The sequence below is a fragment of the Lactuca virosa genome, chromosome 8 (assembly GCF_052849685.1).
Source record: "Lactuca virosa cultivar CGN04683 chromosome 8, Lactuca_virosa_CGN04683_v6, whole genome shotgun sequence".
NCBI classification, from domain to species: domain Eukaryota; kingdom Viridiplantae; phylum Streptophyta; class Magnoliopsida; order Asterales; family Asteraceae; genus Lactuca; species Lactuca virosa.
Window position 1 is genome coordinate 250,568,918 of NC_136433.1, and position 72,089 is coordinate 250,641,006.

The 72,089-nt window shown below is 36.0% G+C and overlaps 1 protein-coding gene and 1 non-coding gene across 2 annotated transcripts; one reads left to right on the top strand and one right to left on the bottom strand.

Moving 5' to 3' along the window:
* Positions 1-20,813: 20,813 nt before the first annotated feature.
* Positions 20,814-20,887, top strand: TRNAV-CAC (transfer RNA valine (anticodon CAC)). Its single transcript has one exon. It is a non-coding gene; the product is annotated as a tRNA-Val (tRNA).
* A 1,408-nt stretch (positions 20,888-22,295) lies between these two features.
* On the bottom strand, positions 22,296-24,470 carry LOC145133269 (uncharacterized). Its single transcript, XM_079068207.1, has one exon. It carries the CDS (start codon positions 23,275-23,277, stop codon positions 22,363-22,365), a length of 915 nt encoding a protein of 304 aa, XP_078924333.1. The 5' UTR covers positions 23,278-24,470; the 3' UTR covers positions 22,296-22,362.
* Positions 24,471-72,089: the final 47,619 nt, after the last annotated feature.

Sequence of the window (72,089 nt, forward strand, 5' to 3'; positions counted from 1 at the left end):
TGGAGAATTAAAGGAAGAAGTGTACGTGTACCAACCGGAAGGTTTCGTGAAGCAAGGTGAAGAAACAAAAATCTACAAATTGGCAAAAACATTATACGGTCTTCGACAATCTCCACGTGCATAGAATTTGAAGCTTAATAACACGTTGAAAAATATGGATTTTCAATGATGCATGCAAGAAAATGCGGTTTATAGAAAGGTTGCAAATGGAGAAATCATAATAGTTGTGGTTTATGTAGATGATATGTTCGTGACGAGAACAAGTTTAGAGTTTATAAACCAATTCAAGAGACTAATGGCGTTACAGTTTGAAATGTCGGACCTTGGTGAACTAACCTGCTACTTGGGAATTGAAGTATTGCAAGAAAACGATTGTGTAAAGGTGAAGCAAGAAAGTTATGCTATGAAGATTCTAAAAGAGGTAGGCATGCAAGAGTGTAATGTAACTCAATGTCCGATGGAGTCGGGACTAAAGTTGTCAAAAGCTAAAGATGAACCAGAAGTTGAAGCTACCTATTATCGAAAAATAGTAGGTTGCTTATGATATCTCTTACACACTCGTCCTGACTTAGCATTTTCAGTTGGAGTAGTTATCCGTTATATGCAAAGTCCAAGAGAATCTCATGCACGCGCCATTAAGCAAATTCTTTGTTACTTGCGTGGTACTCCATCTTTTGGGATAGTATAGTGATAACAGTCACAATGTGGATATTGATGATGGCAGAAGTACAACAGGGCATGTCTTCTACCTTGGGGACTCACCTATCACTTGGTGCTCCGTGAAGCATGATACAATAGCTTTGTCCTCGTGTGAAGCGGAGTTCATGGCAACTACTGCAGCTGCGTGTCAGGAAGTATGGTTAAGGGAATTATTGGTTGAGCTGACAGGAATGAAGAAACAAAAGGTGTTGATTCCCATAGACAACAAATAAACAATAGCATTATCAAAGAATCCTGTCTTTCATGGAAGAAGCAAACACATTCACACTCGATTCCACTTTATTCGAGAGCATGTGGAAAATGAGCAAGTTATGCTGAAGATGTTTCGGGAGATAAGCAACGAGCAGATCCACTTACGACTGCCTTAGCTTGAATAAGGTTCGCAGAGATGAGAGCGTTTCTTGGCGTGCATGAATTACCCTTGACTCAGAAATTCAGGGGGTGATTGTTGGCGAATTTATGAGACAGATGTGGCATGTATGCGTGTTCTGTCCATATCATCTATTTACTTGGAGTGTTGTCCAAGCCTTGGTGCGTTGTCCAAGTTATTCTAGAACTCCTTGAGTTATAAGGAAATTCTAGTTTGATAGGAATCCTAATTGTTTAGTATATATATAGATGTTAGGTTCCTATATTTTTTTTCAAGAGATTGAAGTTTTTGAGCAGTTTTTCTTCAATAAAAGAGATCATCCGAGTTATGCAATTCTAGTGCTCTGTTTTCTATTTTGCTTTGAACGTTAACCTGATTTTTGCAGTCTCAATCCCCCTCCCCTTCATTTGGTTGAAGAACACAAAGGATCAGAATGTGTCGTCCATGGGGTCGTCAAATAGTGATGTCGAGAAAAACAAAATCGCGAATGATTTCTGGTGTGATTGAGGGATTAAAAGCATTGGATCCAAATTTAAGTGATTCTAACATAAATTAAGTGGTTTAATTCCTTTTTAATGATTAATTTTATGCAACCATCACATAATCTAATTTTAATTTCATACTTAGAATGGTTTTAAAAAATAGGAATGAGGATTTTGTATTTATAAATTGGTCAAATTGGTTAAGAGGAACAAGGCTATGATACATTATGTTATTTATGTTCCATAAATCAATTTGTTTCATTCTCTTCTTAACAAACTCAAACACAAAAGAGAAAGTTAGAAAAGTTACTTGATGCAATCAAATCTTTGAAGAAGAATATGTCATTTGATTCTCGTTATGATGTCTTAATTTGATGGAAAATTCCATAAGAAATTGATTTGTGTTCTTTAAGTTCATAAAGAGTAAGAGAGAATCTCATTTTTCTTACTTATGTACTTACTAGGTTAAATCCCATGTACTACACGGTTGATAAATAAATACACGGTTGATAAATAAAAATAATATGGATAATAACATATACACAAAGAGACACATAAGTATAATGCTATAATAAACAAAAAAAAACATGTTGCTCTATATGATTCAAAATTTTCCACAACCTAAATACAAACTAATGTCACAATTTGAAAAAACCAATGTATAAACAACTGTGTTTTTTAGGTACCATAGTCAGGAAAATAACATGTTAAAAACACAATATATTATGTTTATAACAATAAGTGGTTTCGTTAATATTCATTTATTTAAAGCAATTTGCATCATATAAAAATGAAATGATCATATTTGTATTAAACTCAAGAAGTCAAAAAGAAACGACTACCCCCAACTCCTATTTTCTCTTGAATAATGAACGTATGCATTTTTTTAGATCAGTGTTCAGAATGTGAACAATCATTTAGTATGATTCTCCATAATTTTGTTAGAAGTCAATATTGATACCAAATTTAATGGTAACAAAACTCAAATCATGCAAAATGGCAAGCGATTTTCTGAATTAAAATCCAAATTTGGATAAATCAGATCTAGTTGAAATAATTACAAAAATGAAAATAAAAATGAAATTACCTTAAATGTTAAACAAAATGGCTTGTTTTTTATGTTATGGTTACTTTCATGATATAGTTTGTATCTATAGGATGTTCATAAAGTGATGCAATCAAATAACACCAATCATGAGAAGTTATATATTATAAAAAGCTTGGGACAAGTGTTTGATTCAAAGTTAATCGCCACATTTGGTTATTTTCCCAAAGAACTTGTAGAAGTACTTGACAAGTATAAGTTATGGAATCCATTTTCAAACAATAAAATACACTCTAAAATTTGTGGATGAAAATCATTGGCATCAATGAAGCTACATGTTAGAATTTCCGCTACCATTTTCCCAACAGTTCGATATAAAAAATGAAAATGTAAGAGGTTCTACAGATAATTAGAAAAATAATGAAAGATGAAACTCATAATTTTCCCATACAGCTTACACCAATTAGTACAACAGCCATCCCTGTAAATCAGAAAGATTAATTGAAGAAATACTTATTAAAAATAGAGATGTATATGAAATAGTTGATCCTTTACACGACTACTTTTTTTGTATATTGCATTCAACACAAATTACAACATACATAAAACAATTTAAAGGTGTTTTGATGCAAATCAAAAGAATAAAAAAAGAAAACCTCTAAATTTGTCGTTACTTTAGGATAGAGACTTGAATACTCTTCTTTGACAAAGACTTGGGTGCTAATTAGTGATCATCAGAAACGGATTGAATGAAATGAAATTATTATAGTACTAATGAAGTACTGATGAAGGTAAGATAATTCCTATGTTCTTCAGAGATTAAAGATGCATATAACAAACTTAAGAAGAAATGGCCTAATTCGCACCATATCCTAATTTCCATCCTTCTCATACTAATTCTAGGTGGCGGATTTCTTATAAGCCTCATGGGGAGCACTTCCGGGGACACATAATATAAATATTTTGAAACTCAAATCGCACCACGTTGAATAAAATGCAATGCTACACAAATCACTAAAAAATCGAACCTAAATCTTTGAAGCACAACAAATGTTCAAAAAACAGGATTTATTCAAAACTGTGTGTGTGTGTGTGAGAGAGAGAGAGAGAGAGAGAGATAATTAAAAGAGTTTGAATTAAATAATAGAAATTCAAATGTCGATTTTTGAGTTGTGGATGGATGATTGTGTCGTGATGGGGAATTGATCATTTCTTGCTGATTTCGTGGGATGTCGTTGTTATCAAAATTAATATAACGAAATCTATGAGAAGATATATATAGCAATCAAAAATAATCAGGGGTCTGATTTAAGGGGATTAACATGAAAATGATTTAATTGCCAAAAATGTATACAAAATTCGTATGAACATGGGCGGGAAAAAAATTTAGTGATGGTCGAGAAAATTGACACGTAGCATAAAAACTACTTTTTTATTATAGTAGGTAGATTATGACATCTAAGGGAAATAATATTACCATACATATATAATGAGTTGTGCTATAAATACCCCCTTATCCAAATTTACTCCCTTAAAATCAATCAAAATCAATTTTTTGACATTTGAGTTGACATATTTTTTTTACTTTTTTTTTCTTTTGTTGTTTTTTTTCCTATTTTGTTTTTTTTTGTTATTTTTAATTCTTTTTTATTTATTATTATTATTATTATTATAAATATCGCACAAAATTTTAACATTCGGACGACATTATAAATTCGAACGGCTATATAAAATCGGTTATGAATATTTTTTTATATTTTAATATTAATATTATTATTGTTCCGATTTTATATAGTCATTCAAATTTATAATGTCGTAATTAATAGGGACAAACTTTGTTTTTGTTCCGATTTTATATAGTCATTCAAATTTATAATGCCCGATTTATAAAATGTTATTCGAAATTTATAATAATACTAATATTAATATTAAAATATAAAAAATATTTAAAAACCGACTTCATATAGCCGTTCGAATTTATAATTCCGTCCAAATGTTAAAATTTTGTGCGAAATTTATAACAATAATAATAATAATAATAATAATAATAATAAATTAAAAAAGAATTAAAAACAACAAAAAAACAAAATAGAAAAAAAAAACAAAAAAAAACAACAAAAGACAAAAAGTCAAATCGGGAGTGGAATTGGAAAAAAATAAGGTACTTTTAGAAAACCCCTATATAATACATTTACTTCCATCATGTAACAATTATGTCATTTTGGCATAGTTATTATCAAATTATATAAATATAGAAACAATCAAATAATTATTACAAAATGCTCATAAAGCCACACTAATGGAAATATTCCAACAATCTATTTTTCAAATTTATTCGATTTCCAATTCGAAAACAACCACGAGAACAAATTAACAAAGTACATGAAGAGTTAATTAGATTCATAGTTACTAGTTGTGAGACCATGTATTACATGAGTTAATTTAAAAAATAAATAAATAAATATAAAAGTCAAAATATTTGAAAACTTTGAATTTATAAGAAAAATAATGAATTATTATAATCAAAATGCTTTTTATCTTTTAAATTTAAACAAATAATTTAAATAAAGAAAAGAAACTAATGAGCTTTAATTTAGGATTTTAAAATTAAAAGGTAAGTTTATTAATGAAATTAATATCCATTTATTACTATATTTTTGCAATTTTAAAAATTAAAATATTATGTAGAATTTAATAAAAGAGAAAAACTCATCAAATGACATGTGGAAAAAAAAATTAATTCAAAATAACAACAAAATGACACTTGGCAAATTGAATGAGAATGTGACAAGTGGCAAAAAAAACCTTCATTTATTAGAGAGGATAAATAGATTTTTAGGATGTAACAAAGAATTGAAAAAGTAGCTAACATACATACATGCATACGGGGAATTCAAATTATTTATTGTATCATCTAACACATAAAATAAGGAGATATATAAAAAAAAAGTAACGACAATTACACATCATATTTTACGTTTTCAAGCATGCACGTGGAAGAGAAACCAGAACCTTCATATCTTGTTCAAACGCTTACAACATTTGTAATGGATTGCAAACTTACACTCGAAACATTTAAAGATCATATTGCAGCCTAAATTCTTAAAACATATGCTACATCGACCATCTGACACAATACCTCGGGCAAATGCGAATTCCTCCAAACTTTATATTCACGAAATCATGAAGGCTTTTCAAGTAATAATAAAGCTTATGTGTCTCGCTCTGAAGTATCAATGGAGCACAAACCGTATGTATGGACTGAACACAATCTTGACAATGATAAAGAGATCGATGAGGATTCAAATCCTCCTCACAAACTTTACAAAAGTATTCACCCTTATGCTTCTCAATCGGGAGGTAACTTAGGTGCATGGGATGCTTGTCATACTTGTTCATGATTGTTTCAACTAATAACAAAGCACACTGGGGATGCATATAAATATTACAAACATTGCATTGTATGAAATATGAGATTTTGGAGAATCAAACCCCCTAAGAGAAGTGAGACAAATACGACAAAGCTTATAAAGTGAATATGGTGATTGAACTAGTGAAAGAAGGTGATTCGGGTGAGCTTTATGTGTGATTTCTTTAGGTATAAGCCCACAACCAACATCAATATAGAATCCACATTCGGCACAACAATACGCAAATCCATTGCAAGGTAGTTGGCACTTAGCACAATAGAACACATCGAAAAAGGAATGAGGGATGTTTGAGTGCATGAGATTCAGGGGATGTTGTGGGTGACCTCGGTGTTTATCTATTTTTGGGGGAAGTCGAGTGCACCACTCATGAAGAGCAAAGATGCAAATTAGCTCAGCACACTTGTAAAACAACATGTTTGACATGATTGGTCTGAGACATCCATTGCATAGCAGTTGGGTCTTTTTCATTGGGTTATGACACGTTAATAACAAAGATGACTTTTGCTCATTGATATCAATTTGTCTCGGATCAACTAGAATTAGAGGGAGTTGATGCATGACGTCTTTTAGGGTTGCCTCATAGTTGCTTTTTCCACTTTCTAGGAAAAACAAGTGTTTTGGTAAGTTGAATGTTTCATCGAGGAACGGGAGATGAAGGAGATGAGGATTGTCAACATCTTTGTAATTTTTAACGCTTTTTCCAAGGCCTGATACATATATATATATATATATATATATATATATATATATATATATATATATATATATATATATATATATATATATAGGAAATAGAATAACAAGGTTGATCAGTATATCTCAAATGTAATTATAAATAATTAACTAGAGTAGTCATTTAGTAGGAATTTTTTTTACCAGGAGGCAAGAAGATGGACATGAATGGATCTCTTGTTGGTGTTACGCAATCCACATGAGCATAATACAATCATTTATCGCATTTGTATATCTAAAGATCCTCCGTACGAAAAAACCGTTCACCACATACTCTGCATTTAGGATTATGTTTAGCTTCTTGATCTTTTTTAGGAAGGAATATAAAATGGTGAGTGGATGAGTATGATAAAAAGCCCCATCCGTGGTCTGTTGGATTAGCAAAGATTTTGACAGAAAAGCACATTCATTATGTATGGTGAAGCCATAACAAATGGTACATTGATAGAAGATCCATTCACGTCTTTTCCCACAAGCAGTACACTCGTATAAAATAGGCTTATTATGGATATAACACATTAGCAGGTGAGGGTGGCAAGGATGATGGATGATAATTTTTCTTACTTCTACGGCACAATTCACATGAATGTGAAAATAACATTTAGAACAATCATAACACATTTCATGACGATTGAGCTCTTGTTTACAAACACCGCATGTGTTATATATATATATATATATATATATATATATATATATATATATATATATATATATATATATATATATATATATATATATATATATATATATATATCGCTGAGGATAAGAGGATGTGGGTGTAATAGGTGCTCAAACCTTGACGGGAGCTTAGCACAAAATTTGTGCAATGAGAAATGACATGATGAATCTTCCATACATTTATAGTAGTGCCTATGGTACATATGAATTTCTTGACCACACCTACCACAAGTGACCCCATGAAACCCCTCTTTTTGTAATCGGATCACCACCCTCGTCATCTTTTCATCATCATCATCTTCTTCTTCACAGTAGAGTGGATACTCTAGTCGCAAATCAATGGGCTTTAGTGGATGCGCATATTCAGGTACTTCAAGTATCTTCTTTATATAATATTTCTCTTTTTACGATACTAATGTTAATCTTCCTATCTTATTTATAACAAATAAAGAGAATATATGTGTGGCAAAAGAGCACAATCAAGCGATCCCTTTCTTTTTTCTTATGTATAGTTGTTTATGTTATGCTTTTTTGTTATTAACTTTTCCTTTTACAAAGAAACAATCAAAAAATTTCGTTAGAAGTGGTTACAAATAAACAATCAATTTGTACCTTATAATATGGAATTTTTGGTAATAATTTTTATATCAAGAAATTACATAATATATATTGTTGATTTATGAATGTTTTAAACATCAATAAATAAAAATAATAATATTGCAAGGTGTACATTGTTTTCTCATAATTCTGAAAACATTTTCACATTTTGTTCTTTTTTTAAAGTTTCATACTCAAGAAATAAACAAAAGTGAAACACACAAAAACATGATTCTTTTCTTCTTATTTTTAATCATTAGTAACACCTCTTTAATAAGTAAGGAATAAATCTCATGGGAAGAAATGATATTGACACCACATGTGTTAAAACAGAATTGAAATAGTATTGATGGAAATAAAGTGGTCTTGTAAAATTTGCAGAACAAAAAATACAATAATCAACAATACCCAACAACCTAACAAAATATAATTTTCTTCTATACCTCATACTATGTCCTAGACTACTCATGTGATCAATCACTTTCATTTTTTTATATTACAGTTGTGTAATTAGTTATGAGAGTCTACTTCAAACAAATAATTTTGTATCCACTTCATTACTAGTTTAATAAATTGATGGCATTGCAATTGTGTCACAACTCTTAACTATCAGGATTGTTGACCTATATCTATGAGATCACATAACTGAAAAATTGGTGAACAAATTGGGAGTAAAGTTTGCTATCTTATTTCATTCAATAGTATATATTTATAGCAAGACAATCCCACAATTTTAGTTATCTAATTGCTGATCAATATAGAATAGTGATTGTAAGATTGAAATGAGAATAGCAGGCACATGTTTGGTTTATTTTCTCCGGAGAACAAGGAGCCGCCAGAGATGGAAGAATCGACAGAGAAGAAATCAAAGGGGATGCGATGCAAAATCAAAAGTCAAAACTGTTAGGGGAGGAGAAGGCATTTTGACGACATTGACTTTTCTTTAAACTGAAAATAGGTTTAAATTTTGACTTTTTTGTGACCTCTAAGTACTTGGACTTACATTGGGTTAAACTATAGACCAAATTAGGTGGTTTATAGTATAATTTGTAGGCCCATAATTTGGGTATGTGCTATTAGGTAATATTTTTATGTTAAGAATCTCTTAGAAAAGAAAATGCATACATCATTTATGTATGTATAATTGTATACATATGTGATGGTGACGGACCAATATCATAAATTTTATATTGGTAAAACAGATGAGAGTTATATTTAATGGAATCATTATAATATTAACTAGGATTTTGTTTCTGGATCAACGGATTAAGCAATTAGGTATGGATTTAAAAAAAGAAAAAAAAGGTATGTATTTTTTTATATATAATATAAATGAACCAATTCATATAAGGCTAGGGGGAGTAGTAACACTCCTAACACATTGTCGCATTAGCTTTTTGAGTGACACCTCATTTTTCTTCAGTTAGCATCTAATCTTAGTATTTGGTAGGGAGTGACAACACTCTTAGCACTCTAATTTTTTTATTTTCTTTTTTCTAATTTAATTAAATTACTTTATTTTATTACACACGCATTTTTATGCATAAATATTAATCAAATTTTATTTTTTTAAACCACCAACAATTAATATAATATAAATCAATTACATGAAAATAAGTACAATATTTAAGTGCATGGTCCTTTTGGTAATTTCAGAAACTTGGCCTGTGAGAGGAATTAAGATGGGGTGTTATGTGTAAGTTTGGGATTTTTGGAGGTTCATTTCTGTCAAAGTCAGATTTTCATGTCTTTTTCCTCCCAGCAACTTATTGCATTTCATCGAACACATGAGACACATTACTCATCTCTCCCTTTCTCTAACCTATTTGTGAAATTGTCGAAGCTGAAAACATGCAAATTCAATCCTGTCTTTACCTAATCGGGTCTTAGGAAGAGAGAGAATACCACAAAGCAAGTGTGAATAACTCAAAGTTTGTGGAGAGGAGATTAGGGGAGGCAACAGTGAAAGTGAATCACGAAAAAAAAAGAAAATAATAGAAAACGGAAAGAACCAATCAGATTTCAGCTCTTCATTCTCTCTCATGTTGCTAGCTCCTTAATGACTTGTTCCTGGCGCGTCCCTTAGCGAGCGGGTGAGGATGGTATAGCATCTCATAGCAAGCCTTTTGGCGAGAGGGGTGGCGAGGCCACTCCCTCAAACCTAAGAGAACATGCTGAGAAATGCGACAGGCCTATATGATTTGATATTTTCCAAGGTTCTAAATAACGTAAGGCGTGACTTTACGGCAATGTCAAACCTCAAGTTTTTCCGAGCTTTGGCGAGCCACGTCGTTTATAAGGCGTGACTTAAGGTGGAAATTTTTTATATAATTAACAGTTTTATATGTATTTTTTACTATTATTCATTTTTATATACATATATGACTTAAGGCGGCATTTTGGTAAAGCTTGGCGGCATGTACAAGCCTTGGAGCCATGGCAAGCTTTTTAGAACCTTGATATTTTCTGACACAATAATAAAACAGTGATTTAGTGTTTGATTTTTAGTTGACAAGTAAGTATCGAATACATATTTCTTTTTTATGATTAAAGATGATTTTTATGAATTGAATTATTATAATGATGTTGTATAACTTATTGTTAATGTTACCATGAACGGCCACGTTAAATGTAACGGAAAGCATAAACGAGATGTTATCTCGTCAGGACCTTGGCCAAGGCCCGGTCTTGGCCAAGGCAGTCCAGCACCGGGGTGACAGTTCGTTTCCCTCCACGAGGGACGAATATCCTCCGTGATCTTCTCATTCACTCACGACTAATCAGGACGTGACAAGAAGCTTAGGTGACGCCCATAACTGACGTCACCAAGTAGTTAGTTAACGTGGGTGTGATCCTCCCAGTCAGAGGAGGCCACATCTCACACACATCGGACGAGGTCCCCACGATCCATTAGAAACAGGTATAAAAGGATCTCTTCCGCCTCAAGGAAGGGATCTATCTTCTCTCTCACGAATATTACCCTAAAATTACCTTTCTCAGAAAACTAACTTGATCGTCGGAGCGACGTCCCAGGAGAACACCCGGACGTCCTTTACCGATTCTTCTGTGTTGTGTTCTCAGGAAAGCTTCCAGACCAGATCCATCATCTGGCATCCAAACCCCTGTAGAGCATGTCACAACACTTATGTTCCATGTGAATTGTTATAAGAAAATCTAAGTGCATTACGAATATGATATTTTAAGGGGTATTTTGATTAGACTAAAAGATCATGACATTTTCAAAATATTTTTTCTCATAAAGTTGTGCATCCAATTAAGTCCATGATAAAAGAAGAAACAAAAGACGAAAGACCATTGTCCATAGTGATGATATTCTAGACATTCATCAATTGTACGTGAGGCTAGCTACCTGATGTTGTTATAAACTCATAATTAGTTGTAACGTCCCAAAAATCACAAGGTAAAATTTCATTTTTAATTCGACCAAAACATTAATTATCTTTAAGTCAAACATTCATTATCCTTTTTCTAAATATTCAAAAGTACTTATAAGAAAACAGTTATCAGAGCACAAAGCTTAGTGAGTTCCCGAAAATACCACATACCCAAAACATATAAATGTCATGGGCTACCCACATGGTCTTTCCTTGTAGTGTTGATGGCCAACTCCCCATCTCATATACATGTGCCAGGGGCTAGATCGTGCTCTTTCATACAATTGACATGGGCTATATCCTAGTCTTTCATACAATTGCCAGGGGCCAGATCCTGGTCTTTCATACAATTGCCAAGGGGTAGATCCTGGTCTTTCATACAATTGTCAGGGGCCAGATCTTGGTCTTTCATGCAAGTATCACAGAAACAACAATCATACTATATATCAAGTAATGGGTCGGCATTGGTGCCTTCGACCCATGGATGTAGTGAGAAAACTCACCTCAAGCTGCTGAATCACTCGAATGAATCTCTGATTGCTGGCCCGAAAAATCACTACGCTATCAAAATCAATAACATCCAATTATTAATTAGATTTCGACTCATAATCAAAAGTCTAAACTATGTGGCCCAAAACCAGGGTAAAAAGACAAATTTACCCTTTATCTAACTCGGCCCAAACCAAGGTCCAACTCAACCATACAAATGCCCAAATCCTAAAGCCCAATATATATATATATATATATATATATATATATATATATATATATATTGTCACACACCCAAACCGGAATGGTGGAAATGTTCGGGGGTGGTTGACGTCATGCGTAGTATCACAACAGTTGTATCATAGCAAGCATAGTAAACACAACCAAACATTGAATACATATATGAAAAAGGTTTACATTGTCTTACTACATAGTTTTGTTCTTATCGAAAGTAAAATAGAAAGACGTGACTCTAACGCGCCGACTTCTCCGAAAGTCTTGGAAGTACCTGTCTACTGATTTCCTGAGAATACAAGCAATTTGAAAGAATATCAACATAAAGCTGGTGAGTTCATAATCATTTAGTTTTGGTGGAAAATGTTTCTTTGATCCTTTTGAAAAGTGTTCCTCAAGAAAATCCTATATTTTCTTATGAAAAGTGTGTTTGAAAACCCATTCCTTCCATGACTACCAGATTCATACAAGATATGTACAATCCAAGGTGTCGTGGAATGAATATGAACATCCGTTAGTTACTTGTTGAACAATATGTTTATGAAAGGCCGAGTTATCCCGGGAAAATCCTATATTTTTCCTAAAAGTAGGTTGTTGGTTATCCTTTCTAAAATGAAGTGTACAAGTATATACCATACTTATATCGTTAAACGTAGTTTCCTTGAAAAACCCTGGTTACTCCCAGTTAAGTATATTAGCCTTATTACATAAATAAAACTAATAAATACGTGGTGAACTAGATCCAGGCATTATTAATACCCTCTAGTAATCAAATCGGTTATTACTTTGAGGTTAGTTTACTTGATTCATTATTACAAAAGTAAATCTCTGCTATCTAGGTTGCGAGTTTTATAACCATAACTGACTGGATATGGCCCGCAACGGCCGGTATCCTTTATAACTTTGTCACCCGTAGACCTGCCGGTCTGACTGTAGCTAGCAGCCAGGTGCGGGGTTGTCAGTCCCGTATAGATCTATACACAACAATCACGCTCTCCCTACAAGAGATTCTGGTTATAAGTGGTAGTCCTACACTCTGATTCTGTGGGAGTGTTACCAAGGACGTGTCTCCAACTTAGACTAACAAATTTACAAGTAATAACACTAAAAATCATGTTTATGATTTGCATGAATCCTTACATGATTCACAAGTTCGTTACCCTAGTTTTGAAAACTGTTTCTACAAGATGATTTCTTAATTGTTTGGTAAAAACTGTTTTCCATGTTAAAAGCATCTTGAAAATATAATTATCTTAAACAAAATAATATACTTTGAGCACAAGTTTCCTTGTACTTTTGCTTGTATTCCCCCCCCCCCCCCTGAAAACATGAAAACTCGAAAAAGCGTAGGGGTATGAACTCACCTTGGGCGATTCGAATGAAAGATTGATACGGATTGCGGGATGTTCAAGTGAAGCCTTGAACACAATCTGATCCTAATTAACATGTAATGACACATACAGGAGTCAAATGAAGGTATTTCCTTACTAAATGTGATGGAGAACCACTCTAAGAACTTGGGACAACTCACACTAAGTGCTAGGACCTTAAAGGATTGCATGTGGGAGGTGTATGGCCACCTTAAAGGGGTGTACGGCCATGGGTGTGCGGACCAATGGGTGTGCGGCCATATAATCATGATGAAAGGTACTTTTGAGGTATTTTCAAGGTCCATACTTGCATCCATGAAGTGTCCTAGGTCCATACTAAGTTGTAGTACAAGTTTAGGGTCTTAGATATGGGTTTGTGGTCCTAGGGTGTGTGTGTGGTCGCACACGGGAGTGTGCTGCCGCACACAAGGAGTGTGCTACCGCACAAGGGTGTGTGTGGCCGTACACAGGTGTGTGCGGTCGTGCACCCTACATGATAATGTCCAAAAAGCCAATTCTAAGGTGTAGCAAAGCTAGGTTCATGTCCAACTCGAATATGGAAGTCCAAATCTCACTTTGGAGGGTCTTTTAGGAGTGTGAGGCCACCTTGTGTGGGTGTACGGCCGCACTCCTTCAAAGAGATGATGAACATGACGGTTCTCAATGATTCAAGGCTTAGATTAAGTGGTTCTTCAAGCACAACAAGCTAAGGGATGGATTACCCATGTGTGCGGCCGCACACTCCTCCAAAAGGGGTGTATGGCCGAAATTCGTCCCTATACGACTAGCTGACTCATTCCTAATCTCGACCTTGGTTGTAATCAAGCTTAGAACGCTTGAACGAACCCTTAATCAGTGCTAGGAGTTAACAGAAACGAGTTTAACTTAGATTAACTGACTAGATGTACCAGGTAGAAGTTTCAGGTTGTCACACACACACACACACACACACACACATATATATATATATATATATATATATATATATATATATATATATATATGTATATATATGGCCATATCTTCCAAATTAGGCCCGAACCCATCATGGGCCAAAAATCCAAGGAAGCCCAACATGCTAGTCCAAATCCCAAAACTCCTAATGGCCCAAGGCCTAAAATCGACCCATTGGTGTAACACTTGAATCCTAGTATGTTTCATTATTGCCACTTGTGTATTGATAAGTTGCATTTTGGTCCTTGTGTAGTACGCGGGGCGTACCACATGGTACACTTAGCGTATAAGCTGCGAACCGAGTACGTGGGGCGTACCACATGGTACACTTAGCGTACTCATGCGAGGCCTGGACGAAAGTTCGGACACGTACGCGGGGCGTACGTGTGATTTAATGAAAACCCTAATTTCGGGGTTGGACACTATATAAACACATTTATGGCTCATGAAACCCTTATTTATCAGCCTCCACTGTCCTTATAGCCTCATGTATGAAACCTTAAACCTCTCTCATTGTGTGTATTTTGGACCCTTTTTGGTCCCATGAATGAGATCTAGTGGTTTGTCACCACTTCAGGAGCTATGAGTTTCCACTCTTGGTGTTTCTGAGGTTCAAGGTCCATAAAGTTGGCACCTTTAGGGTTTAGAGTCATCCATGCATGAGATTATGTCCTTTAAGTGAAAGTAGAGTGCTATATCTTGAAGTTGGGTTCTTATGGGGCATGCAAAGTCACCAAGTCAGTGACTTTATGGTTCTAGACGCTTATTGGGACTTAGATCTATGGCTTGGACTTCTGGACTTAAGAATTAAGTGCTTAAAATGGATTATGGCTTAATGGGTGATTACGCTGGGCGTACAAGTCTATACGCACGGCATGCAAGCCTTTTAGCGTGTACGCTTAGCGTACAACTGAGTATGCCCCGCGTACTCAGTCAGTTGGGTTTCTTCACTTTGGGCTTTGAGTTGGGCCTTTCTTTTGGGCTTAGGTGTTTGGGTCCTTGATGGGCCATCTGAGAACAAGTGTTTTGGACTAGGGAAAAGTTATTGGGCTTTAGGGTAAGGCCCATGTAAGGGTTTGGGCCCAATTTGGAAATTTGGGCCATAAGTGGGCTTTAGATGATTATTTGGTTTTTGGGCCTTTTTGTAACACCCAAAAATTTCATGCCAAATTAAAAATTTTCCAAACCATTTAAAACCATTCATCAGTACAAAGTTTGTTTTCAAATACCTCATATCAGAGTTTTCCCAGAAACATAAACAAATCATGAGGAGTTGTACGATCATGCCTTCGCCTTGTCGCGATCCCCTGATGTACCTGAAATAATAAACTGAAACTGTAAGCCCGAAAACTTAGTGAGTTTCCCCCAAAATACCAACGCCATACAATTATAACCACATCATATAACAATTCCAGAACAGCATGCATAATGAGCCTTCATCCTGAATGGACCGCCTCGCAGGGCCTACAGCCTATCTGGACCGCTCCCGAGCCTTCGACATGACTGGACCGCCTCGCAGGGCCTACAGCCTATCCGGACCGCTCACCGGGTATGTTGGCCTACAGCACAAAGCAGGACCGCCTCAACCCAACCCCCAATCAAACAAACATGTACACATAAACATCATATGCTAGCTCATATCATATAACAGTCAAACCGATCGAATAGATCACTAATCATAGCAACATCCCAATAACTGAGATACAGACCTAACCGGTCACTAACATAGCATCACCCTATAACCAAGACACTGACCTAACCAGGCCACTAAGTATAAGCATACCACCATCCTAACTACCAGGATGTAATCAATAAACATATCATGCCATAATCCAGATACAAGTATATAAAGGGCCAGCCTTGGTGCATTGGACCCATTGGTATAGTGAGGATAACTCACCTCGTACTGTCGACTCGGAGATAAATTTAAGCTCTTGGATTGCCGATACCACTCCACCACCTAAATGCACCATAGAACCATGCTTGTAAATTTCCAATTTCCCAAAATGTCCCAGAAGTCCCATAGTCAACCCTTGGTCAAAGTCAAAGTCAACTTATCAAGGTCAACAGTCCATGTTGTCCTCAACTCGTCGAGTACCCTTAGCTACTCGCCGAGTTCCTTGCATAACTCGCCAACTCGCCGAGTCACCTGAGTGACTCGTCAAGTTCCTAGTGTCAGTGGCCGTAACTTCTTGGCCAACTCGACGAGTTTTCCCCTTACAACTCGTCGCGTTTATACGTGTCCAAAGGTTGAGAAAACCCTAGCCGACTCGCCGAGTCATTGACTGACTTACCGAGCCCAAGACAATCTTCATCGGGCTCGCCAGTTGTTCATCCAACTCGTCGAGTTCATGACCATCTTCATATGAGTTGTCGAGTCCCTTCAATCCTTCATCCATACAGATGCTTTTTAAGCCATGCAAAGGTTCCATATTGCAGATCCAAGCTCCTAGGGCATGTTTATCCCGTAAAGTTGCAAACTTTACGTGCATGCAAGATGATAATGGCCCAAAACAAGCTCAAGAAGTGGCTTAAGGAAAGGGAAAGGTCATAGCTCGACAAGGACTGAAACTTTATGACAAAGAAGGGCTAAAGGAGCCCAAATCTGAGGTTGCAACCTCAGATCTTGACCCAAATCGGAGAACCACCACACAAAACCCTAAAATCCCAAATCCATAAATGAAGAGATCTAACTAAGAGAGAGTCAAGGTAACAACTTGTTACCTCCAAAATAATGCCAAGACAGAGAAGAATCCGGATCTACAACAGCCCTTGCTTTAATCTTCTTGAACTCTAAGCTTTTTACTCCAAAGATCCCTCTTCCAAGCTAAGAAGCACACAAATATAGAGAGCAACCACGAATTAGGGTTTCTGAACTCAAGGGAGGTAGTAAGAGAGGCTAAGGGGAAATAAGTGGTCCTTAAATAGGGTACAAATCCCCGGAATTTAGGGTTTCATCTGCCAGCTCCTACTCGCCGAGTCCCTTCTTGGACTCGGCGAGTAGGTCACTTAAACACGCGGACCAACCCGCTGTTACTCGACGAGTAGGGCAACCAACTCGTCGAGTAGACCTTACAAACAATAAAATTCTTATAACATCGATACCTGAGAATCGGGGCGTTACACTTTTAGGTCGTAAGTTTGGGCTTTAGTCTTGGATCAAACGAGGTGAGTGGTAAAATAGTCTTTTTACCCCAAGTATGGATCGTTGGATTTGTATTGGAGCAAAAAATTTATAAAAATTATAATAGAAAAACTTTTTTTCTCTTATTCCAATCAACCATAAATTGATACAAAGAATAGTATTTAAACAGGAACATAACAATAATCCTATAAATAATCAAACAGAAAGATAAACACTAGGAACAGATAAAGATGAATGGTGATAATGATAATATTGATCTTGAATCTCAATACAATCCATCTTTGTCTAACATTCGTATTTGGGGAGTGTTAGTGTCTCATATCAATTAGACATAGTTTACTACTTTTAGTCGGTGTTCATCCGATGTCTTTTGAATAAAATAATTTTTTAGAGTTTTCCAAAAGGTGATATACGATGAATAGCTAGAATTGGATATTTGATTTTGTTAATTATGATTTATATAATGGAATTGAACCAATAATGAACAACTTTTGGATTTAATTGTTATTTCTTTCTTTACTTGTGTATTCGTTTATAGAGGTTTGTATTTATTTGTAGAGGTTATGATTGACAAATTAAATGAAAATCTAATTTTTGCATGACAAACTAGTTGATATCTAATAAATTTGCTGAAAAATTAATTGCATTTGATAAAAAAAATAGTTGATAATATACATGAAAATTATGAAATGACATAAAAAAAAGACTTTTACATATTTAACTAAAATTAAAAACAAGTTAATACAAGAAACATAAATGTCTATTAAGTACAAACTTATACGTATAGTTATATGAAGATCGATATTGAAAGTTTTCCTGAATGAGTATTTCAGTTTTATTTTATAGTTTTTTTAAAATTATGTTTATGATAGGGTGTGTAAAAAAACGAAACCAAACTAATAATAGAAAAAGAAAAAGAAAACATAAATGTCTATGAAGTACAAATTTAAATTTGTTTTTAGAAAAACCAATTTTTTAGGTTCGGTTTGGTTTCTTTATATCTAAAAACCGGAAATAAAAAAAGAACCGAACCGAACCGAAGCCCAAAAGAAAGGCCCAATACAAAAATCACATACATCTCATATCCTATCATAAAAAACAAATTTAAATTTGACTCCTATTACAAAAATCACATACATCTCATATCCTATCAAAAATCACATACACAATTAAAGAAACAATATAAAAATTACTTAACATAAAAAAAGAGAAACGAACCGAACCGAAATACACAAAATGACGTCGTTCTATATATAAATATCACAACATTAATAAAGTAATCCATAAAATAATAAAAATTAATATTTTATGGTGTAGATGAAACGTGTATATAATAGGAGAGGTTAGAGGTTTGAAAGTCTTAAAAGAGTCAAATCACATACATCTCATATCCATTGTGAGATTCAAAAATAAAAAAAATAAAGAAAATATTTAACTCAACCATCTCACATTGATTATTTGTAAATGAGAATGCATATAAAATATAGGCACAATCTTTTTTTATGTTAAGTAATTTTTGTATTGTTTAAATGGATTGGACATATTTCATATTTGTATTGAAATATATATTATATAACTATGAGCTTTTAAAATCCAATGAGCTGAATCTAATAATTTATTAACTTAGAAATAAAAAAAACGAAAAACCGAAATATAAAACCAAAAAACCGAAAATGAAAAAACCGACGGTTTGGTTTTTCCAAAATAAAAAACCAAACTTTTTGGTTCGGTTTTGGTTAGGGATGAGCATTTGGACCGAGGAAACGGCCGGAACCGGAATCCGATGAAACCGGTCGGACGAGGACCGAGACGATATTCTTTTGGATTTTTGGAACCGGGAACTGGTAGGAATCGGAACCGGTAGAACCGGAAAAAACCGGTAGAATCGGCAAAAACCGGAACCGTATGTTGCTATTTCTCAAGGACCGGTTCTAACATTTGAAGACACGACAAGAATCAGTAGGAACCAGAACCGATAGAACCGACTGTCCGGTTCGGTTCCTATTTTCCACCAAGTTTGGTTCCCGGATCGGTTCCTTTGCTCATCCCTAGTTTTGGTTTTAGCCAAAAATCGAACCATGCTCACTCCTAGTTTTTTAGAACTTTTGTCCGACTTATTTTATAACTTTTTTACTATGTTGTTTCATAATTGTTTTTTTACAAATTCTAAGAAGAATATATAGAAAAAAATGAGTTTTTATATGTTTTTACCTTAAAATAATGAAAGTGAATATTAAAAGCATTAATTTGTAAAAACGATAAATCTTTAAAAAATATGTGAAAATCGAATATGTAAGAGGAAGCTGGGAAAAAAAATATATAAAAAAGGCTATAAAAATGTGTAAAAAGTTGAAAAAATAGTTGTTAAAAAAATATAATAAAATTGTAAAAAAATTAACTTTTATAAAACATGTAAAATAGAAATTCTAAAAAAAAAAGTTTAACGTACAAGTATATATTTGGAAAATTTGTGAAAAATCCCCATAAATTTATCAATAAATTTTTTAAATAGTTTTTTAAAACTATTTTTTAATTATTAATTATTTTAGTAGTCTCAACAAATAATAAATCTACTAAAATAAATAAAGGTTTTTTTGCCACATGTCACACTCTCATTCAATTTGTCAAATGTAATTTTATGATTATTTTAAATTATTATTTTTTTCCACATGTTATTTTTATGGTTTTTTTATCTTATTTTATTAAATTCTACATAATAATTTAATATAATATTTATAATAAATATACTAATAAGTGGATATCAATTTCATTAATGGACTTAGCTTTTAATTTCAAATTTTCCAAATTAAAACATTTCAATTTTTACTAATTAATTATTTTTCTTATTTTCTTATAAATTCAAAATTTTTAAATATTTAGATTTTTATATTATTATTTTTTTAAATTAACTCATATGATTCATAGTTCTCAGCTCAAAAAATAACATTGATTATACATACCAAAAACCTATTGATGGACACATTAAATTAAATGAAAACCTCGAAAATCTTGTTTTACAGATATTATTATTCTAACAACATTGTTTGTTTAATCATCTAACATATTTTTCTAATAAAATTAACAAAAATTTATCTGGCGGAAATATCTCTTATTTCCACCAAGATGAAACTCTATAAAGTCGAGAAAATGTAACGGTTAGACATAAATGTCTGGGTGGTGTAGTCGGCTATCACGCTAGTCTCACACGCTTGAGGTCCCCGGTTCGAACCCCGGCTTAGACATTGAAACGTTTATTTGATTTTGTTTAGTTAATCATTTTTTTCACTTTATTTATTATTGTTGTATTTTACTTTTAATTTAATACCTAAGTCGAATTATGTCTTGGCATGCGTTCTATGTTTTTTTTATAGTAAAATAGTTATGAACAAATAGATAAATACATACACATAAAAAGGGTGGTTTACGTACGTTTTGCATATGGAGGCTATATCAAGGGCATAAAATCATTTTATTAAGATGCATCATGGTAATAGGATCAAGAGTTGTATATGTTCCACCTTTTCTCAATGTAGCATCCAAGAAAATGGCTACAAATTATAAAGTGTCGGTAACCATGAAGGGAGTCTAGGATCGGCCCTAAGCAAGTATCGGGTTTTGTGCCCAATTTTTTAAAAAGTTTATATCATATGCATACTCTACATTACTTGATTAATTCTTTCCATTTAGTAATTAGTATTAGTCTATTTGGCCATTAGACATTAGAGTTTAATTAGTCCAATACTCCAATTTAAGTCCATGCCATTACCCTTGTTGGGAATTTGATGGTTTGTTTGGCAAGACATCAATCTATAGCAGACGCATTCCAATACTAAAAAGCGTACAAATGGGAGTTTAATTAGTCCAATATAAGTCCTTACTTATTACTCCAATTTAAGTGATACTAACATAAAGTAACTGGTTTAATTCATTTTTTGTGATTAATTTTATGCAACCATCACATAATCTAATTTTAATTTCACACTTATAATGGTTAAAAAAATGGGAATGAGGATTTTGTATTTATAAAGTGGTTCAAACTGATTAAGAGCAATAAGGCTATACTAGCACATGTTCTTTAAGTTCCAGAAATCAATTTGTCTCATTCTCTTCTTAATAAGCTCAAATACAAAAGAGAAAGTTAGAGAGCTTACTTGATGGAATCCAATCTTTTAAGAAGATGTCATTTGATTCTCGTTATGCCGTCTTAATTTGATGGAGAATTCCATAAGAAATTGATTTGTGTTCTTTAGGTTCGTCAAGAGTAAAAGAAAATCTCACTCTTGTTTATGTGCATGTTATGACATCTGAGGGAAATCATATAACCTTTCCATCAAGTAATAGTTATGTAAGTTGAAAATCATATTTTGTAAATATAGAAAATCAAATAATTATTACAATATGATTATAAGGCCACATCAATAGAAATATTCCAACAATCTACTTTTTAAATTGATTTGATTTCCAATTCAAAAACAACCACAGGAACAAATTAACAAAGTATATGAAGAGTTAACTAAATTGATAGTTTTAAATAGATGCTTAGGGATGAAACAAAGAATTGCAAAAGTAGTTAACGTACATGCATATGGGAAATTAAATTTATTTATTGCGTCATCTTGCACATAAAATAAGGAGATACACAAGAAGAAAGAGTAGCGACAATTACACATCATATTTTGTGTTTTCAAGAATGCATGTGGAAGAGAAACTAGAACCTTCATAAATTGTTCAAACGCTCACAACACTTGTAATGGATTGCAAACTTACACTCGAGACATTTAAAGATCATATCACATTTAAAATTCTTAGAACATATGTTGCATCGACCATCCGACACAATTCCTTGAGCAAATGAGAGAGGGTGTTGGTGACCATCACTCTTAAGAATGTCTCCAAACTTTATATTCACAAAATCATGAAGGCCTTTCAAGGAATAAGAAAGATTGTATGTCTCGTTCTGAAGTATCAATTTAGCACAAACCGTATGTATGGACTGAACACAATCTTGACAATGATAAAAAGATCTATGAGGATTCAACTCCTCCTCACAAACTTCACAAAAATATTCACCCTTATGGTTCTCGATCGGGAGGTAACTTAGGTGCAAGGGATGCTTGTCATGCTTGTGCCTGATTGTTTCAGGTAATAACAAAGTACATTGGGGATGCATATAAATATTACAAACATTGCACTTGTATGAAAGATGAGATTTTAGAGAATCAGACCTCCTGAGAGAAGTGAGACAAATACGACAAGACTTATAATAAGAATATGGTGATCGAACTAGTGAAAGAAGGTGATTCGGGTGAGCTTTATGTGTGATTTCTTCAGGTATAAGCCCACAACCAACATCAATATAGAATCCACATTCGGCACAACAATATGCAAATCCATTGCAAGGTTGTTGGCACATAGCACAACAGAACACATCGAAAAATGAATGAGGGATGTTTGAGTGCATGAGATTTAGGGGATGTTGTGGGTGACCTCGGTGTTTATCTATTTTTGGGGGAAGTCGAGCGCACCACTCATGAAGAGGAAAGTTGCAAATTACCTCAGCACACTTGTAAAACAACATGCTTGATATGATTGGTCTGATACATCCATTGCATAGCAGTTGGGTCTTTTTCATTGGGTTATGGCACTTCAATAACAAAGAGGAGGTTTGACCATTGATATCAATTTGCGTCGGGTTAACTAGAATTAGAGGGTGTTGATGCAATACATCTTTTAGGTTTGCCTCATAATTGCTTGTTCCACTTTCTAAGAAAAACAAGTGTTTTGGTAAGCTTTATGTTTCATCCGGGAATGAGAGATGAAGAAGATGAGAATGGTCAACATCTTTGTAATTTTTAACGGTTTTACCAAGGCCTGATATATAAATTTGGAAATAGAATAATAAAGTTGATTAGTATATCTCAAACGTAATTATAAATAGTTAACAAAAGCAGTCATTTAATAATTTTTTTACCAGGAGGCAAGAAGATGGACATGAATGGATCTTTTGTCGGTGTTGCACAATCCACATGAACATAATAGAGACATTTATCGCATTTGTATATCCAAAGTTCCTCTGTATTAGAAAACCGTTTACCGCATACTCTGCATTTAGGATTATATTTAGCATTTTGGTCTTTTCTTGGGAAGGAATATGAAATGGTGAGTGGATGAGTATGATAAAAAGCATCATATGTGGTTTGTTGGATTAACAAAGATTTTGGTAGGAAAGCACATTCAGTGTGTATGGTGAAGCCATGACAAATGGTACATTGATAGAAGATCCCTTCATGTCTTTTACCACAAGCACTACATTCGCATAAAATAGGCTTATTAGGGATATAACACATTAGTAAGTGAGGGTGGCAAGGATGATGGAAGACAATTTTTCCTACTTCTAGGGCACATATCACATGAATTTTAAAAAAACATTTAGAACATTTGTACCACATTCCATTGTGCTTTTGTTTACAAACATTGCCTGAAAAATATATTTGATTTTCACTGAGTATAAGAGGATGTGGGTGTAATGGGTACTCTAACATAGATGGGAGCTCAACACAAAATTTGTGCAGAGAGAAATGACATGATGAATCTTCCATACACATGTAGTAGTGTTTATGGTACACATGGATTTCTTGACCACACCTATCACAAGGGACGCCATGAAAGTGCTTTTTAATAATCAGATCACCACCCTCGTCATCATCATCATCATCATCATCATCTTCTTCTTCTTCTTCTTCATAGTAGAGTGGATACTCTAGCTGCAAATCAATGAGCTTTAGTGGATGCACATGTTCAGGTACTTCAAGTACATCCATTATAACTATATTTCTCTCTTTACAATATTGATGTTAAACACTCTAGCTTATTTATAACAAATAAAGAGAATATATGTGTGGCAAAGTAACCAAATGGAGTGATCTTTTTCTCTCATGTATAGTTGTTTATCTTAACCTTTTTTGTTATTAACTTTTCCTTTTGCAGAGAAACAATCAATAAAGTTTGTTAGAAGTGATTCCTAATAGTAATTTAATCTGCTTTTAATAATTTACCAACCAAGTTTTCCGATTTGTCCATTGTAATATGGAATTCTTAGTAAAGATTTTTATATCAAGAAATTACATAATATTAATTGTTAGTTTATGAATGCTTTATACATGGATAAACAAAAATAATGATATTGTAATGTATACATTGCTTTCTCATAATTCTGAAACCGATCTAACATTTTTTTTCATACGTAAGGAATAAACATAAGTGAATCCCACGAAAGCATGATTCTTTTCTTCTTTTTTCTTTTTAATCATTAGTATCGCCTCTTTAATAAGTAAGGAATAAATCCAATAGGAAGAGATGATATTGACACTAAATGTGTTGAAACAGAATTGAAATAGTATCGATGGAAATAACAAAGTGGTCTTGTAAAATATGCAGAACAAAAAATACAATAGTCAACAACACCCAACACCCTAACAAAAATTAATTTTCTTCTATACCTCATACTATGTCATAGACTACTCATGTTATCAATCAACTTAAAAAAATGTTTTTCTTTTGGTATTACAGTTGTGTAATTAGTTATGAGAGTCTACTTCAAACAATTAATTTCGTATCCACTAGATTCATTACTAGTTTAATAGATTGATTGTATTGCAAATGTGTCATAACTCATAACTATCAAGATTGTTGATCTATATCTATGAGATCACATAACTGAAAAATTGATGAACAAATTGGGAGTAAAGTTTGCTATCTTATTTCATTCACATAGTATATATTTATAGCAAGACAATCCCACAATTTTAGTTATCTGATTGCTGATCAATATAGAATAATGATTGTAAGATTGAAATGAAAATAGCAGGCACCTGTTTGGTTTATTTTCGCCGGAGAACAAGGAGCCGATGGAGATGGAAGAATTGACGGAGAAGAAAACAAAGGGGATGCGATGCAAAATCAAAAGTCAAAACTGCTAGTGTAGGAGAAGGTATTTTGACGACGTTCACTTTTCTTTAAACTGAAAATAGGTTTAAATTTTGATTTTTTTGTGTGCTCTAAGTACTTGGACTTACATTGGGTTAAACTATAGACCAAATTAGGTGGTTTATAGTTTAATTTGTAGGCCCATAATTTCGGTATGTGCTATTAGGTAATATTTTTCTGTTAAGAATCTCTTAGAAAAGAAAATGCATACATCACTTTATGTATGTATAATTGTATACATATGTCATGGTGACCGACCAATATCATAAATTTTATATTGGTAAAACTGATGAGAGTTTTATTTAATGGAATCATTATAATATTAACTAGGATTTTGTTTTTGGATCAACGGATTAAGCAATCAAGTATGGATTTAAAAAAAAGGTATGAATTTTTTTATATATAATATAAATGAACCAATTCATATAAGAGAACATGATGAGCAATGCGACAGACCTATATGATTTGATATTTATCGGACACAATAATAATAACGAAGATTTAATATTTGACTTTTAGTTGACGAGTAACTATCGAATACATATTTCTTTTTTATGATTAAAGATGATTTTTATGAATTGAATTATTATAATGATGTTGCATAACTTTCCATGTGAATTGTTATATGAAAATCTAAGTGCGATATGTTATTTTAAGGGGTATTTTGATTAGACTAAAAGATCATGACATTTTCAAAATATTTTTTCTCTAAAATCGTGCATCCAATTAAGTCCATGATAAAAGAAGAAACAAAAGATGAAAGACCATTGTCCATAGTGACGATATTCTAGACATTCATCAATTGTACGTGAAGCTAGCTACCTAATATTGTCATAAACTCATAATTAGTTATATATTTTGGCAATTATCTTAATAAATTAATCTTAAATGTTATATTTAAAAATAAACGATATTTAATATGTTTTGAACTGGATAATTACAGCTAATCGTAGCCGATGAGCAAAAGGAAAAGATTGGAACAAAAATGGAACTAATATGGATAAAGATCAAAACTTACCAAAAATCAAGAAAGCAAGACGCGACATAGCCATGTTCGCGTTGTGACCAAATTGAGCAGCCCAAGACAAACACGAAAACATTGCAAACTGCGACGCGACAAATGGGACTTATGCATCACCAATTCCACGTTTCTCATACTCCCATAAATAGATGCTCTCCTCTTCCTAAATCTTATGCAATCAAGTACCCAACTTGGGAGACATGTTTATTGCGAAAAATCAGAAGATCAGAAGGGATTCAAGGCTAAAGAACACGATTGGAGTATCGTTTTGAAGATCGAAGCTTGGTAACATCGTTTAATCATTTAGCTTGTTTTAGACATCATGTTTAGCACTTCCTTATTAATTGTGTTCTTTTTTCTAGCTATAATAATGGGCTAATACCGTTTTCTTCCGCTTATATGCAGATGAACCCTTAATACTATAGTTTGATTTATTAGTTGGATTTATAAAGTTTGATTATTTATTATGTTTGATTGATAGCATTACCTTATGTATTAAAGTTTCCATATTTATCGCCTACAAATTGGTTTTATATAGTCTAAAGGACCAATCTGATTATATTAACTTGTATCTTAACTAATTTATGAATAATAAATGATTAGGACTAGAGATGGACCAAATCATACGGTTAAGTGATATAATTATTAACTTTAAATATGTAAGAAAGTATTAGATGACCATTTTATGCTTAGATTAATTGTCATGGCCATTGAGATTAATCACTGGATCAAGTCTTTTATAATTCGAATAGTTAATTGATTATTTAGTTAGCTAATTGCATGATCAATGTGTTAGTTGCTTTATAATTATTAATATTAGTTAATCGGACCAAGATAATTAATCATTATAAGAATCGGTAATTAACTTTATTAAATCCATTGCACTTCTAATATATCAACACTAAGAAAATACATGGGCTTATAATCTAAGTGGAAGTACTTTAAAATTATTATTTCAATCAAGTTCTTTGTTTTCGTTTACTTTTGTTAGTTGCTAAATCAAGTTTAATTTAATTTAAACAAACCCACCTTTTTAGTTTTCTCTTTTAGAATAATTAATTATTTTATCTTATGATTCAAAAAATCGTATTCGTTCCCCTTGTGTTTGACACTTTTTTTAGCATACATATATTATTTCACGATTAGATGTACTACCTAGTATAACAACTAGTAGAGATAAAATGTGATTTGAAAATTTAAAACTAATGTATAAGTAACACATCACTACCTCATGTATAGTACTTGTGACGATATCACACTTCTATCTTAAAAATATGTAAAGACTATATAGGAGAAATATCAAATATATAGAGTGCTTTATGCTAAGTATTACATATGCTCCACACGCTATCTAAAGACTTAAAACTTAAGACGAAAGACTAGTGAAGATAAGACTCAAGATGACTTGTGAATGATTAAAAGCATAAATCATTGCATATGTTGTTGTTATATTATTAATGATGTTTATTTGCAAAACTTAAATTGTTTAAGTGAAAATGAAAAACTTAAGACTTTTTATTATTTCACTATTGCTTCAGAAGAAAGACGTAAGACGTAAGACGAAAGACTAAGAACGCATGACAAAAGACGAAAGACTTAAGACGTATGAGTAAAGACTAAAGACTAAGGATGCATGACAAATGACTTATGATTTGGAAAAATATACAAAGAATATGTTTTAAGACTAAAGACTTAAATTCTTAAAAGGAAATTATTTACTCTGCAATACATAAAGGTTCAAAATGATTTTGGGATTCTCATTGGTTTAAGAAATATGACAATTCCTTCTGACATAAAGATGTTGAATATGAGTATTAATCATTGAGCATTCCCAATGCCTAAGCTAAAGTTGCATATTGGAGGTCTTAGATTGGTCTCAGAACGGTCCAGTCTTTTTTTGGACTGGTCCAGACAGTCTCGGGCCAATATTTTTTCATTTTGGTCTTTTTCAGACCTGTCTTTCTCGGTCTTGTCTTTTCTGGGACTGGTCACGGTCTTTTCGGTCCGGTCTCACGGTCTTTCCATGCACCTTTTTTGATTCAGTTACTGAGTTTTTTTGGTTCGCTTTCGATATTTTCTAGTTTTTTGTGTTTCAGTTTCAAGTTCTTTCATTAACAAATATGTGATTAACACAAAAATGATAGATTAGAATTTTTTTAAAATGATTTACTTAAGTTTATTAAAAGCAAAAAGGAAATAAGTTAGATAATATGTAATTAACAAAAAATGATATGTTTATAAACTTTGGCTACCTGTCTTATTTTTAGACCGGTCTTGGGTCGGTCTCAAAACGGTCCGAGTTTTTTCGGACTGGTCTCGGACGGTCTTGGTCCGGTCTTTTTTAGGATCGGTCTCTTTTTAGTTTGGTCTCGTTTTATACCGGTTTGATCTCGGTCTTTTTTGGGTCCGATCTGAGATGGGTCTTTTTGTGCAACTCTAGCCTAAGTTATGTATTTTTATATGTATTAATTCGAGAGTAGTGTTTGAAGATAGTAAAGGAGACCTAGACGTTTAGAAGGCTATGATTGTGTAGTGGTTCCTTTAGTTGATGTTATGATATCATATTGAAAACACTCTACTATAATCTTTTGAACAGTGAATGTTATAACAACTTAAGACTGTGGGACCGTATCTTCTGCAAAAGAAAATTTTAAAAGATTGTTAAATTATTTTAAAACAAGTTAATCATTTAAGTTAAAAGAGTTTTGTTTCAATTTGGTATCAAAACGTTAGTTTAAGTGAACCAGATGTTTAAGTGAACCAAATGCTTATTTTAGTATATGTACTTAAACTATATATACACTTAAACTATAATGCTTAAAGATGATTAATGCTTATTTTATATATGTACTTAGACTATATATGCACTTAAACTATAATGCTTAAAGATGATTAGGAAGATAATGATGATGACACTAGGATATGCCTAGGATATATGACATAGGATGTTATGTGTTTAATTCTAAATGTTTATTTATCATTTAATAATTAGCATGTGGAATCCTCTATAGTGATAAACCTAAGGAGCAAGTAATGCCAACAAAGGAAGAAAATATAAGACAACATCAGAGTGTAAACACTTCTTCATCGTCTTCTCCAAATATCATCACTAGTTCTATGAAAATTTCATAAATATGATTTTAGGATGGAATTGAGATAATAGGGATTTAAGAATGCATCTATGCATTTGATCCAATTTTAGCTTCAATTCCTCTGTTGCAAGTTGAAGTTTAGACCAAATCATGTTTTAGGGAAATTTCTAACCATAGAGTTTGGGATTTCAATTTTGAATTAAAGTATACGAATCTAGTGCTTGTTTTATCTTGGATTTTATTTCCCTTATATTGAGTTAATGAATCCAAAATCTAGGACTAGCACCTTCTATTGAGCTTATTGGGATTTCAAGCTTTCAAAGGAGCTTCAATGGAGTTTTAGGCATGGAATTGTGATTATGATTTGGTTCCACATATTTGAAAGTTCAAATTACATAATAAGATTGTTTTAATGATCATCTGAATCATCATAAATAGTATTTAATGATCATTTGAGGTTATTAACTAATTAGAAGCTTAAATGATCACTAATGGAGTTGAACAAGGTTTCAAAGCTTTAAAGCATTTGATCTCTAAGTTGGAATTTTAATTTCTCATGTTAATAAGGTTATGAGATGTTAGTCAAGGATTAAAACATGTCAATGTATGTTAAGTACCAATAAAAGGTCTTTTTGTGGAGCTCTATTTAACCCTATAGAAGATATCAAAGAAAACTCACATTATAATCTATTGATTGCACATAGAAGATGTATTTACCCCATAAGATAGGGAACAAGCCTTTATAAAGCCCATAAACATAAAAGTTTTTGGCCCAACTCTATCAAAAAAACTAACCCACTATTTTATATAACGCTTAGGTCAGACTTCAGGAGTTCATGTCATCAAACGATCATCAGATTTAGGAAGCCATATGAATGATTTTACATCTATATTTTACAAAAATAAAACCCATGGCTTATTAATGTTCAACTTATTTATTTATTTTTTAAGTTTCACCAAACTGAATTTTCGTTTTTCCTTTCTCTTATAAGCTTGTACTTCTTCATATGCGACACAAAAGTGGATCCAAATGCGAAAAGCAATTTTTGAAACAGTTACAATGAACCACACTAATTAAGCACATTTTATTAAGAGTCTAACTGAAGAAATCTTTATGAAACATGAATTCTTGATTTGCTATTTACATCCCCACAAGGCCACATCAATCCAAGTGGTGTAAAAGAATCCTAACACTTGGCTCCCAAAGTGGAGGGCAAAAAGGGTATTTCACAATCATGGTGTTTGTTGACAAACGGTATTACAAAACAGTATACAAACTCATGAATAACTTGTGCATTTGCTAATGGAGTTGACCATCATTTATATTCATTTATATGTAGGGTAAAAAGACATAAAAGGCCACTTTACTGGCATGCTAAAAGCCTACAAGATTCTTGGTTTCATGCTTATACGAAATGTGATCATATGAAAGAACCATAAGCAATCGATCATACTTCAGAGCTTGTTGCCTAAAAGAGGATAAAATAAGTCCATTCATTTAACGAAGGTTAAAATGATTATGTTCAGAATAAAATACACCTTTTACAATGTAACGTACAATTTACTGTATTTGATTTGTTTTTCTCTTTTGTTATTCTTTTTCGAATCCTCAATAAGAAATTATATAAATTATCAACTACATTGTATTAAGATATTATTCAATTTAGTTTCTATTTATAGTTATACAACCATATAAGTTTTCGGTTTTATGTTCTTTATAACTTTAAATAGAAAGTAAAATCAGTATTGAAAATCTTGAACTGGAATTAATCAATTGGTTGGAGTAATATTGCAAAAAAATTGAATTCTGTTGTCAAATATCGAAAAAGGAAATCTAAATGTTCAAAAGTGTTTTTGATTTTTTTTTTGGATAAAGTAGAAAGAGTTTTTCATAGTATAGATAGATGTGGCAAAGTGTAACAAACAGAAAAAATAAATAAATAAATAAAATAAATAGTGACAGATGACACACACAAAGCCAAGCATGATAAAGAGTATCCAATGGAAAGTAATAAACCACTTTTACCCTTGAAAAACATAATTGTTTTTTACACGCCCCCAATTACCTTGTACGTATAGAATTTATTGAGAAGCTAGCAAAATATTAAAAAGATTTACAATGAACCAAAATCAAATATGAGTTTTTTTTTTAAACCTCTCAACCCATTGAATATGTTTTCTACAAAATCTATTTGAGACCCAAAAAATGTGATACAATATTGTCCTAAATGGCTAAATGACAACCGTCTTTGAAAGATTGATGAACAATCTTAAATATGTTTTTCTAGCATGATAAAGAGTATACAATATTGTCCAAAACCATATTGGTACGAGGTTCCAAAGGACCAGAAAAATAGTCACGATGATTGCATCCAAACATTTTTTTACAATAGAATTAGATTTTATGGTGAAATATCCCACCAAAGTGCAATTTGATTCTAGGAGAATTAATAGTGCAATGGTATAAAAAGGTGGGATCTAGAGGTACGTTCGTATTAGTTACCGAGTTAGTAACACACATATAAATAAAAAGTAATATTGTAATATGATATTTTCGCAAAAATACAAATGTCATCAAACTCATATTTGTTAAAAACATCACTCATTGTAGTGATTCATTGCTCATCATTAAATGTTCTAGCCTCCATTGTTATATGTTTGAAACCCTTCCATACAAAATTATGTTCATGGTTGATTACATCATAACATCATATTTTACAACTAAACATGACGTGATTATATTATCATCACTTTTAAAACCCTAACTAGTCTTTGACTTCCACAAAGTCATACTCATAATCAGAACAATTAAGTGTACACCTAGATACATCCAAACAACACATAAACAACAAGAAAATTGTGGGATAATTATAGACATAAAGTTGAAACAAAAACTGAAAAGTATTCGAAATCTAGAAACACCCTTTTCCTTTTTCTTGAAATTCAATAAACCGTTCTTTTCTTTTTCTCATGATTCTTTTTATGCATTTGTGGATCCGATTTTTCAAGAAAATACAAAATAATTTGAATAAAATTAGAAAGAAAACAAAATAGTTGTAAGAATGATTAGGGAAAATAATTGAAATGTCTTTTAGTCAAAGGAGACAGACTGCACAGGAGAATGTTTGTGGACACAATAACTAGAAAAGCATGACGTAACAAGGACTACTACAACATATCAATGTCTTTGTTCTTTTCACCTTTTAAAACAATAAAATAAATAATAAATATCATACTTTTTGTGTAGTTTTCTTGTACTGTTTGTGTTTCTTCCGATTATTTTTTTGATTTCGAAAATATGCCATATCAAACGTTCAAAAAACCAAAACACGACACAAGCTTTGTATCTGTTTTTTGATATCATCATATAACAATCACCAAAAACTTTGTATCACATGTGGTCTTCCTCTTTGAGCTGGATGGTTCAAATCCCGTCTGAATCATAGGTGGAATCATGAATGGTTTAGGATTGATTAGATTTGTCTTTCAAGAAAATAGAAAAACTGATTAAAATTATTATAATTGTATTCAAAAAATGTGAATCATTATATAAATTATATGTGACATGTCACGTTTATATCGATGTGGATGTTTATATCAAATGGGCAGGTGATAACTAATGAAATGTCATGGTTCGCTTAAAATTTAAAAACACCCAAAAAAACAGTGGATCCCATTTTGTTTTTCAATTCTACCCTTATATTAGTTATATGAAAAGTAACAATATTACATTCGCAACAAGCTGTTTTTTTTTATTAAAGTAGTAATATATTTTGATAATAAGTTAGAGGTAGTATCACTATTTTAATAATGATGCAGGTGAAAGTCATCAAAATAAAAGTAAAATAAATATTACAAAACGAAATAAGTACATATTTTCCTCAGTTTCATTAGCCCCCATCAAAATTTTATTATGGCATGGTGGGTATGTTCATTATTTAAGAGCCACATATCAAAATATAGTGATCTATAACGTTGACGAAATAAATAAAAAAATTATTGGTATCTTATTGCTCCTCCTAAAGTAGGCGCATGCTAGCTTTCTGACTAAGGATGTTTAAAACCGGATATCTAAAAATTCGGATAGTTAGATTTTAATATCTGAATCTGTATCCGTAATTCTGGATATCGGAAATTTCGGATGCGAATTCGGATATTAACTTTAGATATCCGAAAATGTTCAACTTTCAAAATAAAATTTTAAAAATATTTTATAAATTGCATCCATTTGCCAAACAAACACTACCCATTAACAAATGTATTGGAAAAAACTTCAAATTTTGTTTTAGAAATTGGATTCATACACCACTCACGCATCCATGTACATCAGTTGAGTTAACCTCATATAAGAAATGCAAATAAATGATTCAGTCTTTAAAATTGTATGTAAATCACTCCACTATTGTTAGACATTTAAGTCTAGTCTTGAAAAATAAAATTAGCGTATATAAAAAAGACTAAACTGCATAAATGGTCCCCGTGGTTTACTTAAAATTGCCAATTTGGTCCAAAAAGATTTTGACTAGCACCACAGGTCCAAAGTTTTCATTTTGTTGCGACTTTGGTCTAATTTAATTTAAAAATATTTAAAATGACGAATTTACCCTTGGAATTTTCTTTTTCTGTTTTATTTTTTTTCTTAAATGTTTTTCTGATTAAAAGAAAAATAAAAAAGAAACTCTCTCTCTCTCTTAGACAGTATGCCCCCTTTTCTCAAAATCGATCCCTCTTCACAATCGATCCTTTTTCTCTCTCTCTTTGAGAACGTTGACCATACACCTCCATTATCCTCAGGCCCTGACCTTCATCGACATAACCATTTCACCATTATTTGCCTTCATAATCTTCCACCACACTTCATCCTCGGCCGAAGGGGATATAGATTTGAAACAAGGATGAAGCAACAAAACCATCACCACAACTGTTGTATGCCTCCCTGCTCCTACAATCGGACCACCACCTATTTACGAAACCCTAGTGTTAGAGAAGAAGGATTCTACATTGACGATGGAGAAGAAGGATCATTGCTGCAAACCCTAGCTCATCCCTTTCTTAGATCTTTCATCATCGGAGAAGAAAGGTTATCTGAAGGCGCACAATCTGTTTAATCTCTGTTCGATCTTCGTCTCCGATTGTGTATCTTTTTTCTTCTTCTATCTCGACTGGTGAGCAACGGTGGCGCACCGATCTTCTACCTCAATGTATTTGTGCGTGTTTATCATTTATGGAATATTATTTGTGTGTGAGTATTTATCCCCAAAAAACCGATTTGTTTGTGGGAATCAGATCAGATTCCAGATTCAGATGAAGAAATTATCAGAGCACCTCTAGTGTTCACTGGTTTGTAGAGGGAATAAGGACGAAAGCAACAAGGTGTTGGTGGAAATCTCAACGGTAGCAGGTGGTGGTGGCTGGTTTTTACGTTGGCAGTGGGGTGGCGAGGCTTCCTACGTTACTTTTCTGTCCGACGCCAAATGTCGAGGGAAAAGGGAGGGAATCAATTAGCAGTGATCGAAGAAGGTGTGGGTGGGACTAATCGCAGAAAACAGTGGGGAAGATGGGGTAGCGGCAGCGGTGGTTTATGGTGGTTAAAACCCATCGTGTGTGGGTTTTTCTTCAAGAGAGAGAGAGAGAGAGAGGACATTTTAACAGAGAGAGAGAGAGAGTATTTTTTTAATTTCTATAATAAAAATATTCAAAAAAGAAAATACAAAGGATAAATTCAGGGGCAAAACCATCATTATAAAAATGTTTAAAGCAAATTGGACCAAACTAGCAAGAAAATGAAAAGTTTGGACCTCTGGTGCTAGTCCAAACTTTTTTGGACCAAAGTGACAATTTTCAGCTAACCACAGGGATCATTTGTGCAGTTTTGTCTATAAAAAAGGATACCCTTTTGAGAAATAGGTTTAACCATTTTTGTCACAAAAGATTTAAAAAAGGGTAAAATTCTACTTAATAAATGAAAATAATTTTGCCACTTGTCATCATTTTATGAATTATGTCACATGTCATTTTTTGGTAAATTTAAATTAAATTATATTCATGTGTCATTTTGTGGTTTTTTTATTTTATTAAATTTTATATAATGCTTAAATGTAATAAATCTAATAATAAATGTATATCCAATTCATTAATACAACTTTCCTTATAATTTCTAAATTTCTAAATTGAATCAAATTATTTTAGTTGTTTATTTATTTAAATTATTAGTTTATTTAAAAGATGAATAAGCATTTCAATTTTAATAATTAAATATATATATTTTTTTATAAATTTAAACTTTTTGTATTGTTAGATTTTCATGTTTGTTTATTTATTTATTTTTTGGATAAACTCATGTAATACATAGGTCCCACAACAAGTTAAAAATAATAAAGTATAAGGGAAAATGGGAATCTAATCGTGAAGCTATCTAAATTAAAACCCCAAGTCCCTACGTGTAACTCAAATTGAAAGGTAAATCACAAGAAGTCAAAACAAAATTACATTATATAAAAAAAACTTTAAAATATAAGTTATACATTTTTGGTTTTTCTTTAAAATCGATAGCCGAATCTGAATCCGAAAAATCGGATATCTGAAATTTCGGATAATTTTAGTTCGGATTTTCGGTTTTTCGGATACATATATTTTTGAACACCCCTATTTCCGACGACCTAAACCCGGGGCGATAGAGGGGAAGTTTTATAGATCATATTTCTTATCCTAATCGAAATTCAACGGGAGTACATTGGGTAAGGTTAGATTTTTCTATTGTGAGCAACATTCATTGGCTAATTCAATTGGCGATAAAGAATTCAATCACGAGGGTCATAGTTCTTGTACTTCATTCAACAAACTGGGATGTGTGGGTGAACTTAAAAGGGAGCAATCGTTGGACTCTCTTTCAAATGATAAGCCCGACATGCATGATACAAATAATTTGTTGGGCTTTCTTTCAAGGAAAGAATTCAGTCACGAAGGTCATAGTTACGAATACTTATGATTTCGAGTCTCATGATAAGCCTGACATGCATCTGGAGGTGGAGGAGGTTTAGGTTGAATAGATGGGAATTTCTTATTAGTAAAGCAAATTCTAATAGAGTTATTGTGGGTGAAGTCAAGGAGGTTGCACTCATTCCAAATATTCATGATTTATGTATGAGTGAAGTGTTAATCATGTTAGATATTCAGTACATAGGAGGTTTATGAGTGGTGGTGGAATTGAAATCTTCACTAGGTACTAGAGTGTTGTTTTATGAATTGAAGTTATTGTTTAAAGATGTTGATATTAGAAAAAGATTAGTTTGGCTTAAAATTAAAGGTATTCTACTAGGAGCATTGAGTAATTGTGACATCCCCATTTTCACGGCCAGAAAAGACCGATTTTTTTTATGCTTGTTTGAAAATCAGAGTAACATTTTAAATAAAAGTGTTGCGGAATTTGTCCCAAAACAAAATATGATAAAGATTTATCAAAAGCATTTCCAAGGAAATGTATTTCATTAAAAGACTCGGGATGTCATGTTCGATACAGATCAAAAGCATAAACAGTACAACATCAGCCTTACTACATTATTTCATATCTACAGGCCTATATCCGTAATCCCTCATCCAAAACATCACATCTATGCTCGAGCGCCACTACCTGTAATACATGCAACTGAGTGGGTCAGGCTTGGGAGCCTGGTGAGCACATATGGTTTTCAACCCACAATAAATAAGTTTATTAATTTCATCAATCAACAATAACCCGATTACCCGTTCCCGTTATCCTCACTTTACGTCCCTAAACACCTATCATAAAGGACCTAGCCTAAGGATCATCATCGGGATGGACACTACTGCTAAGGGGGTTCCTCAGCAATAAATGTCCTAAAGGCAACCATGAGGGGGATGGAGTACACCGGTGAACACATCGTTCACAAACACCTACAGGTTGCGAGCCTGCTAGCGTTCCATTGGACTGTCTAGAAGAGTCCGTGGTCGTCATCTATACTCCGCTAGATGACTGGATCACCAACAACATCGAGGCATTTCATCATTTTATCACACATCGTCTTATTACCTCTACCCATGTTTTACCCCAACATTTTTGTAGATATAAAATACACATACAGTTTAAATAACGAAAAACGTGTATAAAATCATTCATCCAACATAGACAGCAAGTATTCAGATAATATGCACACATAGCACGTAATTTATATAAAATACTTCATATCTATGTGTAAGATGAAAGTAACTATGCACTCACCTGATTAGGTGGTGGCTCGGTACTCGAACATCACTTCGTTATCTCAAAACAATTTTTCTTTGACCAAAACCTAGTATCAATATCACTAGAGTTTAGTTTTAACGTTAATCGTGACTAATTAATAGTCTAGCTATTATTATTATTATATAAGCGTTAAATAACACCCAATATAACTCATAATAATAGTCCAAATAATTATTTTAAAGGCCTAATAATATTACAATAATTATTTAAAAGTTATATTAAAAATTGCGTAGGCGTAGCTCACTTACAGCGGATTTTAAAGAAAATCGGGCTTTGCTCGGAGCAGCGTTTTCGAAACCGAAAGACCCTTTTTCTCGGGACTCCGGGAGCCTCGGGGCTTCCTTAGGGTGCTAGGGATTTTTCCTAGGGTTTAGGGGAGTTGGAATGGGTTAGAGAGAGAAAGTATTTAGAGAGAAAAGTGGAAATGTGTGAAAAATCCGGAAGAGTTCGCATCTATTTATAGGAGCCAGCAGCTCGGATTTAAGCTGCGCGTTCAGCAGCTGCTTCGGATAAGGTGCGAGGTGGCGAGCATTCGGTGGTGCGACGTGGCTTAAGCTGGACCGAGGGAAGGCTCGCGTACGCAGCGCGTTCGGAAGAGGCTACGCTGGGCGTGATGCGAGGGCTACGTGGCGTGATCCGAAGTGTGTTTCTTCATCCGCGATGGGTGGCCCAGATGCTGCCACGTCACCAGCTCCTCACCAGGCTTCGCAAATTCGACTACAAACTTTAAAAATTCGTAACTTTCGCGTACGAGCTCCGTTTTCGACGTTATTTATATCCACGCGTAGGCGGGAATGTACTCTACAACTTTCGTTTAGACCCCGTCGGCTAATTTTGACTTTATTTTAAAAGTTATATTTTTAACAGGCCGGGATAGGGTTGGTCCGTTAAAAATTCACAACTTCTTCATCCGACTTCCGTTTTCGTCTGTCTTTTTATCGTTACGCTACTATTAACGAGATATTCGATTCTCGTTTAGGTTCTGTCGGCTAAAAACCGCTCGATCTAATATTCGAACTTCGGACTGTACACTGCTAAGCTGAAACTTCGAAAAATCATAACTTCCTCATACGAAGTCAGATTTGGGCGTTGTTTTTATGGACGCTCTCGGTTTAACGTTTTCTACGACTTTCGTTTAGATCGCTAAGGCGAAAAACCGCTTTATCGTAAATTCACTATTTACGCTTCCCGGTATCGTGCCGGTTCCATTGCGAAACTTCGACGGGTCATAACTTCTTCGTTATAACTCGGATTTCGGCGTTCTTTATATCCCCAGAATCCTTGTTTCGACCACTACAACTTTATGTAAAGATATCGGGCTTATCTTACACTTTAATTTTGACGCTTATTTTTATTCTTTATTAATTATATATTTATAATTAAATAATAAGCACACAAATACACATAATTCACATAGTACTCAAATATTTCATCTTTATTACATCAAAAAGAGTTACAATAGTTGACCTAGACTATTACATCGTCTAAAAATGCTTAGCCCCGAAACACGGGCGTTACAATTCTCTCCCCCTTAGGATGATTCCGTCCCGGAATCATGCATCAGCAAACAGATGTGGGTCTCGACTCATCATGTCACTTTCTGTTTCCCAAGTGAGATTCGGCCCATTCGAATGTTTCCATCGGACTAGCACTAGGTCGACCATCTTGCGTCGTATGAATACCATCGAGTTCTTCGGGCAATTCCAGCGTGTAAGCTTGGTTCCCAATGTTCTGAAGAACTTTGAACGGTCCAATAAACCTTGGACTTAGCTTTCCTCGTTTTCCGAATCTTATAATTCCCTTCCACGGTGAGACCTTAAGCAAAACCGAATCCCCAACTTCGAAGGTCATCGGTCGTCTCTTCTTATCAGCATAGTTCTTCTGACGATCCTGAGCTGCTAACATCCTTTCCCTGATCACCTTCAGCTTCTCAGCAGTCTCATGGACTATCTCGGGGCCCATAAACTGTTTTTCTCCAGCCTCAAGCCAACAAGACGGCGTACGACACTTCTGTCTGTACAAGGCTTGATAAGGTGCCATCTTGATGCTCGAGTGGAAACTGTTATTGTAGGAAAATTCTACCAGAGGTAAGTGTTCATCCCAATTACCTTGGAACTTCAGGGTACATGCTCTTAGCATATCTTCCGGTGTTTGAATCGTTTTTTCACTCTGACCATCGGTCTGCGGATGATAAGCTGTACTTAAACATAATTTCGTACCCAATTCCTCTTGTAGACTTCTCCAAAACCTTGACGTGAAACGACTATCACGATCCGATACAATCGTTAGACGAACACCGTGAAGTCTTACTATCTCCTTCACGTAAGCATTTGCGAGCTTATCCATAGACCACCTTTCGTCGGCTGCTATGAAGTGTGCACTCTTAGTGAAACGATCCACGACCACCCAAATCATGTCGTGTCCGTTCTTCGTCCTGGGAAGTTTAGTCACAAAATCCATGGTGATGTCTTCCCATTTACCCATGGGTACAGGTAAAGGTTCTAAATTCCCGTATGGTTTCTGATGTTGTGCCTTAACTCTCGCACATGTTACACACTCGGCCACATACTTCGCAACATCGAGCTTCATCGTCGGCCACCAGTAGTAGGGTTTTAGGTCCCTATACATTTTAGTGCCACCGGGATGAATCGAGTACATGGTCTTGTGAGCTTCTTCCATCAGAAGATCTCTTATTCCTCCCGTCTTAGGTACCCAAATCCGATCTTGGAATACCTTCAGTCCTTGACGGTTTGTACCAAATACCAACTTCTTTCCCAAACGTTCTTCCTTTCGGTCATTCTTTTCTGAAGCTTATTCTTGAGCTTTCTTGATATTTCCACAATCGTTGAGACAACTTCTATTCTCAACGCTCTTGGCCTTTTCCTTTCAAGATTGACTTTCCGACTGAGGGCATCAGCAACAACATTTGCCTTACCGGGGTGGTAAAGTATCTCACAGTCATAGTCCTTGAGTAATTCTAGCCAGTGTCGTTGTCTCATGTTTAATTCCTTCTGATTAAAGAGATACTGGAGACTCTTATGATCAGCGAAAAGTTTGCACTTCGTTCCATAGAGGTAATGCCTCCATATCTTTAGAGCAAAAACTACCGCTGCCAACTCCAAATCGTGAGTGGGGTAGTTCTTTTCGTGCTCCTTCAATTGTCGAGATGCGTATGCTATCACCATTTCTCTTTGGGTCAGGACACAACCCAACCCGACTCCAGATGCGTCACTATAGACCGCGAAGTCTTCAACTCCATCGGGTAGAGAAAGAATCGATGCTTCACATAATTTCTTTTTTAGCTTCTCGAATGCTTCTTCGTGCTTCTCACTCCATGTAAAAGTAGCTCCTTTGTGGGTCAAAGCTATCAACGGAGCAGCTATCGAAGAAAAGCCTTGGATAAATCGTCGGTAGTATCCGACTAATCCTAGAAAGCTTCGAATCTCCGTGGGACTTTTTGGTCGTTCCCACTTCATCACAACTTCGATCTTTGCTGGGTCAACCATTATCCCCTCCTGGTTAACCACATGACCTAAGAATTGGACTTCTCGGATCCAAAAATCACACTTGGAGAACTTTGCATACAGTTTCTCTTTCTTCAAGACTTCCAACACTTCTCGTAGATGCTGGCCATGCTCCTCCTGGCTTTTCGAGTAGATGAGAATGTCATCTATGAACACTATCACAGACTTATCGAGGAATGGTTTACAAACCCTGTTCATCAAATCCATGAATGCTGCTGGAGCATTGGTTAGTCCAAACGACATAACCAAGAACTCGTAGTGTCCATATCTTGTTCTGAATGCAGTCTTCTCGATATCATGTTCTCTCACTTTCAGCTGATGATATCCTGACCTAAGATCGATCTTTGAGAAATAGCTCGAACCTTGCAGCTAATCGAATGGGTCATCAATCCTTGGCAATGGATACTTGTTCTTCACCGTTGCCTTGTTCAGCTCTCGGTAGTCTATACACATTCTCATGCTTCCGTCTTTCTTCTTCACGAATAGCACCGGAGCTCCCCAGGGTGATGAACTAGGTCTGATAAAACCGTTGTCCAACAACTCCTGAAGATGCGTCATAAGCTCCTTCATCTCCGTCGGTGCTAATCGGTATGGTGCTTTCGCTATCGGTGTTGTACCTGGTAACAAGTCTATTCGAAATTCCACTTATCTATCAGGTGGTAATCCGGGAAGACCTTCGGGAAAGACTTCTGGATAATCACACACAACCGGTCTATTCTGCACCTCTTTATTTTCCTTCTTAGCATCGATTACGAATGCCAAGTATGATGTACATCCCTTGGACAAACATTTTCTGGCTTTCATCAGGGAGATGATTCCAGAATTTACTCGGCGTTTGTCCCCGTACACCATAAATGACTCTTTTCCGGGTGGGTTTACCCTTACTATCTTCTTTTGGCATTGAATCTCAGCATTGTTGGCGCTAAGCCAATCCATTCCCAGAACGATGTCGAAACCGTTCAATTCTATGGGTAACAGCTCCTCGTGCAATTCGTTTCCGTTTAGGTCGATGACGATGTTCTTAATACAATTACTAACAGGTACGAACTTGCCACTGGCAACTTCCACAATTAGGGCATTATCAAGTTTTTCTACAGGCAATGCTAATTTTCCTCCAAATCTATACGATACAAAGGAATAGTTTGCTCCCGAATCAAATAGTATAATGGCAGGCAATCTATTTACAAGAAAGGTACCTGAAGCGATGTCTGCTGCCTCCTTTGCAGCCTCGAGCGTCATCTGGAAGGCTCTTGCCTTCGGCTTCGGTGGAATGTTGGGTCTTCCTGCCTCCTTCTTCTTCGGACAGTCCCTCGAAATGTGCCCTTCCTCGCTGCACTCATAACAGACCTTCTTAGTGAACGTGCACTCGTTGGCATAGTGCCCAGGTTTTCCACGTTTGAAACAAGTGACTCCTCCGTCACATTTCCCCTGGTGCTTCTTCTTGCACTTGTCGCACCATTTGGCTTCACCTCCTCCAGACTTCTGTGTACCAGACCTTGAGAACTTGCTTTTCTTGCTGAATTTCGACAATCCATCAAATTTCCTTTTCTCTCCCACCTCCGCTCTCTCCAGACCCTTCTCTCGTATCTGGGTCTCCACATTCTTAGCAGCCCAGATGGCAGCTTTCAGAGTGGTTGTTTGCTTGACCATTGGACCGAAGTTCGCTGGTAATCCGAGGGCAAACTTGTTAACCTTGGAGAGTTCAGTTGGGACGAGGTGAGGAACAAGCTTCATTTTCTCTGTAAAGCTTGCAGCGTATTCAGTAACGCTCATTCTTCTCTTCTTCAGATTCTGGAATTCGTTGTTGATCTCCAGAAGATCCTGCTCAGAGCAACATTGCATCTTTAACTGCACCAGAAAATCCTCCCACGACATCTTGCTCGCTTCTCCTTTGGGCATTGAATCAGCTAGTAGCTTCCACCAACTTAGTACTCCAGATTTCAACAGAGGAACCGCGAGAGCGGTCTTCTGCCTGTTGCTACACTCGCAACTCTCAAACATCGTTTCCATCTCGGAGATCCAGTTCATGACTTCCACCGGCGTCGGGCTTCCAGATAGACACAGTGGTTTAGATGCCATGAAATCCTTGTATTTTCATCCACGTCCGTCATTTCCTCCATCCTGGTGGTTTTGCCTAACTATCGGTGGGTTGGCTTGACCAACAGTCCCACTGTAGTTTCCTCCTTCTGACTGCCCATCATTCAGCTCGGGCTCTACGATTGGTATGATAGCGTCCTCGCGATTTTGTTGGAGCAAACGCCTGGTTTCCTCCATTTGACGATCCAACATCATCTGGATCATCGCTTGCACTCCGGCCATTGTGATTGGCTCAGGAACATCTGATACAACAGGTATTTGCTGAATCACTGGGGGTTGATTCCGATTCCCATTTGCATTCCCAGCTCCACTGCGGGTTCTCGCCATTTTGATCTATACACCGAATAAGGTGAATTTAGATCTTTATTTAGGATAGACGTTTAAATCATCCTTATCACTCCGAAATGTTTACATGTTAGTTCTAATATCATAGTCGTACGTTTAGAATCCTAAACACATAAGGTTTCCAGATCCGGTCGGCAACAGACCATAGATCCAAACAAATAACAGCATATCAGGCACAAAGCATTTAGCACATAAAAGCATTTTAGGCATAATTCCTAAAATAAGCTAGTGCTCGCACCTCACAATCATTGCTTAGCATTCTAAGTTTAAGTCTAGAAATCCTACAAATTCCTAGTTCGCTTAAACTAATGCTCTGATACCAACTGTGACATCCCCATTTTCACGGCCAGAAAAGACCGATTTTGTTTATGCTTGTTTGAAAATCAGAGTAACATTTTAAATAAAAGTGTTGCGGAATTTGTCCCAAAACAAAATATGATAAAGATTTATCAAAAGCATTTCCAAGGAAATGTATTTCATTAAAAGACTCGGGATATCATGTTCGATACAGATCAAAAGCATAAACAATACAACATAAGCCTTACTACATTATTTCATATCTACAGGCCTATATCCGTAATCCCTCATCCAAAACATCACATCTATGCTCGAGGGCCACTACCTGTAATACATGAAACTGAGTGGGTCAGGCTTGGGAGCCTGGTGAGCACATAGGGTTTTCAACCCACAATAAATAAGTTTATTAATTTCATCAATCAACAATAATCCGATTACCCGTTCCCGTTACCCTCACTTTACGTCCCTAAACACCTATCATAAGGGACCTAGCCTAAGGATCATCATCGGGATGGACACTACTGCTAAGGGGGTTCCTCAGCAATAAATGTCCTAAAGGCAACCATGAGGGGGATGGAGTACACCGGTGAACACATCGTTCACAAACACCTACAGGTTGGGAGCCTGCTAGCGTTCCATTGGACTGTCTAGAAGAGTCCGTGGTCGTCATCTATACTCCGCTAGATGACTGGATCACCAACAACATTGAGGCCTCTCATCGTTTTATCACACATCGTCTTATTACATCTACCCATGTTTTACCCCAACATTTTTATAGATATAAAATACATATACATTTTAAATAACGAAAAACGTGTATAAAATCATTCATCCAACATAGACAGCAAGTATTCAGATAATATGCACACATAGCACGTAATTTATATAAAATACTTCATATCTATGTGTAAGATGAAAGTAACTATGCACTCACCTGATTAGGTGGTGACTCGGTACTCGAACATCACTTCGTTATCTCAAAACAATTTTTCCTTGACCAAAACCTAGTATCAATACCACTAGAGTTTAGTTTTAACGTTAATCGTGACTAATTAATAGTCTAGCTAGTATTATTATTATATAAGCGTTAAATAACACCCAATATAACTCATAATAATAGTCCAAATAATTATTTTAAGGGCCTAATAATATTACTATAATTATTTAAAAGTTATATTAAAAATTGCGTAGGCGTAGCTCACTTACAACGGATTTTAAAGAAAATCGGGCTTTGCTCGGGATTTTTCCTAGGGTTTAGGGGAGTTGGAATGGGTTAGAGAGAGAAAGTATTTAGAGAGAGAAGTGGAAATGTGTGAAAAATCCGGAAGAGTTCGCATCTATTTATAGGAGCCATCAGCTCGGATTTACGCTGCGCGTTCAGCAGCTACGCGGCGCGTTCAGCAGCTACGCGGCGCGTAGCTTCGGATAAGGTGCGAGGTGGCGAGCATTCGGTGGTGCGACGTGGCTTAATTTGGACCGAGGGAAGGCTCGAGTACGCAGCGCGTTCGGAAGAGGCTACGTTGGGAGTAATGCGAGGGCTACGTGGCGTGATCCGAAGCGTGTTTCTTCATCCGCGATGGGTAGCCCAGATGCTGACACGTCACCAGCTCCTCACCAGGCTTCGTAAATTCGACTACAAACGTTAAAAACTCGTAACTTTCGCGTACGAGGTCCGTTTTCGACGTTCTTTATATCCACGCGTAGGCGGAAACATACTCTACAACTTTCGTTTAGACCCCGTTGGCTAATTTTGACTTTATTTTAAAAGTTATATTTTTAACAGGCCGGGACAGGGTTGGTCCGTTAAAAAGTCATAACTTCTTCATCTGACGTCCGTTTTCGTCTGTCTTTTATCGTTACCCTACTATTAACGAGATCTTCGATTCTCGTTTAGGTTGTGTCGGCTAAAAACCGCTCGATCTAATATTCGAACTTCGGGCTGTACACTGTTGAGCCGAAACTTCGAAAAATCATAACTTCCTCATACGAAGTCAGATTTGGGCGTTCTTTTTAAGGACGCTCTCGGTTTAACGTTTTCTACGACTTTTGTTTAGATCGCTAAGGCTAAAAACCGCTTTATCGTAAATTCACTATTTACACTTCCCGATATCGTGCCGGTTCCATTGCGAAACTTCGACGGGTCATAACTCCTTCGTTATAACTCGGATTTCGGCGTTCTTTATATCCCCGGAATCCTTGTTTCGACCACTACAACTTTATGTAAAGATATCGGGCTTATCTCACACTTTAATTTTGACGCTTATTTTTATTCTTTATTAATTATACATTTATAATTAAATAATAAGCACACAAATACACATAATTCACATAGTACTCAAATATTTCATCTTTATTACATCAAAAAGAGTTACAATAGTTGACCTAGACTATTACATCGTCTAAAATGTTTAGCCCCGAAACACGGGCGTTACAGTAATGGCTATTTTTCGGAAGTTAGGTCAAAGTGGATCAAATGAGTAACTTGTATACCAGGAAAGGTTGGTTACTTGTAACGTCCTAGAAACCACTATATAATTTTCATTTTTAAAAGGAATTTTCATAAAATCCACAAGATAATCAAACATTGTTTCAAGATAAAACCATAGAAGTCAAAGTATCAAAATAATCTCTCAAAACATGAATCAGCAACAGAATGTGTATGATCATGCCTTCGCCTTTCCCGATCATCTGAAGTACCTGAAAACATTTAAATCCATAACTATAAGCCAAATCTTAGTGAGTTCTCCCAAAATACCCCACACAACAATACACATATAATGCATGCACACATGAGCCTACTGTCTGTATGGACCATCTCGCAAGGCCTATAGGATATCTGGACCGCTCTGTTGAGCCTACAGTCTATTGGCCCGCCTTGCAAGGCGTATAATAGTTGGATCGCTCCCTTGGGCCTACAGTTGACTGGACCGCCTCACAAGGCCTACAATATACTGGACCGCATGGGTATCTTAGCCTACAACACAAAGCAGAACCACCTCAACCCAACCATAACATGTCGACATATACACATAAATAATCAAATAGATAATAGCTAACAATATAGGTAATCATAATAGATCTACCAATCAACAGATCACTACAACATACCAACATCCTATCTACAAGGATATGTAGATCACTACAGTATAAAAACATCCTACACATAAGGATACATACTGCAATACAAGGTATAATGAGAAAACTCACATCACAGTCTAACAGATAACAACACTGATCAAAGATCTAATAACTGGCACTATCGGTCACCTATATAACAATCAGGGACAAAATCTCAAATTACAACCCAAAACCCTCAAATTGACCTAGAGTCAAACTTGTTCAAAAACGTCAACCGTCAAAGTCAACAATCAACAGTCAAAAGTCTCACAGTTGGCCGCCACGCCGTGGCCAACTTCAACCACGTTGTCGTGGCCTCATGACAAAATAGTCGCAGAAGCCCCTAACGTCACACCGTGGAGACTGTATCTTCATGTTGTGGGATCTGTCCGGACCATCTTAATTCATTAATCTCTTAATATTTCAAACTACCCATTTATACTTCCAAAAGGATTTCTCTCATCAAATAAGTCATAAAAATAAGTGCTTTATAGACATGCATGTCTAATGCATGTATTGAATTCCAACTAGGTCAACATAGAATAAAATGAGGTCAAAACCTCATGTAAGGATTCAAAACTCAATTATTCTTTAGATCCAAGACATATAACCACAAGAGGACCTCAATGATCCATAAAGTTTCCAAATTTATGGATTCCAACCATACCAACCTACTCAAACATGAAGAATAAGGCAAGTGAACCTAGATCTAGAAACATGAAGTGTAACGATTGGATCATGAAGACTCACAAGGGTCCAGAAGATGAACTAGAAGGTAGAGGATGAGCTTGTTTATTGGATCTACACAGAATGGGTGTCTTCTTCTTCTTCTTCTTCTTCTCTCCAAAAATCACCACAAGACTTCAAAACTCAACAACGGTGTCTAGGGTTTATTGAGAATTGAAAGGAAGGTGATGGAGGATGAGAATGTGCAAATCCTAGTCCTCACTTTCCTTAAATAGGATCAAAAACCCCGTAATTTAGGGTATAACATAAAATAGTTGTCGTATCATGGCCACTATACTACCACGTTATGGAACCCACTTAAGATGCGCGATTCCATCGGACCTTGTGATGTCGTGGAGTCTACATATCCATGTTGTAGCCTCGAAAATCAATCTTCTTGAACTTGAAATCCATAACAACAAAAAAAGCATATATACCTAGAACTGGGTATTACAACTAATAACTAACTACATGGACCATATAATGTATTCCGTAATGATGGGTTTCCATGATATCTGTATTATTGTATAGGTGAGTGTTAGGGAAACCAGATGATACTTGTTAAGACTCGGAACTAATCTGATGCCACTTGCCAAGATCTAATGACCCTTGTTAGGAAGTAGTGCGGATAACACATGAAACCAAAAGCACACAAGGACACATTATTTAAGTGGTTCGATCAAGGTGACCTATATCCAGGGGCAGGAGGGGAGTATTATTTATTCATAGAGTTCTGAACTAGAGATTATAAGTACAAGTCAACAGAGATTCAACCTAGTCACTAAGGATACAAAAGACACACCAAACGACTTAGCATGCTTCCCTATATATACTGAAGGGATCATACCTAAAACCCTAACATGCCAAGCCTATTGTCCCATAGGCCCACAAATGGTGTCAACCAATCATAATCCGCCATACAACAACTTTTGGAACATCATCCTTGATTTACATTGCATGAGCATCAGTAATACACATGATGGAACATCATGATCCATACTGGCTCATCATGATGCAAGAGTTGTACATCAAGATCACCATGGATCATAAATCATCATTGTGGCACATAAAGAAATAATCCTTGAGCATATTTAACATCTGAGCAACCTTGAACAATCTTGAGCATCATAGAGGACTCTACAACATAAGTGGTTCATCAAGGGATACCATGGCTCATCAGGAACACATATGGAACACTAAGAACATGTATGGGTCATCAAGCCACCTAATGTGCATCATGATGCCAAAGTGGCACATCGTGATCATTAGTGGTGTATCCATGCTTCAGCAACACATCAACAACACATCAGTACTCTGAAGTACTCCATGTCACACTAGAGTGGCACACCTTGTACCAAGGTAGCACACCTTGTACCAAGGTAGCACACCTTGTGCATGAATGGTGCACCTTGTGTCCAAGGTGGCACATCTTCCTTAATCATGGTACATCTAGCTTCAAGGTTGCGCATCCTCCTTCAACACAGGCGCATCTCCTTATCATATGGCGCACCTTGCTAGCTAATGGCGCACCCTACTACCTAATGGTGCACCATGCCTCCTAAGTGACATATATATGCCTGGAGTGGTGCACCCATGCACTAAGGGGCTTCATTCCACTCTTAGGTTCTCCATACCCTTCTGATATGCTCCATTCCTCTCTCAGGTGCTCCACACCCTTCTCAAATGTTGTATTCGTCCTTTATGATGATCCATTCCTTTGTCACATGATTTGTTCCTTTGTTACATGATCTATTCCCTTGTCACGTTATCTGTTCCTTTGTCACATGCTCTATGAACTCCAAGTGCTCCATTGAGCTCCAAGTTCTCCATTGAACATAAATGCTCCATACGAATGCGCCAAATGCTCAAGTCACATTTAACAGTGGGAAATTGACTATTAGGTTCCAATAATAAATAACCTAGAATCGTATTTATACATGGACTCAGAATGTGAAACGCTTAAGGAAGTGAGAAATTATAATGCAAATGAGAATTTTGAGGTTGTCAAAGATACATGTAATGAGGGTTTTAATAATGAGGCTATTTTGGAGGAGGGGATTTCCAATATGATATCTTCTTGCAACTACCATGTAAATAGTAGAGATAAGGAGTATAAAAAATAATCGACCGAGAAGATTTTCAATCCTCAATACAAAGTCCATTTGGATGATTCGGTGGTCCCTTATGTGCGTACAAAATGTGGATTTGACAAACTTGTTTTCTCGATAGTCCATTTAACAAATATCCCATACTTGATGATAGTAGAATTGACAGGAAAGCTAGTTGTTTTGGTAGTTGTATTTGCTAATATAGCAACTCTGGGGAATGGTGAAGATGTGATGTCTATAGGTACAATAACAACAACCTCCTTCATGGCTGTTGTAGCAGAAAAATCAAAGGGATAGAAATAAGATCCCGTATTTTTAAATGTTGTACGAACATAAAATACTTATGGGAAATCTGATTATTCAGATGAATACCTACTAGGGTGTACTCATGTAAGGGAAATAATAGTGTTGATGTTCATGCTACCCTATTAAATGATTTTAGACCAAATGTAATCGATGAATCAAAAAATAATGAACACAATGGTTTTTCTATTGTTGAGGAACTTTATCGTACAATTATTATTGGCAAGGCATTAGGGGTTGATATGAAAGGATGCATGAAGGAACTTGGACTATTAATTAGTGGGGTTAGAAAGGATGATGGTTACCAATTAATAGGTTATTTATCAATCGATGTGGATTTAGGGCCAATAATAAACACAATTGGATTAAAGGTCTTTGTAATGAGTATCCCATTAGTTTCTTGGGCATCTAGGAAACAATATTAACATGTGATAGAGTATGGATGGTTTATATAGTTTGGAGTAATCTAAATTCTTATTTTTTCACTTTTTTAGCTAAGGGAATGTATTACCCGTTTCCTAGAATGGATTAGGTGAGTGCTTGGTGGGATCAGAGATCAAATTTTTAGGAAAATCTATGTATCATGACATGGTGATTGGAGCACCACGACGTGGCATATTTTATGCATAAATGCATGTTTAGTTGGTTGCCAAGATGTGGTAAAGGAAAGGCCATGACATGGCAGCTGAGGTGCCCAAGCCCATGATTTTAGGGTTTTCTCCATATTTAAGCACATAATCTCAAGGATTATCGCATAATTTTCATCCTTCACCCCTTTTCAACGAAACCATAGCCTCCTTGGAGTGATTCTTGTTGTATTAATGGTGATTCTTGAAGTTTTATGCTTTAGCTTGCATTTTGGTTGAAGAAGAGTTGTGGTTGCTAGTTGGAAGAGTGCATCACATCAAATCTTGCACCTCATGCATCTTTTGGAGATTTGGAAGGTATAAAGCTTCCAACTTTTTGGTGCTCTATTCACAGATCTAAGATTTATAGCATTTCTTGGTTCATATTCAAGTTTGGGTTGGTTTGATAAGATAAATTTTGCAACTTTATAGCTCGCCTTGGTCCCTTGGTCACTATATCTTTTGGATCTGAAGTTTGATTGTGTTTTGAGCTCCATGCATGAGATTTTGGTCTTTTGCCGCATTTTGACCTTGTTTGAGTTCTAGACTTACATTGGACCTGCATGTTCATAAAGCTGTGATTTTTATGTTGGAATAGAAGTAAGAAGCCCTTCTGGAAGTTATGGATTTGTGACTTTAGTTATTAAGAGCTTAATGGTTGAGCTCATTCCTTAAGTTGTCATTAAGGATCTAGGTTTAGAGATCTAGACTCATTGGGATGTCTTAATGGGTAAAGTTGGAAACTTTATCCATCAATACCTTGGGAAGAACTAGACCTGAGATTTGGAGCTCTTGAAGTTGACGGAAAATAGCTTAATCCATTAAGTTGTTAAGACCCGTTTTCCACGATGTGGAAAATGGTAGGCCACTATGTGGCGAATGGGGGATACCCGAATATTTTGTCGTTTCTCTCCCACGACATGGAAAATGGGAGGATACGATGTGCCGGCCTGCTAAGGTGGGCTTTGACCGTTGATTGTTGACTTTTTGACCAATTTGAATTTTGGTTAAATTTGGAGAGGTGTTGAGTTATAGTCTGATATTTAGCTTGTGACTGGTTTAGGATATTTGTGTAGTTGATTTTATGGGACTATGAGTAGGGGATTTCAGCTCTTCATTCACGTGAGTCTTCTCACTATACTATAGGACACTAAGTGTCGTTTTGAGCATGTTGTCTTTGTGACTCTTGTCGGTATTCTTGTATGTAATGTGCATGTGGGTTGATATGGACTCGAGGTTGATACGAAACCGATGGAGTCGATATGGACTCGGATTCATTACGGACTCGGGGTTGATACAAACCCAGAGTTGATACGGACCCGATGGAGTTGATCTAGACTTAGAGTCAATACGGACTCGGGGTTGTTACGGACCTGTTATAGCTATGTTTTGTTATATGTATGGTATGTGGTATTTTGTGGAATTCACTAAGCTTTGTGCTTATAGTTGTGGATTAAATATTTTGCAGGTACTTATTAGATTGCGAAGGCGGGAATGTACACACACATCAACATTTTTATGTTTCGAGATTCCATATTGCCTTCCTTAAAATGCTGATTTCTAAATATTGGTTTATGAACAAGTGGATGCCTTAAATGTAACTTTAATAACATAAAAAGGAATTTACTCTATCTTAAAAAATAAAAAAATTTATCGTGGTTTTTGGGACGTTACAAGTTGGTATCTGTGACATCCCCTAATTTCCCGGCCAGAAAAGACCGATTTAATTTATGCTTTTTAAAATAAAGTCAGAGAAATCCTTTTAAAATATGTTGCGAAATTGGGCCCCAAAACAAAACATGATAAAAGTTTGTCAAAACCTTTCTTTAAGAAATATATAATTTCATTTCATATCAAAACCTCGGGATGTCATGTTCCGATACAGATCAAAAGCATAAACAAGACATTATAAGCCTTACAACAGTTATATACAACTACTGGCCTATAATCCAAAAATCTCTCATCATCTTCCGACTATGCTCGGGGTCTACTACCTGTAATAATAAAAAACTGAGTGGGTCAGGCTTGGGAGCCTGGTGAGCATATAGGGTTTTCAACCCACAATAATAATAAACTTATTAAGTTCACCAATCCACAATAACCCTGAGTACCCATTCCCGTTATCCTCACTTTACGTCCCTAAACACCTATCACAAGGGAACTAGCCTAAAGAATATCATCGGGATGGACACTACTGCTAAGGGGACTCCTCAGCCATACATGTCCTAAAGGCAACCATGAGGGGGATGGAGTATAGCAAATGAACACCCAAGCTCATTAACACCTACAGGTTGTGAGCCTGCCAGCGTTCCACTGGACTGTCTAGAAAAGTCTGTGGTCGTCATCCATACTCCGCTAGATGATTGGATCACAATCACATCGAGGCCTCTCATCATTTTAACACAGATCGGCTATTTCGTCTACCCTTGTTTTACCCAACATATTTGTAGATAAAATACATATAAAGTTTAAAACTTGTATAAAACATCTATTCAACAGTCACCTTAATTAAACAATTAATATAATTACACACAACACGTATTTTATAGAAAATACTTCATATCTAGGTATAAGATGAAGGTGACTACACACTCACTTGATTTAATGATAATCGGGCAGCACTTCGTTTCCTAAAACGATCGTTTCTAATAAAACCGGGAGTTTTATTGAGAAACCGGGCTCTGCGAGGGTTGGGCTTCAAAACCGAAAATATAAATTTCTCGGGCTCTCCGGGCACTTCGGGGCGTATTTCGGTTGTTTGGTATAATACCGGGGCTTTGGGGGAAGTTGGAATGAAAGAAATATGGATTTAGGGGTGTAAAATGACAAGTTTCCAAAATATACCCGGGAGGTCTCGCACCCTTCTATTTATAGGGGCGAGGCTTCTAATCCAAGGGCTGAGAAGACTCCACGCGTCAGCAGATCCGAAGCGAGGGCAGGTGGCTCGCACGTGCGAGGGGTGAATTGTTTGTCTCTGATTGGACCGAGGTCTAGGTCCGAGGGGGGGGGGGGGTCGTGGCACACCATGCGAAGCTCGGACACGCTTCTGATGACACACCGCGATCGGACACGGGGCAACTTCCGATTGGACCGAACCTCGTACTCGAGAAGAAAGTGACACGCCTCGCCAGGTGGCCTCGGTGACTCAGCAGTTTCGGACACGTGGCGCGCATGCAGCGAAGGTGATGTGGCCGAAGTTCACCATGCGAAATTTCTCGGATTTGGCATTTTTTTCTCGATTTTTGTGCAAAAACTTGTAAAATTCATAACTTTCGCATACGGGCTCCGTTTTTGACGTTATTTATATGCATGCGTAGGTAAAATTACGCTCTACAACTTTCGTATAGACTTTGTTGGCTAATTTTGAATTTAATTTTTATATTATTATTTTTAACAGACCGGGACAGGAAATCCGTTAAAAATTCATAACTTCTTCATCTGACGTCCGTTTTCGTCTGTCTTTTTACCGTTGTACTACTATTGACGAGACCTTCGATTCTCATTTAGGTTGTGTTGGCTTAAAATCACTCGATCTAAAATTCGAGTTTTTAGCTGTCTACTGCTAAGCTGAAACTTAGAAAAATCATAACTTCCTCATACGAAGTCAGATTTGGACGTTCTTTTTATACATACTCTCAGTTTAACGAACACTACGACTTTCGTTTAGATCACTAAGGCTCAAAAGTAGTTTATCAAAAACTCACTTTTTACGTCATTCGGTACCGTGCCGGTTTTGTCGCGAAACTTCGACAGGTCATAACTTCTTCGTTATAACTCGGATTTCGGTATTCTTTATATATCCGTAATCCTTGTCACGACCACTACAAATTTCTTAATAGATATCGGCTTTATCTAATATTTATTTTCGACGCTCATTTTTATTCTTAATTAATTAAATCCTAATAATTAAGCATAAAACACATAATTCACATAATATTCACATAATTCCTTTTCATTTCTTCAAAATGAGTTACAAAGGTTAACCTAGACTATTTCGTCAATATTAATGCCTAGCCTAGAAACACGGGCGTTACAATTCTCTCCCCCTTAGGATGATTCCGTCCCCGGAATCACACATCAGCAAACAAATGCGGGTAGCGACTCATCATGTCACTCTCCGTTTCCCAGGTGAGATTTGGCCCATTCGTATGTTTCCAACGCACAAGCACTAAATCGACCATCTTGCGTCGCAACTTCTTAGTCTTACGGTCAACGATTGCCTCAGGTTCTTCAATTAACCTCTTGTTTTCATCCAACCTTAATTCAGAAATGGGAATTATGTCGGGCACATCTCCCGTGAACTTTCTCAAATAACACACATGAAAGGTGTTATGAATACCCGCTAGTTCTTCCGGTAATTCTAGCTTGTAAGCTTGATTCCCGATCCTCTGAAGAACTTTAAATGGTCCAATAAACCTTGGACTCAATTTTCCCCTTTTACCAAATCTTATAAGTCCCTTCCACAACGAGACTTTAAGAAAACCGAATCTCCAACTTCGAATGATATCGGTAGTCTTTTATTGTCAGCATAACTCTTTTGTCGATCTTGAGCTGCCAACATCCTTTCCCTAATCACTTTCAACTTTTCATCAGTCTGATGGACTATTTCAGGTCCCATAAACTGCTTTTCCCCAGCTTCCAGCCAACATGACGGCGTTCGGCACTTTTCCCCATACAAAGCGTGATAAGGTGCCATCTTGATGCTTGAGTGGAAACTATTATTATAGGAAAATTCTACTAGAGGTAAATGTTCATCCCAGTTACCTTGGAATTCCAGGGTACATGCTCTCAGCATATCCTCCAACGTTTGAATTGTTCGTTCGCTCTGACCATTAGTTTGCGGATGGTAAGCTGTACTCAAACACAACCTTGTACCCAATTCCTCTTGTAGACTTCTCCAAAACCTTGAGGTAAAACGGCTGTCACGATCGGATACAATCGTTAACGGAACACCGTGAAGCCACACAATTTCCTTCACGTAAGAATTCACAAGTTTATCCATAGACCATTTCTCGTTGGCTGCTATGAAATGTGCACTCTTAGTGAAGCGATCAACGACCACCCAAATCATGTCGTGACCGTTCCTTGTTCTGGGCAGTTTAGTCACAAAATCCATGGTAATATCTTCCCATTTACCCATGGGTACAGGTAAAGGTTCTAAACTCCCATACGGTTTCTGATGTTGTGCCTTAACGCTAGCACAAGTTACACACTCGGCCACATACTTAGCAACATCGAGCTTCATCGTCGGCCACCAGTAATAGGGTTTTAGATCCCTATACATTTTTGTACTGTCGGGATGAATCGAGTACATGGTCTTGTGAGCTTCTTCCATCAGAAGATCTCTTACTCCTCCCGTCTTAGGTACCTAAATCCTATCTTTGAATATCTTCAGTTCTTGACCGTTTGTATCAAACACCAACGTTTTACCCAAACGTTCCTCCTTTCGGTCATTTTTCTCTAAAGCTTCCTCTTGAGCTTTCAATATACTTTCCACAATTGTAGAGACAACTTCAATTCTCAACGCTCTTGGCCTTTTGTTTTCAAGATTTACCTTCCGACTGAGAGCATCAGCAACAACGTTTGCTTTACCAGGGTGGTAAAGTATCTCACAGTCGTAGTCCTTGAGTAATTCTAGCCAGCGCCGCTGCCTCATGTTTAATTCCTTCTGATTAAAGAGACATTGAAGACTCTTATGATCAGTGAAAAGTTTGCATTTAGTACCATAAAGATAGTGCCTCCATATCTTTAAGGCGAATACCACCGCTGCCAACTCCAGATCATGAGTGGGGTAGTTCTTTTCATGCTCTTTCAATTGCCTCGATGCATACGCCATCACTTTATCCCTTTGGGTCAGAACACAACCTAACCCAACTCCAGAGGCATCACTATAAACTGCGAAGTCATCAACTCCTTCAGGTAACGAAAGAATCGATGCTTCACACAATCTCTTCTTTAACTTCTCAAAGGCTTCCTTATGCTTCTCATTCCAAGTATAAGTAACTCCTTTGTGGGTAAAAGCTGTTAATGGAGTAGCAATCGAAGAACAGCCTTGGATAAATCGGCGATAATATTCGGCTAATCCTAAAAAGCTTCGAATCTCCGTAGGACTTTTTGGTTGTTCCCACATCATCACAGCTTCAATCTTTGCTGGGTCAACCATTATTCCTTCTTGGTTAACCACATGACCTAAAAATTGGACTTCATGAATCCAAAATTCACATTTGGAGAACTTTGCATACAACTTCTCCTTTTTCAGAACTTCTAGCACTTCACGCAGATGCTTGTCATGCTCCTGCTTGCTTTTCGAATAAATCAAGATATCATCTATGAATACTATCACAGATTTATCAAGGTATGGTTTACAAACCCTGTTCATCAAATCCATGAAAGCTGCTGGAGCATTGGTTAGTCCGAACGACATAACCAAAAATTCATAGTGTCCATATCTTGTTCTGAACGTAGTCTTTTCCATATCCTGCTCTCTCACCTTTAGTTGATGGTATCCTGACCTAAGATCGATCTTCGAAAAATAGCTCGAACCTTGCAATTGATCGAACAGGTCATAGATCCTCGACAACGGGTACTTGTTCTTTATTGTTGCTTTATTCAGCTCTCTGTAATCGATGTACATTCTCATGCTCCCGTCTTTCTTCTTTACAAATAACACCGGGGCTCCCCAGGGTGATGAACTAGGTCGAATAAAACCTTTGTCCAATAACTCCTGAAGTTGTGTCATAAGTTCTTTCATCTCTGTTGGTGCTAATCGATACGGTGCTTTTGCTATTGGCGTCGTTCCTGGTAACAAGTCGATACGAAATTCTACTTGTCGATCAGGGGGCAATCCGGGAAGATCTTCGGGAAAGACTTCCGGATAATCACACACCACCAGAATATTCTGCACCTCCTTCTTTTCCTTCTTAGCATCGATCACGAACGCTAGATATGATGTACATCCCTTGGCCAAACACTTTTTGGCTTTCATTAGGGAAATGATTCCAAAGTTTACTTTGCGTTTGTCTCCATACACCATAAACGACTCTTTCCCTGGCGGGTTTACTTTTACTATCTTCTTCCTACACAATATTTCGGCATCATTGGCGCTAAGCCAATCCATTCCTAAAACTATGTCGAAACCATTTAACTCGATAGGTAATAATTCCTCGTGGAACTTATTCCCATTCAAGTCAATGAGGATGTTTTTCATACGATGGCTAACAGGTACAAACTTGCCACTAGCAATCTCGACTAATAAAGCATTAACTAGTCTATCAACAGGCAAAGCTAGTTTTCTACCAACTTCATGCTAAATAAAGGAGTAATTGGCTCCAGAATCAAACAAAATTTTGGCAGACAATTCGTTTACGAGAAAGGTACCTGAAGCGACATTGGCTTCTTCTTTCGCAGCTTCAAGTGTCATTTGAAAGGCTCTCGCTTTCGGCTTTGGTGGAAGATTGGGTTTTGCTGCATCCTTCTTCTTCGGACAGTCTTTCAAAACGTGCCCTTCTTCGTTACATCCAAAGCATAACCTCTTGTTGGATGGACACTTGTTGGCATGATGCCCAGTCTTTCCACATTTGTAGCAAGTCACCCCCTCACTACATTTCCCAGAGTGCTTTTTCTTGCACTTCTCACACCATTTCACTTCGCCTCCTCCTCCTCCAAACTTCTTGGACTTTGAAAATTTGCTTTTCTTGTTGGAACCTGAAGTTCCTTCAAAATTTCTCTTTTCGCCAACTTCTGCCCTCTCCAGACCTTTTTCTCCGATCTGAGTCTCAACATTCTTAGCAGCCCAGATGGCGGCTTTCAAAGTGGTTGCTTGCTTGACCATTGGACCAAAGTCCGCTGGTAATCCGAGGGCAAACTTGTTGACCTTGGAGAGTTCAGTTGGAACTAGGTAAGGAACAAGCTTAATCTTTTCCGTAAAACTAGCAGCGTATTCAGTAACGCTCATTTTTCCCTTCTTCAAATTCTGGAACTCGTTATTGATTTACAGAAGATCCTGCTCAGAGCAGTATTGCAATTTCAGTTGTACCACAAAGTCTTCCCAAGACATCTTGCTAGCTTCTCCCTTGGGCAACGAATCAGCTAGTTACTTCCACCAGCTCAATACACCAGATTTTAACTGAGGAATTGCAAGTGCGGTCTTCTGTTTGTTGCTGCACTCACAACTTTCAAACATTGTCTCCATTTCGGAGATCCAATTCATGACTTCCACCGGTGTCGGACTTCCAGATAGACACGGTGGTTTGGATGCCATGAAATCTTTGTATTTGCATCCACGTCCATCAACTCCTCCATCCTGGTTGTTTTGTCTAACGATCTGTGGGTTGGCTTGACCAAGAGTCCCACTGTAGTTCCCTCCTACTGATTGCCCTTCATTCAATTCGGGCTGTTCAACAGGTATCGTAGTTTCTTCCCTATTCTGTTGTAGTAATCGCCTTGTCTCCTCCATTTGGCGATCCAACATCATCTGCATCATTTCTTGTACCCCAGCCATCGTCATTGGCTCAGGTGAAGCTCCTACAACAGGTACTTGCTCAACTACTTGGGGTTGGGGTTGTTGATTCCTGTTTCCGTTTGCATTTCCAACTCCACTGCGAGTTCTTGCCATTATAATCTATATACCGAATAAGGAGAATTTAGGTCTTTATAGTCGATAGGTATTTAAATTCCCTTATCACTTCGAAACGTTTATATGTTAGTTCTAATATCGTAATCGTACGCTTAGAATCCTACACACATAAGGTTTCCAGATCCGGTCGGCAACAGACCATAGATCCGAATAAATAATGGCATATATGGCAAACATATAACATTTAGCACATAAAAGCATTTTAGGCATCTTTCCTAAAATAAACTAGTGCTCGTGTCTAAAATATGGTAGACACTCATCTCACAATCATCACTTAGCATTCTAAGTTTAAGTCTAGAAATCCTACAAATTCCTAGTTCGCTTAAACTAATGCTCTGATATCAACTGTGACATCCCCTAATTTCTCGGCCAGAAAAGACCGATTTAATTTATGCTTTTTAAAATAAAGTCATAGAAATCCTTTTAAAAGATGTTGCGGAATTGGTCCCCAAAACAAAACATGATAAAAGTTTGTCAAAACCTTTCTTTCAGAAATATATAATTTCATTTCATATCAAAACCTCGGGATGTCATGTTCCGATACAGATCAAAAGCATAAAAAAGACATTATAAGCCTTACAACAGTTATTTACAACTACTGGCCTATAATCCAAAAATCTCTCATCATCCTCCGACTATGCTCGGGGTCTACTACCTGTAATAATAAAAAGCTGAGTGGTCAGGATTGGGAGCCTGGTGAGCATATAGGGTTTTCAACCCACAATAATAATAAACTTATTAAGTTCACCAATCAACAATAACCCTGATTACCCATTCCCGTTATCCTCACTTTACATCCCTAAACACCTATCACAAGGGACCTAGCCTAAAGAATATCATCGGGATGAACATTACTGCTAAGGGGACTCCTCAGCCATACATGTCCTAAAGGCAACCATGAGGGGGATGGAGTACATCAAATGAACACCCAAGCTCATTAACACCTACAGGTTGCGAGCCTGCCAGCGTTCCACTGGACTGTCTAGAAAAGTCTGTGGTCGTCATCCATACTCCGCTAGATGACTGGATCACAATCACATCGAGGCCTCTCATCATTTTAACACACATCGGCTATTTCGTCTACCCATGTTTTACCCAACATATTTGTAGATAAAATACATATAAAGTTTAAAACTTGTATAAAACATCTATTCAACAGTCACCTCAATTAAACAATTAATATAATTACACCTCCCGGGTATATTTTGGAAACTTGTCATTTTACACCCCTAAACCCATATTTCTTTCATTCCAACTTCCCCCTAAGCCCCGATATTATACCAAACACCCGAAATACGCCCCGAAGTGCCCGGAGAGCCCGAGAAATTTATCTTTTCGGTTTTGAAGCCCAACCCTCACAGAGCCTAGTTTCTCAATAAAACTCTCGGTTTTATTAGAAACGATCGTTTTAGGAAACGAAGTGCTGCCCGATTATCATTAAATCAAGTGAGTGTGTAGTCACCTTCAGCTTACACCTAAATATGAAGTATTTTCTATAAAATACTCAGCAGATCCGAAGCGAGGGCAGGTGCCTCGCACGTGCGACGGGTGAGCTGTTGGCCTCTGATTGGACCGAGGTCTAGGTCCGAGGGGGGAGTCGTGGCACACCATGCGAAGCTCGGACACACTTCTGATGACACACCGAGATCGGACACGGGGCAGCTTCCGATTGGACCGAACCTCGGACTCGAGAAGAACGCGACACGCCTCGCCAGGTGGCCTCGGTGACTCAGCAATTTCGGACACGTGGCGCGCATGCAGCGAAGGTGAGGTGGCCAAAGTCCACCATGCGAAATTTCTCGGATTTGACATTTTTTTCTCGATTTTTGTGCAAAAACTTCTAAAATCCATAACTTTCGCATACGAGCTCCGTTTTTGACGTTCTTTATTTGCACGCGTAGGTAAAATTACGCTCTACAACGTTCGTTTAGACTTCGACGGCTAATTTTGAATTTAATTTTTAAATTATTATTTTTAACAGACCGGGACAGGAAATCCGTTAAAAATTCATAACTTCTTCATCCGACGTCCGTTTTCGTCTGTCTTTTTACCGTTGTACTACTATTGACGAGACCTTCGATTCTCGTTTAGGTTGCGTCGGCTAAAAATCACTCGATCTAAAATTCGAGTTTTTAGCTGTCTACTGCTAAGCTGAAACTTAGAAAAATCATAACTACCTCATACGAAGTCAGATTTGGACGTTCTTTTTATACATACTCTCGGTTTAACGAACAATACGTCTTTCGTTTAGATCACTAAGGCTAAAAAGTAGTTTATCAAAAACTCACTTTTTACGTCATTCAGCACCGTGCCGGTTTTGTCGCGAAACTTCGACAGGTCATAACTTCTTCGTTATAACTCGGATTTCGGTATTCTTTATATATCCGTAATCCTTGTCACGACCAATACAACTTTCTTAATAGATATCGGCTTTATCTAATATTTATTTTCGATGCTAATTTTTATTCTGAATTAATTAAATCCTAATAATTAAGCATAAAACACATAATTCACATAATATTCACATAATTCATTTTCATTTCTTCAAAATGAGTTACAAAGTTTAACCTAGACTATTTCGTCAATATTAATGCCTAGCCTAGAAACACGGGCGTTAAAGTATCAGAGCCCTATGTTGAGGGATTTGGATGAACACTTGAGGGATTCCAAACTCAAACTATGGATATGAGAGTTTTACTAAGCCTTTTGTAAAATATTCATTTCAAGAGAAGAAAAAAGAAGATGTTATGTGTACAGTCAGTCGGAGCTCGGTAAAGTGATTTCCCAAAATATCCATACTTTCCTTATATGATATATTTGAGTTGTTGTTATATGTGTTATGGTATGATGTACATGCTGTAAGTTAGGCCAAGGATCTACTCAGGATTGCATGCTAGAGTGCGTACTTAGGAGAGATGCCTTTTGTGTGTGATATTTGAGCTGTTAGAGATGCATGATAGTGTGGATGCTAATGATCTTCAAGAATCACATGTTAGGATTGCATGATCTTTACGATGCCTTATTGCCTGTTAGTCTTTCTGCTCGAATGATGCTTGCTTTGTCCTATGTGAAACCTATTTTAATGTTAGTTAAACATTAAGCAAATACGTTAAGTCGCATGCCACAAAGATTAAATAGTTTTAGAATGTTTGGTTTGGCTCTGTTGCGCAACTCTCGTTTGAGTCCAACCGTTGTAGTGCAAGATCTTGAAGTCGAAGGATTGTTTAATTCTTGTTGCATGTAATTGTATTTGTAAGATTGTTAGTGGAAATTAGTAGAAGTTTCTTCAGCAGCTGATAACAGTGTGGGGTGAGTATTCCTAGTGACCTTCGAAGAGTGCAAGAGTGTACTAGTGTGAGCACTTGCAGATGAGGAAATCTAATGTGGGAATCTAGGAAGTTGCGGAAGCTTTTCTAAGCATATGGGTGTCCTGGTACACCTAGTAGTCGTAGATTTCCTAGAAAAGTATTCTAGTGTGTGCGTATGTGTAGGAAGAATCCTAGAGGGAGACTTTAGGAAGAGCGGTGGTGTGTGCTGATGGGTTATGAGCATTCTAACACTCCTAAGTGTACATGCAACCCTAAATACCTTGGATCTATGTTTTCTCTATTATACATACAATTATGAACATCCAAGGTATTATCCTAATCTAGCATACAAAATAATAAATATAACAAGATAGAATACATACCTCTTTGATGTAGAATGTCTTCATGAAGCTTGAGTGCCTAGTGCCCCAAGTGTGACACCTCAAATGGTTCACACAACACCAAATACACTTGGAATAACTTGAGAGAAACTTGAACACTCCTTGAAATCGTCTAGCCCTCACACTCACACATTAGTGCACGATTTCTTGAGCCATGGGATTCTTTTATATGGTGGCTATTACGGTTACACCATGTAACTCATAACTTTACCCATTCCTTATGCTCCATGGATTTTAACCTCCATCGAGTATCCATGGGTCACCCCATGGACTTAGTCCAACATAAGGAATCTTGGATCACAAGCCCACATATATAAGAATGAATGATTTACACAATCAACCCATATATTTAATTAGTCTCCTTTTGATCACTTAATTAATTCCAAATTAATTCTTGATCAATACTAATTAAATAACCTTATTAATATATTAGAACTTATAATATATTAACCAACCTTAAGTGTTATTTCTCTCATTATAGTCTATCCAAATGCATGATGCCATGCAACCCAAATGGACCATGCCGGGTCGGGTCAAGTCTTACTAATTATAGTTACGGACTTAGACATTAATCCAACAGTCTCCCACTTGGATAAGTGTAAAACTATTATTGCGTATGACTTCAGGAACCGATCAACAATCGTAGCTCTCAAAAGCTTCTGTCGAACTCTGACCTTGTCGATGAACTCTGACCTTTGTCAATGACATGTCCATTAGATAAGGGATCATATATTCCTCCATTCTAGATATCATATGGACTGAGACATGGATTATCAATCATTCTCTCTGTCCATTTGTTGTTTCCCAATTTCCGATTCATGATGACTGACTGATTGAACAAATCAAATCAGTCCTGGCTTGGCCAAGCACTCACATGTATCATCTTTAAATCATCGAGGGGCAAACAGATATCGCTTTTATCCCGAAGGTAAAAGGAATGGATAAACTTCGACTCATATGGCTTGTTCTACTACTTGTTGAATCATACACAAAGGCACGTTTTATAACATCGAGTTACCGAATGCGTTTTCGTGCAATCAATGTACAACCAACTCATAGTAACAACTCATATCTCTAGGTTTGAAGAATATAAGATATTATCGTCTCATGATCACTCGTGATAAAATCCATGAAGTGATTCAAATGAGCGCGGGTTGAATCCAATACTCAGAACTTATGAGCACTCATGAGTGTCGTAGCACCACTTTGTCCACCAACTTGGACCTCTACAAACCAACCCATGACAGTCTTGATTCATATCTACTTCCAACATATGACCGACTGTGGATGGTTTGAATAACTTAATCATTCAGGAAGAGCGACTTAGTTATTCTGGAAGTCAAAACATGCAAAGTGAAACACAAGAATAAATGAATCAAATATGGTATCAAACCCTATGAATATAAATAAACACTTTTATATATCACCATACTGATTACTCATTATTCATTGTTTCGGTTTTATCAACTTTATACTTGAATTAAAAACACTAGTTGTCCCATGCTCCAAACATGTACACTATGTTTTTCTTAAACAATAGCTTTGCCATACACCAAGTATGCATACTATGTTTGTCTATGATCTTTACTTTGTAAAATAGATCAATTGAACATCACTCCAATGATCCTCTTTTCACAGTCCCAAATCCTTACTGCAAATGCAAGAATTCCAAATTCATGCCATTTACTGAAATTTGTTAGATTCTAAACTTATATGCATTGATCCTCTTAATGATTATGCATGAAGTCAGAAAGACTTGACAACAATCATTACAGAGCATTCCAAAGGAGATCAGCTCCTTAGAAACATCCTTCTTTCATTAAGTTTCCTAATCTTACACATATTGAATAATTTCTAACTTTGAAACATTTCCATATTCCATTTTGACTATCACTTCTGAACAAGAGTTGCCTCCTTACAGATTATGTCAATATGGTCCTTCCAGAATTAACATTATACATCCAACTGTCCTTGAGCAACCAATCTTTGGTAAACCTTAGATTGTCCTCGACAATTGCTTAATCATTTTAGTCATATCCAATTCTAGACCTTTTCCCTTCATAATGCCCCAGACATTTGGAAAATTTTAGAAAGGATGAATATAGCACATGTAATCGATCCTATATCTGAAGCATATGGGACACGATTCATGATGTCTCACATAAAGACTAAACCAATCTTTTGCTATAATATTTCCATTTCAATTTGCCAAGTTCTCAAAATTCAGATTATGAAAAGGGATGCCGTAATCATAATCGAATTTTAGAACGCAAATAATTGACCCATATATAGAATTTCCTTATGTTGAGCCATTCCAACATGAAATTCATATATATATATCCTTGATTAAATACGATTAAAATCTCAATCTAAGCTTTTAGAATTGAAATGAAGTATAATTTCCTCTCCCTTAATTATAGCAAAACAACTTTTTCAACCCCTGCAACCTCACGAATTGAAACTTTTGTTTTCTATAATTAACATTGCTAACTTGCAACCTTTGTCATAATTATCATGCTCCCACTAACATGATGATTATTAGCATAACACTTATGCTCCCACTAGCTTTGACATGTACTCAGAAATCAGCTGACTTTCTTACCAAAGTTCAGATTTCTGATACTAGATTGTTTTGATAAAACTTTATCAAAATCATACACCTCTCTTAGATAGCTCACATGTGTGTCTAAACAATTTTAGAACTATGAAAAGGGATGCCGTAATCATAGTCTCAATTGTTTAGACCTTTTCCACTTCTCACAAGTCCATGTTAGTGTGCCGGTAAACCACACACGCTCCACTAACGACTTTGAGAATGCAAATATCACAATTGCTATCTAGCTAAAATCTACTTAGTGAAAGTGTTTCCTCACCATCATTTTCATGAATCGGAGAGAAACCTTATGACACTTAGATTTAATAGTGTATGTGTTCTTATCCATGTGGATTTGTCAAAACCATAATCACAAGACAAGGTTAGTGACAAATCCAAACTCATATTGATTAAACTTGTGCAATCTGAAATTCTTGCCATTTGGCAACTTAGGTGCCTGCCATTGCTTCCAAGTAGTTGTGCAACCAATTGAGAACTCTCAGAACTCCTATGCAAAGCCAACTTGAATAGGCACAAAAATTTCAACACGATAGGTTATAAACCTCAAGTCGTGTGCTAGTGAAGGACTTTAGGTTTTATTCTTGATTAAGTCTTGAAACTTTCAAGAGCTTTAAGACTCCCACTGTCCTCTTGACATATAAGACTCCCTTGTCAAATATTCAAGAGATAGTGCGGATTCTTTATCAAGACTAACACTTTACACAATTGGCCTAAGTTGGTCTCTGTTTTATCCAAAAAAAATAACTTACCAATTTCAAATGTACAAGAGTAGATAACCTTTTACTCTTACATTTGACTAGTGTTAACAAACCCTCTTTAAGATATGTCCCTCAAGTTACAATCTTGGAGTATGACTCTAAGAATTTTTTTGGAACGAAGTATGACTCATCTTTTTGATTTAACCATTTCAACAATTCATGACTCCTCTTCTTAGTCATAAGAATGCACTAAGATGACTTTAGAGGACCAATTGTGATATGGTATCTTAATCAATAAGATGATCATAAACATGATACTAAAGTACTCTCCCATCTTTTCAGATTTGAGAAACTTTTATCTTACTGCCATTCTTTGATTCTTCTTATTTCGTTCTGTCTCACATTGAAACTTCTCCAATGCTACAGACTTATACTTAAACTTATAAGTATAACCATATTAACTGAACTTAAGTAAATCATGACGAATAGTCTTCTTGATCTTTTGTGGTGGACTTGACCAGTGCACAAGAATGTGTACTCGATCCCTTAGTCCTTTCCTTATTCACATAAGGAATTAGTCTTAATTTTCCAAGCTGAAAGTTCTCATTCATCATACTATACAACTTGCATGATTCCAAGTTTCGGTCCAATTGAACCTTGGGTGATGAGAATCTTTCCTTATTTGGTAATATTAGACACTACCACAACCGAAAGAATCAAATCCATTTTTCCAATATTGCTATCAATGGAATCTTATAAGCAACAACTTTTCACAAATGCCATTGTAAGGATACTTAAAATAAATAAAATCAAAACCTTTTTTCTTTTATTTTAAAACTTTGCGGAAAAACTTATCCTTACAATCCATATGAAAACCTTGTTGTTATCTATTCCTAAGCAATATAAATATCATAACTCTTAAGTAATAGCCCAAAATTCTGATCACCGAACCATGCGATTGAAATCCATCTTCGCGATCAGAATCAGCATGTACTTAATAGAGTTAGACAATGGACTTTACCTGAAGTAGAGCCAAAATTATTGACTTTAACATCCTTAGGTAAATTTGGCAGCTTCGTAACCAATGCCCCTTCTTTTGGCAATAGTTACCTATGGACCCTTGATAATGGGACTATCTCAGACTTCGCCTCTCTCTTTACCATTGGGTCAACCAAGTTGACTATGGCCGATCCCTTTCCATTGGGAAGAGAGAGCTTTACTGGATATCCAATGTCATCATTGTCAATGTCCATAGCGTTTTAGGAAGTTGATCTTAGCAAATAGATAAGATCATTAAGGGTCTTGTCTTAGTCTGTTTCATAGGATTCCCAAAAGAACTCACTATGTGACTTAGAAAGTAGTTGAGCCACCAACTTTCTCAAGACTTTGACACCCAACTCTCCCGGCTTGTCAATATGTGACTACATCTCCAAGATGTGATCACACCTAGACCTTGCCTTGCCAATAGGGCTTGAGTGACCTTAAACTTTTTAGGAACTTGTGGGTTAGGGAGAATAATTGGAGGAGGTGAAAGAAGTATGATATCCATGGGACATCATCTTCATTTAGGAAAGCTTGTTTCAAGAGATTTGGGAAGATCATAAATGTCTAGACCAGACACCTTTTTGGGAGATATTCAAGATAGTTGATTTAAAGTCCTTAATATGACACCCAATATGAAATATTAAGTCTAGGACCCAACAAACTATTTTATAACTTAGAAGAGGGATGCCGTAATCCAAGCTATAAAATATTTGAAGGTAGGTGAATGGCGATTCACCAATTTCCACCATGAAAAACGAAATAATTTATTAGGTTTTAATTGGATTTGAAAGTCCTAGATCTTTGAGATTCATTGAACTGTTCAAAGGCATGTTTCAATCTCGAGTGTGCCCTTCAGGTTTTGTGACTGGGATGCCGAGGATCACAAAACAAGGTGTGAATAACCATGCAAATATACTTGGTACCCTTAATATTTACCCCTTAATCAGTGTGCCGGTTAACCACACACGCTCCACCGATACTATGATAAATATTAAGTTACCCTTTGCCTACCTTGTTAAGTCCAGGTTAGTGTGCCGGTTAACCACACACGCTCCACTAACGACTTAAGCAAAGTGCAAAGTGTAATTTCATGGGTTAGCACCAAATTCACATTTTCCTAAGTAACTAAGATTGGGTATTAATAAGAGTTTAGTTACTTAGTATTTATCATTAATACTTTTAATGAAAGGAGAATTATAGTCCTTGTCCTACCCGTTCGGCTAACGACCCTCCACCAGTCAAGGAAGCGGTGGGTGAGAGTGGACACCCATTAAACTGCCATTTTATAGGCAGTAACCTTATACCCCCCTTATAGACCGGCTTCGTGAATGAGGCCTACTAACGGTAAGACTGACTTTACTCTTATACATATATATAAATATTATTAACTTATAATATTATAAAGTATAAGGGTTGAATTTTAACTTTTAAAATTCTAAGGGCTAACTTGGAATTAAAGTATTCATAAGTGAAAACTTTTCAAATTCCAAAACTTGAGGGCAAGTTTTGAAACTATTCAAAACTAATTAATTCCATAACTTATGAGTTTAAAGTAGTTTTAATTAAAAAAAAAACTCTTCAAGTTCCATAACTTGAGGACAAGTTATGGAAGACTTTAAACTAATTAATAAAAAAAATAACTTTTTTTTATTGTAACTTATGGAACTAATTAAGGTTACACTTTTTTTTTAATTTAATGAAGAGACTCTTGAACCTCCATAACTTGAGGACAAGTTATGGAGTCATAAAACCATTTAATTAGAACTAGACTCTTCATTTTGTAACCTTTGCCAACTTTTATGAGTTTTATGATTCTTAAATGTGACTTTTCATATAACTTGAGGACAAGTTACAAAAACACACTCTGGAATCAACTCTTAGATTAAAATGGATTGAAAACAACTATTTCACACAACTTTTCTATTAATCTAAGAACCTCATAAGAACAAGATAATTCAAATCATCAATCTTCAAGAAATTAGCATGGACATACAAACTAATACAAATCTTGAAATTATGACAATTATCTTAGAAATTGGATTAACATGAACATTACCACATCAAAAACAAGTTTATAAGTCCAAAAACATCTTAGGGTAATGTTCCTAGTCCAATTCCAGCAAAAACAATCGAATATATGCATCCAACTCGATTTTTCAGCTACTTTTGCAAGTATAACATGAAAACAAGCCTAGGCTCTGATACCACTGATGGGTTATGAGCATTCTAACACTCCTAAGTGTACATGCAACCCTAAATACCTTGGATCTATGTTTTCTCTATTATACATACAATTATGAACATCCAAGGTATTATCCTAATCTAGCATACAAAATAATAAATATAACAAGATAGAATACATACCTCTTTGATGTAGAATGTCTTCATGAAGCTTGAGTGCCTAGTGCCCCAAGTGTGACACCTCAAATGGTTCACACAACACCAAATACACTTGGAATAACTTGAGAGAAACTTGAACACTCCTTGAAATCGTCTAGCCCTCACACTCACACATTAGTGCACGATTTCTTGAGCCATGGGATTCTTTTATATGGTGGCTATTAGGGTTACACCATGTAACTCATAACTTTACCCATTCCTTATGCTCCATGGATTTTAACCTCCATGGAGTATCCATGGGTCACCCCATGGACTTAGTCCAACATAAGGAATCTTGGATCACAAGCCCACATATATAAGAATGAATGATTTACACAATCAACCCATGTATTTAATTAGTCTCCTTTTGATCACTTAATTAATTCCAAATTAATTCTTGATCAATACTAATTAAATAACCTTATTAATATATTAGAACTTATAATATATTAACCAACCTTAAGTGTTATTTCTCTCATTATAGTCTATCCAAATGCATGATGCCATGCAACCCAAATGGACCATGCCGGGTCGGGTCAAGTCTTACCAATTATAGTTATGGACTTAGACATTAATCCAACATGTGCCTGTGGGAGCACAGGTACCTGCGGTTGATGGTGATCATGTGTAGTGACTTAGGAACTTTGAGATACTTCTTGGGATATGTAAGGATAGGTATGGAAGGTCATATGGGCCCACACTACTGAAATCACAGGATCCGTACGGGGATCAGGAAGGGTCAAAAGGGTTTCTAAGGAACTAGTAGAGGGTAGATCGTGTGGTATAGCATTAGCGCTAATTGCAGTCATCTCCATCACTGTCGGCCTGTCGGCTATGATCGTTCAGGATGAAATTGGTAATTAATTAGGCCATAGTGTCTGTGATAGTTTGGTTCTGAGTGGTGCAGACTTGTGTGAGTTAGCAAATTCAAGGGTCTCGAGGGCCTTTCTCATATTAGTGCCAGTATGAATCGTAGGACTCAAGAAGGAAGTCGATGTGATGATCGACTCGAGGATTGTATCATGAGGCTGAATGGTCAGCCGATGGCTAGGGATGTCATTTTCTATGACAGAGTTGTGTTTTCCAGTCTTTCGTACTCAAGGGAGAAAAGATTGGATGTGTGTCAGTCGAAGGAAACAATGTTCTCCTCATTGGTTTCTGTGGTAAGAGGGTAACGTTTGGTTAGCAGTAAATCATATTTGTTTTGTAGCAAGGGAATGTTCGAGACTCGATTGTTTTTGTGGTTCGATGGAAAAGGTGAAGGCCATGTCACAAGTAGAGTACGTAATGCAGATTCGATAAGATCGGGTGTATCCGAGGAATACATCAAGTTGTTCTTGTTTTGGGTAGGAGAGTACTGTAGATATATTGAGTGTGTCAGCGCTATGTTTTGAGCACCTGTATGGGATTCTTGAAGCTTCAACATGATGATGATGTTGGGGACCAATTCTCCAAATGCAAGGTTTTATGTGCGTATGTTCAGTTTGTAAGGTGCTTCATCAATCCAATGGTATTCTGGTCGATTTTTCTAAGTTTGACTTGGCGATGCTGTGGAAGGTCTCTGAGGTTTCCGTTTGAGATTCAGAGGATCCTTATGATTATTCGAAGGACCATCTTGTGTTGTGTTATGCATTCTGAGACTCAAGTTGAGTACGTACATGGTTAAGCCAGTTTGAGGCTTTGATGTTGTAGAGATCAACTGAAGATGGTTCGAACCCTAAGTGGGGGAGAATTGGGTATTCCACTTGGAGGATCAGTGGTCGGTCCAGTTTTTTTGTTTTCAGCACAGTGTGTCAGAAGAATCTGCGGTTCAAGTATGCTAAATTTCGGTTCGAGATTATTGTTGCATGGGTAAAAGAA

Bases quoted from the DNA above. Each gene is read 5' to 3' on its own strand.
- LOC145133269 (XM_079068207.1), bottom strand. From the start codon at position 23,277: ATGAAAAAGACCCAACTGCTATGCAATGGATGTATCAGACCAATCATA.